This window comes from Erithacus rubecula (genome assembly GCF_903797595.1).
Source record: "Erithacus rubecula genome assembly, chromosome: 2".
NCBI lineage: Eukaryota > Metazoa > Chordata > Aves > Passeriformes > Muscicapidae > Erithacus > Erithacus rubecula.
This window is the reverse complement of record NC_136685.1, coordinates 76832966-76905054: the sequence shown is the minus strand read 5'-3', so window position 1 is coordinate 76905054 and position 72089 is coordinate 76832966. Positions and strand designations below refer to the sequence as shown.

Here is a 72089-nt window from a genome sequence, read left to right as displayed (position 1 = left end):
ACATCCTGGCCTTTGTTGCTCCTGTGTATGGAGTACAATAATGGAGGGTAGTAGATGTTATAGCATCTGCATAAATGGATTTTATTCCTGTGGTGATTCCTTTGGTCTCCTGCTCTGGATTACATGGCTCAACTAGTATTTCACTGTGATGACATTGCTGCTTGTCTAGAAATCTGGAGTAGAATGTAAGATCTTAGGGTTCAAAATGTAATCACTAACTCACCTTTTCTGGCTTTTGTGTGGCCAACAGCCTGGGTTTGTCCTCAGAAGAAGTAGACAAGAATGTTCTGACTTAAGGATAGTTATGATTGCTTGAACTAGGTCTGAATTTTTCCCAGCTCCTCTTAATGGGTGAGTTGTTATGGTGTCCACAAATGCAAAAGGCATTGACTAGTTTAAATTTAGCCAAGCCAATAATCTGGTAAAAGATATTGATCTTTCCTTTTTGTTCCTAGAAAGATTTTTAGTAGTTTATATTTCTTCCATATTTTTTTCTGCTTTTCTTTTTCTCTTCCTTCTTATTCTATTAACTTTTCTATATTAAATGAAAATAATTTTAGAGTTTAAAAGAAATTTATTTGAATGGGCCTTGTGTCAGTAAAATGCTGGCAATAGTGATTCTGATTAGGCTTTTGCTTTATTGGCCAGTTCTTTAGTCCACAGAAATCATCTCTTGGTTGCTAACTAGTTGCTAAGAAGGATAGATTGCCTTCAGAGAACATTCTGGGAAATGATCCAGTTCCTTGCTTGCCTATTTTAATCTCAGGTTTCCAGTTAGAATTATGCTGTGTTGTAGAATAACAAGTCAGACACAAAAACCCCACTTTGTTTGTTGGAAGACAACTGAACACACATGCTCTCTGCAGAATAATATCAAATAATATGCTCAGAGCTTTGTGTCTCACTTGTGCTTCATTACGTGATCATGTGGATTTCTGTTTTGCTCGCTAAAAGAAAGCAGGATAATAGTATTGTGCTATGCTGGATGTTGTGTGATGATGATGATGATTAATTTGTTAATCAGGCTACTGGATTTGATACAGAAGAGCTTGATGAGCCTCTTATAGACCAAACAAAGAAAATGAAAATTTCAAAGATATTGATTTGGTATATTTTACTTAGGGCATAGCAGAGGTTGACTAGATCCTGGATAAAAGAATGTTTTGACTATTTTTTTTAGGAGAAGCAAGAATAACAACTCCAATTAAACAAGCAGCACTCAGAGACCAAAATGCATTTTGTTTGAATGCATCTGCCCTACTGCAAAACACATGTGGCACTAGCTACAGCCCACTAGTTCAGGTAAAATATGATATTGTGTAGTCTAGCCTGGGCTGTACCTGGCTGCCTATTTGTGTCTAAATTGGGAAGGGAAGAAAACCAAACCTATTCCCTCCCAGTACGACTGGCACAACCAGGCTTCGTAATGACCTACAGATGTAATATGGTGTTGATTTCAGGGTTGCAAAGACTGCCCAAGAATAGGGGGCAGGATCAGATGGTAGAAAGCAGTGGGGCAGGATCTAGTTAGGAAAAAGGGAAGAAACAACCAAGCACTTTGAAGTAAGGCTTTGGCCATTTATCATGATGTTATTGTGACTGATTTAGTGTGTGAAAACTCTGCCTGGTATCAGTATCTTGCTTTGGAAATTGATGAATCTGAGGAGAAACTGGAAATATGGTGCAGTCAAACTATTGAGTCTATCTAGAATGAGGGTGAATCAGTAGCACTTGCTGTCTCAGAACCCACAATCTCCCCAAGCCAGCCATGAAACTGTCTACTGGAGCAGTAACTGCTGAACTGACAGAGTTTATGCTCAAGTGTTCACTCAGTTATTAGGAAGAGGAGGATATTTTTTTGTAACACATGGACTTACAGAAATGTTTGCTGTGTTTATTTCTGCTGGTTCCAGACTTGGAGCCCATGTTTTGATGCTGCCTCTGAAGTGCTCTGATTCCACACAACTGCTGAGGATTTGAGAAACTGTGACACATCCCCTTTTCATGCTTCTAAGGAAGAGTTGCATCAATAGGGCTTTGTCTATGTCTAAAGCCAGGCTTTAGACTGTGAATCTGTATGGTCATTATGTGAAAGCACACATGCTGCCAGTGTGTTTTAAACTAGTTTTCCTCAGCAATCTCTATATCACACATTTTACTTTTGTGGAGTTTATTATTTTGGATATTGCACAACTTCACAAGTTCTCCTACTATAAAAAATTCTCTAGAAATAAGTGAAGGTAAAGCGTTTACTTTGAGGTCAGAATTTTCTCTTGCTATTTTAAAATCACTTTTATTCCTGTGAGAACTTTCACAACTTGCTTTATTTTGATCTACTAGTGAAGTAAAATTCCATTATAATGGCTTTAGCATGTGTTATATAAGTTAAAACAATGCCAGAAGCTTAGAAATAGAATGTGCTGGTCACATCTTCTTTCTATGTGGAGACTCTGCCAGCCAAAAAAAAAAAAAAAAAAAAGTTCTTGTGTTTTCAGAGCTCTAACTCTTTTTTCCCACCAACTTTGTTCAACGTAGGCTGGATATTAGAAACTGAAGTTGTCCAGTCTCTGTGCAAATTGTGATCTCAATTCAAATCAGCAGTTACTTTGGGCTTCCTACACTTACTGCTGCAAAGCAGACAATCATGGTGCTCTAATCCATAATGGCTTGTTCTCCAGACACTGCACTGCCTTAGTTTCATCAGGCCTGAGGAGGACCTGGAATTTCAGTGAAGGATGAAAAGCAGCAGCTGAAGGTTGACAAAGAGAGAAAATCTTCAAAAGAAATGCTGGAACTCTATCAAGCTTGCTATTGGTAATGAGCCCAAGTGACAAAAAAGCAAAACAAAACTGAAAAAGATGCATTTTAAAATAAATAAATGTAAACATATAAATACAGGATAAATATAGAAATTTTTATACTTTTTCGGTTCTAAACAATCTCTCTTGCAAGAATTCTTTTCTGTTTTGGCAAGTCAGTGGTAGTACAGAGAATTTATCAGCATGTTAAGAGACAATATGTCATAGCAAAAATCACAAGACACTTACTACATCCATTGTTCCTGAATAACTAATGATTTGGAGAGCAAGTTATATGTCTGGATGAGCTCCATGAGTTTCTATTTATTAATTCTGATGATACCACATTATATGTTCATTTGGTAACACTATAAATAGGGAGTTGGGGCTGAGTTTTGCCTTGTTTCTTTCTGTAGAGGATAGATTTATTGCTAATAAGTACCACTGAGGGAGGTGAATTATGTCTTTTGCTTCAATAGTCACTCAGCAATACAACTGCTCATTACCAGCTCAGTGAGTCGGGGTTTTTAGAAATTACTAACAATTTTGTATGCCTCAATTTCTGACTACCCAATTTGAGAGGCTATATTAAGGCCTCTGTAGGGGGTGGCTTGTGGTTTTGGTTTGTTTGTTTGTCATGTCTTTTGTGGTAGTGTTTTTTTCCTTTTTGGTTTTTTTCCCTCCCCCCACCAAGGAAATTCTTACTATAAGCCTTCTAGAAATCTGGATGTAGAAAACAGTGCATATAGAATTCAAGGGAATCCATTTCCTTCAGTGCTGCAGAGGGCATGAGAGGCAGTTCTTAAATGCATTGATGACTTTTCCATGCTCCAAAATGATAGAGAAGGACACTTGTTTCTTCAGCTTTACAATAGCTTCCATGAAATATTTAATGCTTGTCTGATGATTTATTCTTCTTTGCATAATACAATCTAAAAGAGTGGTTTCGTTAATTATTTACATTGTGCTGCTGAAGTTGTTTCTCTCCAAGTGCTTTCCAGCAGTAGTTGTTTCTGCTTATTACCAGGAGAGACTTTAAGAGGCAGATCTTGTCAAGAAAGCAGAATTATAACTTGTCTTATTTGTATCTGTGTGCTTTATAATGTGTGTGCTGGGTAGAAAATACCAATAGGGTTGAAGCAATATAAGAGTGACTTGTGAGACCCATGCTCAGAAATGAGAATAAACCTGGGCATTGCTGGGGTTGTGAGTGTAGCTCTTAGGGCTCCTGATGGCTTGTTGGCAGGATAAGAACCTGAAAAGGGCACTTCAGTGAGCTTTTTGAAGCATCATTCCTTGTAGAGTGAAGAGCAGTAGAGAACCTCTGTGAGATGCCTGAGGGTGATGATCCAGCATCACTGCAGGGCTCTAAACAGCTTGCAAAGTGGTTGTGGGTAACACTTTTGCTCCTGTAATCTTGTTTTAATAGGGTGTAAGTCTGGCAGCCAGCATGGACTTGGCAGCAGTGCTGAAGGAAGGAGGATGGCTGCCAGGTCTTCCTAAGCATGCATGAAAAGAAGGTCTTCCAAGTATTTAGGTCTCATGGCTTCTGCTTTTGGTGATCTCCCTGACTGCCTGAGACCCACACAAGTAAACAGAGGAAAAGGAGAGCTGCCAATGCTGACATACCATCAAAAGCTCTGCTTGCTGACTCTGTTCTGACCAGAACGTGAAGTAGGAGAGCAAAACAGCCCTTCTGCCTCCTGCAGAAGCTGAGAGGCTTCTCTGTGACAGCTGGATGATTGTCTACTCTTGTAGTGCAGTGGGGAGCAAAGTATCTCCAACTTTGTAGGAGAGGAGCAGGCTGACATTTATGTTTTTCTCTTGATTAATCTTTCAAAAATAGCACTCCTAAAGGGGAAGAATGATTCTCAGCAAAGGTCAAAGGACATTCAAGACTCAGTTTCTTAAAGGTCGCATTGCTTAACTTAGATAACACTGCCTGGTATAGCCAGGTGTTGGTGACCAAGCACAAACATTAACAATCTGAAAATTTTAAGGAGATAAATCACAGGGAAAAGACCCTTGTAAATATTGAGCAATATCTGCTGTTGAAGACATAAGTGAGTTTGTATTTTTTAGCTGTTTCAATAACTGTGATTCAATACTACACAACTTTAGATTGTTCACTGCAGTATATGCTACTAGGAAATAGAATTCACAGCTTGTAGGAGAAGAGGAAGTGAAGTCCCTGTGCACAGTTGAGGACTCTTTCTGGGTTGTGGAGTTGTGCAATGCAAGCTAGAATCTAGTTTAGAACATCCCCTGAGAAGAACAGCACGGATTTTTTTTTCTCAAATACAGTGGTAAAACATGAGACATAATCTCAGTCAATTGATTTGCATTGACATGAGAGAAGAACAAGGGTCAGCTGGTGAAGCAGTTGAACTACTGAGTTGACTCTTATTTGCTTCCTGACAGGTCTCTTAACAGATTCTCAGAGCTGTAGCTGTATCTCGAGACAAGAAATGCTCCACTTTGTGAGGTACAACTACTCCAAGAATAAAAATTATGCAGTGGTTTGTAGGAGATAAAGAATATCTGGATATCTGCCCCTGTTAGTTCTATGGCACCAAATCCCTGTACATGCTTGTTGGCTTAGCCCAGCAGTCACAATAATCCTGCTGGCTTTCAGCACAGCAGACCATGCATTCACCCATGACTGAGAAGAGTGCTCTTGGTTAACTTTGTTTTATAATGAAGCACAAACAAAATATGGCTGTAATTTTTAAGGCTTTGCTAAGCACGAGTGACTTGCTAGGGTTTAAATTGTGCTGCAGACAGAGTTGGGAAACTTTCAGCCATGTAGCTCTTTTGGTCATCATTCAAAGTGTTCTGAAGAAGAATCCTTCCCAGGGAGCAGCTTGGAGGCTCCATCAGTGGCCTTATTGCCCAGATTGAGCTTCAGATACATCATAGGGATTTCTGTGCTAAACCAGTTGCCCCTGGCTTAGTCATACCAGAGACATACCACATATCTGAGAATCTCACATTAGACTTCTCTAAATAAACAAATGTATAGGACAGTGAGGGATAGAAAAAACACATTTTTTTAAAGGTTTTTGAATAAGCTGAAGTATTTATTCATTTTTTCTAAGAGAATCTAGATGTCACTTGAGGTCTTTTGTGAGCTCTCCATACAAGGCTCTTGCAAAATTTCTCTATGCATTTAGAAATATTCAAGCTTTCAAGTTTTGTAAATCCACATCACCCTTTCAGACCTCCATGTGATGAAAAAAGCTGACTGTAGACTGAATTTTAGTTCAGGGTCCTTATATATGAAACAACATAGATCCTTAAACCACTTGCAAGACAGAGGAAAGCTAATTCTTGTACATCAGTGAACATTGCACTGACAAAGAACTTACTTGTTGCTTGTATACTCTCTTTTTCCTATCAAAAGCTTAGTTGGCAGTGGTAGGTGACTTGCTGTTTGAAGAGCTGTCACAGGTATAATCTGCAGGAGTGCATTTTTTGATTTGCTTGTACATCTTACAGAGCTGATCGTGGAGGACACTGTTAGCAGAACTGCTTCTTAATAAATACAAACCCATCCTATTGCAGTGTTAACCACTGCAGATCACAGAACTCACTGTAGTATTGCTGCAGAAATCTTGAAACCTTGCATAAGAAGAAACTAAGCAAAAACATGAAGGTGTATGAAGTCCCAGGAGGAAAAAATGAAATACATTGAACTCTGATTTCAAGTTATCTGGATCTTCTAAAATTATTTCCATTACTTCTTAATTTCCTTTTCTCTTTATTGGATATTGTTTCCTTATCTGGTGTTCTCTTAATTATTAAAACCCAATTACTGTTTGTTTGGCTTTTAAAATTAATTATTTAAAATTCAGAATGAAGTCTAAGAGATATAAAGTAGCTGTGTCCATCACAAGTTTTCTTGTGTTTTTTGGTACCTTATTAAAACTCCCATTAGTTTCTTGTATAACTGCTAGCCATCTCATTTCCTTCAGAGGAATTAATTTCAAGAGTTGTGCATTGGTATATGAGATGGAGAAAATCTATTTCTACAGCTCTGTGCTGTGAGCACCATTAGACTTCTTGGGTTTAGAGAACTTTGGTGATATTTTATTCTGAGTGGCTGCTCAGGTCACTGTGACATTCAGAAATGGGCCTGATTTGCATTAGAATATTTAATTTGCAGTGCTGTATCATTACACTTGTCTGTGCCCAAGAGAAAGAAATTTAAACTTCAGCAGAGCTCTTTTCTTGCATGTCTTCATTAATTATTTTGCTGTAGGAGTTAATGTGGGCACACTGTTATCCCCTGGCTCAAGATATGTGAGGGGCTTTCTGGGGGGGGTGGTGTGCTGGTGATACTTGGATTTTTTTTGCCTTGGGACACCATGAGAAATAAAATTATACATTTCTTCTGAAAGCATTCAAAATTTAGACTTTCATATCTTTATTATCATCTCTTTCCTGGTTAATGGTGGACCAATTTCAAAGGGTGTTTTGATTTCCAGTGTTTCTGTAATGCTTACCCATTGGGCTGCCATTACTCTATGCATGAAGAGGGATGTTCCTCGTGTCTCCAGAGGGATGCCAAGTTGTGGTTTTTTGTTTTTTTTTTATTAAGTTTATTTCAAAACAGAACAAGATTTAGAATCTCCGCCAGGAAAGCAGCCTTATGTCTGACAGGGAGGTGAGGTCAGGTCCCAGCCGTGGCAGCAGAGATGCTGCTCCAGGACTCTAACACATGCAGCACTAAGCTTAAGAACATACAAGCACATCCTGCTTCTGGCCTAGGAGCACCATCTGTGCAGCAAATTCCTAGGTCTGGAGGCAGGGCTGGAACGTGTTTTGTAACACATTGCAGCTTTCTCAGTGTTGCTTCTGGCAATGGGTTTGTTTGCCCCAAGCGGGAGATACCCAGGCTGCGTGTGCTGCAGGAGGGAGAGGTAGTGGGAAAGGCTGGGCACTAAAAATGAGTGGTCTCTAGAATGAGGCTTGTTGAACTCACTTCTTTGCATCAGGGATATGAGGAATAAGTGAACTTTGTCTTAGAAAAGGCTCTTCCCTCATCCTCTGCACAGGAGATGCTGCTGTCCCATATGTGTTCCAGTGGCAACCCGTATGGCTTACAAAAATTTCAGGAGGAGAAGTTGGCATCCCTCTGAGATACAGGGAACTCCCTATGTAGAGCATGGTATACTGCTAGTCCACCAAGTGAGCCTTACACAAGCACTGGAAACCAGAAAGCCCTTTAAAATTGGTCCACCATTGAACAGGAAAGAGGTGATGATAATATGGAGCACAAGAACCTGTTATTACCAAAGCAACTGGTTTGAGGATCATACCATAGATACTTAAGCACCCCAGGAACCCTTTAGCTTGCTTTTTTGGATCCAAGTCCAGGGTCTTGTCTGTAAGAATATGCATTCTCAATATTTTTCTTGATTATGTCTGCAAGAGCTTTTGATTTAATTGGCTGATTTCTCAAGGTTGCATAATTCCTCAGTTCAAAAAGGCTCATTTACCTTGATGCCACCATGCTGATATAATATTATCAGAACAGAATGTGCTGACAGTCAGCTGTTGCTTTCATTACTAACTCACTTCAGTTGATTTCCCATTGCTAAAACTTCCCTTTTGTAATGTGCTACATTATTTTTTTTTGCAAGTTAAAGGTTGTAATGATTGACATAGGCTGGAGTGGAAGATGATGGTTTGCAAGAACTCATAAGCATATGGGCTGCTATTGGGGAAATGTTTAAAACTGTGGGTTGTTCAATGGTTGACCTTAAACATTTATTGTTTTGTCTTTTAAAATTTTTTTAATTACTTAATTTAAACTTCTTAACCTAGACATGAAAGCAAAGCTGAGAGAAATCACATTTGCTTGAGGGGACCACTGACAGTATGGATTGCTTTAAAATTGCTTTTCATTCAAGTATTATTAAAGGCAAAGCCTAGCATAAAGAATTTGAAATTAAGGACATTTAGCAGCGGGAGCATAGCAGAGAGTCAGGGGGGAAAAGGCATTTATAATATAAATGATGATGGGCAGAGCACTTTGCGTGTGGACAGTGCCACTAATTAACAACTGTGAGGTGGCCCAGGACGGGGACTGAGCTCCGAGGAAGACACAAGTCCAGATGGCTGTTTGTGATCCAGAAGTGCAGGGCGTAAGACTGTGTTACAAGGTTACTACAAGGTGAGAACAGGGACTACAGGGACTCTTGGCTTTGTTTTTTCCAAGAGCAAATGCTGTAAGAGAAACTGCATGGGGTGTAATGATCTGCTGCACAGACAGACCTAGCTTTAGAGCTAAGCATACCTTCTGTTTTGCTCTCAAGGTTTTGTGATGTGAATATCCCCTGGGAGATATTTAACTGCTTGGAAAAGTGAAAGCTGTTATAGGGAAGCAAATGTGAAAGCAAATATTTTGTTTACCTTGTATGCTAGATACTTAGCTAAACAGTTGATAGTCTAGGGAGGGGTATTGGTAATCCCTGGTGGGAGTGCAGAGAACGTGCTGCTGCTGCAGGGTGTCAGCTCAGGAGGCTGGGGAGAGTTTGGGAATAAGGGGTGATGCAGAGGCCAAGCTGCCCCCCTTCTGTGGGAGTTCTTTACCTCACCTTTGCAAAGCCTTTTCATATTATTTTAGCATGTTTTATGTATGCCCTGTTCATGTCTCTGAACCTAATGTATCTCACTAAGCTGCTTTCAAAGCACTGCATTTCTTAGGTAAGTAACCCCATATGTTTTGGCAGCATTATCACTTAAAAAAGTATCTGACATTACAAGGAATACCTGCAGAATGAAGCCATAGGGTAGGATAACTAGGATGGCACACATCATATACACAGTGAAATGTTGAGATCTTGTCTGATTCTTTATGGCATATATCAAAATTGACATAAAGTTGAAAGCTTTTGAGAAGAGGTGAAGGATTACTGACTGGTGTGTGTTGGAATCAAGTTTCAGTATCAAAATGCTTCTTCTCACCATGTCTAATTTGGATGCAAAATATGAATGTATAGCAACAAGTTAAAGAAATAAAACCCACAGAATATATCCTATTGTTACTGCCATTTGACATGGTTCACAAGTAGATGTTTCAGCTCTTAGATTGATTGTAGGAGGGTACCTCGATGGTTTTGTCCTATCTAAAATTAATTTGAGTCCCCAAATGTGAAATATTCCTTCTCAGGCCATATTGAATTTCAGATTAAATCTCCGTCTCAGCATACTTTTTATGTTTCTGTAATAAGATGTCTTCCAAGCTAGAGCCTAGAGATATTTTCTTTTCCTCAAGTTTAAGATCTATATTTGCCATTTAGCTTCAGTCTGTTGAGAGATGGAACTTGCATTGCAAATTCAGGCCTGGGCTGCCAGTTGGGACAAACATTCAGCAATATCTCTATGTGTATTACATGAGAACAATTCATTGCAAATTCAGGCCTGGGCTGCCAGTTGGGACAAACATTCAGCAATATCTCTATGTGTATTACATGAGAACAATTCATAGTATATAGTATGACATAACTGCCCTTGTCTACAATTAGAACAATTCTTGTGAACAGTTTTTGTTCTTGTCATATACATAATTTTTATTGGAAATTTTTATTTAGTGTTCTTAGTAAGCAAAACCAAAGATGCTGGAAATAACAGCTGCAGGGAATTGATTAAAAATTCACCAAGTATAAAGGCATAATATCTTTTCACTTTTAGTCCAGATAAATTGTAATGCTCAGTTGAGTTATTGACTAAAACTTCCTTCACTCACTTGAAGCCAATTTCCTGTATTTGTTGGAAGCATGAAATGTGATGACAGCACTGAACATGAAACTCTCTCTGTTTCAGTTTTGCTTTTGCATGAGACAAAAAAGGGTTGTGGGACACATTATGGGTAGTCAGTAGAAAGAGCACTAAGTAAGGCTCCAAAAGCTTTAGCATGATGTTCTGGTGATGATGGAAAATGCCTTTCTGTGCAATTTTGGACAAAATTGACATGAATCATGCTGCTCCTTTTTCCATATACGTTCTTTCTGTACTAATTCACTGCATTTTATTGCATGTGAGACCACTGCTAGCTTTTCTATTTTGTATGTGAGGACAGGACTGCTGTAATGTGGTAGAGCTGACATTGACACCAAATAGACTAAAAACATCCTGTTAAATTTATAAAGTTCTGAGTTTAGAATTTAGAGTAGGGCTTAGTAAAAGTCTCAATACCAAAGATTATAAAGGACAAATCTCAAATCACTTGCAAAACTTGAACTCAGAAGAACTTTCTCAAGACTATTCTGACAGATTTGAGTCTTCAAACTTCTAGTTTAGTTTAATTAGGCAAATATTTGTTGTTAAAAAGTGTTTTGCAATAAAATAAATGCAGCAATTTGTGATGTGAGGTGCTATAAATTCAGGAATTATAGATGCAGCTTAATGGATTCCTCTGTTAATGTAATTCGCTCTTTCTTTTCTTGCTTTATGGCCTTGATGTTTTTATAGTCTTTGAGTGTGTATGTGTTCTTCCTTACACTGATGTGAATTGGGAGTAATGCACTAGTATCAATGGAAAACTGATGTAAAGCCTCTCAGAGATCTGTATTGGAACTTTTGTATTTAATTCCAGCTTCCCTTGCATCTTTATAATAGATAAAGCTTTCTTTCACATGAGTTGTGTGCAGATGTGCATTATATATTAAATGTTTTCAGATAGTACTGGAACATTTTGTAATAATTTTTTTATCAGTTATGTAGTAACAAAACACAAAGCAGTCGGGTATTAGGCCAGGAAAGACAAATTTATATAGAGTTTTTCTACTCTTCTCTTGCACAGCTGCTGCTGTGACTGTGCATCAGGGTTTACCCAAAATTAACTTTCAATTAGCTGGCTTGGCTTCTGGCCAGAAGCACAGGAGCGTGAGGTACTCACCAATAATTTCCCAAGCTTCTAGGAAAGGTGTTTCAGCCTTGTGCTGAGCTTGCTGCTGGACTTAGCTCAGTCTAACCTGGCCTAAGTTCAGCACTGACTGTGCTGCAGAGGTGGTTTGAGCATCACATGGGTGCAAGTGTATAACTTACATGGTATTTTGTTATTTCTGGGTCTGATCTGCTGCTTCTGAGGGCTGATGTAACCTGTACTGAGAAGCCCCCACAAGGCTAAGAGCTGTCAGGGAAATATAAGTATTTGTATGTAAAGAGCAGGATAGCTCTACCTTAGACTTCTTTATCCCTTCTGACTTGCAGGTGCAAGGGAGGATATAGAAAGAGAAGGAGGGAGCTGCTGGGCTTTGAAGGTAAGGCCACTTGATGTCCTCACCCATGAGCCTTCTCCATGTGTTTTCTGGGCTTGGTGAATTTACTTCAGATAGTTCAGGGGCCAGGAGTGATTTCTGACTGCTCTCCTCATCCGTGGAGATGGTCAGAGGGAGGATCTGAAAGAGCTGTGGAGGAAGTGACAGGGCAGGCTTGGGATATGGGAACAGATAAACCTTTGTTTCTGGTGATGAGAAGATTAAACTTTTGTCATATGGGAGCAGGAGGAGAGATAAATACCAATTCTGTCTTCACTCCTGATGGAAGATATTGTGAATTACTGCTTTATCTCTTCTGAATCACTCAGCTGTTTCCAACTGAAATTAGGTTGGGAATTTTAAATGTATAGCATTCCTGAAACAAAGGCACATGTTAGTGACTGTGCTTCATGTGCAAAATACTGATTTCAACAAATACATTTATTTCTTGTGAGTGGTAGAAGAGCCTCTTGAGTGAAATATGCTGATATGAATAACAAAGCAGAATGACCTTTGGCTGCCTGTGCATTCCCAAAGGATACAGGGCATGCAGCTTATACTACTAAATATCTGTGAAGTTATATTGTTGCTGGGTTCATTATTAGTAGAGCTTTATCTTCTAAAATCAATGGTTCCCTTTGTGAGATTTAAATTTTCCATGCAATCACTTCCCTATGGTAACAAGGGATGCCTGATTTAGCAGTGACATTTGTACTGAGACTCACCATCAGGTGATTCAGTGTGTCCATTATTAGTCTTTACTTTCTTCCCAGGGAGTAGTTTTCAATTTAGTTTGCCTCATACTGCGTTTAGCTTGATTTCTTATTGAAAACGAAATATTTTGCCCTTAGATTCATCAGAGGCTTTTAAAACCTGAATAGTGAGAAAAACCCTCATTAAGGTCAAAGGCAAGAATTAAGTGTTTGAGATGGAAGCATTGGAATTTTTCACTCTTGAACTCATGCTAAGAGCTTTCCACTTTACTGTCAGCAATACTGCTTTCTCTTTGCTGTTCTTCTCTTAAATCAGTGATCTGTGGCACCAGAGAGGGAGGCTAGACATACATATATATAAAATCATGAAGGTTGTCAGATGCAACCACAGAAGTGCCTGGTAAGATATTATCAGCAGGGGTATCAGAGCTGATGGTGTAGCTGATACTGGGCATTAATTCAAAATGTTTCTGTTAGTGAAAGGCACACCAGTATAAGTAATGAGGGTCAAAATGCAGCAAAAGGGGTTGTAATTGCCTGGATGCAGAGCACTAACTGAATGTGCCAAAAAAAGAAGCCCAAAGTGCATTTCAAAGGGCACAGATAATGACTCATGGTATATCTATATTAGCAGTTTAGGTTGGACAAAGGACACACTTTTAACTTGAACCTCCTGAGTTTTCCCACTTACTGCTTTGGGCTCTCACTATGGAACAGTCCTGGGCTGTGGAGACTGGTGATAAAACTAAACTGCCTGGCCTAAACTCCTAAGTGTGCTCCAGCTGCTAGTGGGCTTTCAGCCAGGGGGACAGGCTACAGCCAAGTTTGAAACAGTGCTTTCCCTCTCTCCCTGAAGTGTATGTACCTAGTGTGGAAGTGTACTGCAATAGGTCTTGTCTTGGCTCACCAGCTGCTTGAAAGTAGCTCTGCTAGTCAGGAGCAGAGATAGAGAACACCTGATTCTCCCTCTGCATTAAGTGGGTGCTCTAGATAAGCTGAATCAACTGTAGGAGTCTTCTGTATTTTTTTCTGACATCCTATAAAGGGAGGCTGACTTTTAGGCATCTGCTTGCATCTTGCTTAAATGAAAGAATATTAGACTTAAAATGAAAACTAGACTTAAATGAAAAGAATACCATGCAAAATGGAGGAATATATTCTGTAAGAGAGATAAAATTATATGAGAATAAGCAAAATCAACCATAAAAAAATTACTAAGAAGCTCCTATTCTCAGGGCAATTATTTTAGAAGAATATGGTCTAACATTGACTAACAAGTATTTTTACCAGTAGTATTAAACCAGGATGTTAAAAGAAGACACTCTGTATTTGGCTGTGGAAAATAATGATGAAATAGAAACCCCAACATTTTTGTATAAATGATACATGATTCATTAGGAAGTTATGATTTTGGGATAGTTTTATTTCAACTCCTAGACAACTTGCATGGTTTCAAGGAGGGAAAAGCTGGTAGTTAGATATAGTTAATTTGGGCCTGTACATGATATAATGAAGAAAATTAGAAAATGGGTGTACCACTTCACTTAAGCTTTTCAGTGTCATCTGGCCCACAGACCTGATAGTGTACCTGCATCATGACTGCCTGTGTGTTGTCTTACAGTAAAATAGGGAATAATTTCACAAAGGGCATCTCCAAGATTCTTACTTGTTGGATTTTTTTAGCAGACTTTTTGTTTCAATTTAGCTTATTTAAATAGATATTCTAAAATGCATTTTGTTTCATCTATTTTGAACATTTTTGGTAAGTAGGACTTTTGATGGACTCTGGGTCAATACAATTCTGTTACTAGACTTTGTTTTTGCTTGGTTAGGTTGCAAATAAAATTTGATAATGCATTACATTTAACATTTTCAATGAATCTTATTTTACGTGAAGTGGCATTAATGCTAGAAATGCTGAAAAGTTTTTTTAGTAAGGCATTTGCAGAGCTTTTAAAAATAATTAAGATTTTTTTCAAGGTGTCATTTACTGCATTATTAACTTTGGCATATGGTCTTGTTTACACTTTAATTTGGGCAGAGGCATCTCTCACTGGTCAGATTGTAACAAGCATGGGTTAAGGAAACACAAAGAGAGACCTTGCAATCTTTCTTTGTGTTGTCCAGAAATCCACTGAGAAAAACCTGTCTTTTTGATTCCTTGGTTACCACCTGAAGCAACAACAATGTTCTCTACTGCACTTTCAACTACTTATGTCTATTACTGCTTGAGATATAAGCAGCTCTGCTGGGACACTAGATTTACAGCTAGTATGTCTTTTTACTCACTTAACAGGAAAACTGTGTAGGACTAAAATTCAGTAGATATGATCTTTGTTTTGCTTGGAGCACTAAATCTTGCTTCCTTTAGTTGTATTTAATGATGTGTTTGCCAACTGGCATGCACCATGATCAATTAATTTTTGTTTTAGACTCACTTGCCTTTTTCCATCCCTCTTCAGTTTAGCTAAACTACCAAACCTGTTAAGTTGCTGGGCTGTTAAAGCTGCTACCTACTCCAAACTGATCTGGTCATTTTGGGTCACTGTAAATCTTATGTGATCATTCCAAGTTTACTGAGTGCTGTTTTGTGTTGGCATTTATTTGTGCAGTTAGTTCTGGTAACCCACTCAGTCAGTCTAGAAAAGTGAACCTTCTCAGGCAACCATGAAGATTAATCAAAATGTGCAGGCTTTATTCTTCCAAAGTTGTTCATAACATTGGTTTAAATTTGCCCAGAAGAGTAAATTCGTCTTGCATCTATACTAGAAAAAAGTGACATAGTAGAAACAGAACTGGAAAGCAGACTGATTGTGAGGACTTGACATCTGCATTGGATGTTTCAGCAGGATTTTCTTTGGTCTAGTCCTAGACTGATACATGGACTGAATGTCCCTTGGTCACTGGAAGGCAGCAGGTGAGGTCCTGGAGAATGTCTTGGCGTGGCTTGGTGTTCCATTTTTTTCCCCCCAAAGCTTTCCTGGTTATGTGCTCTGAAATCTCTGTAAAATGCAAAGCACTCGGGAGATCTGCTGTAAAAACACTTTTGAATGAAACTTCCCTGTGACCTGCAAGGCTGCTAGAAGACACAGTAATTATAGATGAAGGCATTCAGGATGTCAATGCCAAGACAAAATATTTTCTGTTCTGGATTGCACCTAAACTTGTCTCCAAGAAGACCATATTAAGAAGAGTGTCAGAGTATGTTTTGGCGTGATTTTTTTTCTTGTTTCTCCTATTGAGTTTTCTGCTGTGTTTAGACAAGTATTTGCTTAAGATTGGCATGGTGATGTGCTTTCCTATTATGTAAATGTCCTACCCATAAAGAAACAGCCATTCTTACTGCCCACTCTGTGACTCTCAAGTATGAAGTATTAAAGTTAAAAGGAGAGCAGTAGCAGTTAGATAATTTATAATTTTCTCGTCTTTTAAGTCTTTGTCTGATATAAACAGAATGGAATTTTTCTGAGAGTTTATTGTTGGGAGCTGTTTAGTATTGTGTAATATACTTGATGAAAAATAGGGAATAGAGCAGGTAGGGTTCCTGCCTGTGCAGTGTGCTGTGAGTCCAAGCTCCTCCTCAAAGAGGTATTGCACACACATCTGAGATATTTCTACTCTTCTGGAAGGCTGGCCTTTTTGTACCTAGAAGAGAGTCTGAGTTTGGCTACAGAATATAGTGCATGAAATGAATACGTGAAAATACCACTTGGAAATTAAGTAAAGAGAGATGATACAGATGATACATCTTTGTTTGCTTATTTATTTATTGTAAAATACTGTCAGGTTACTGAAATGTATTAGTACTTCCCTGAATTTCTCATATTGACCTTACAGGTAGGAGGAATCCCTGTAATAGCACTGTTACTTGAAAGAAACTTGACTGATGAGACTGGACTAGTAAGAGAGAAAAGGATTACCTAGTCTAAGATATGTATTTCCAATACCTTGATTTAAATTTTTTCCCTTAACGTTATTTAAAGACTGCATTTTTTAAAATATCCTCAAACTGTTCTCCTGTTAATGACAAAAAGTAAAGATATTAAATGCATAATTTTTTATGGGAAAAAAGAAAATGTTCCCACAAGAAAGAGAGAAACAGGCTGTGTAGGTTATATGAAAGTATACACGTGATATCCTCATAAAATTGTTTGCCTTCTCTCTGTACTTTCTTTTCTATCAATTAGAACTTGGTTAACAGACTCTTTGGGAGAGTAACAATTTATACTTTGCTGTCACACGAGGGAATACTTCTGTGGTCAGCTTCTCAGGATAAGGTGGTTTGGACTGGCTTTATTAATGCATGGCAACATCAGAGTAATTTTACATTATTGTTGAGAGCTGCTGGAAGCCAGCAGGAAGGATGGCATCTGGAAACACAATAAAAGGTAAGAAAAAAGAATGTGAAGAATAAGTCTCACTTGAGGGAGTTCACATTTTTATCTGGTTTTATGGGGCTGTGAAATTATAATCTTTACTGAATATCCCTTTGATTGTTACTACACGAACTATTGCTGTTATCACAAAAGTTCATTTTAATGCCTTATAGAAACTGGCACTGAACTTTTCAAAGTTTTAAGGGCTTTTTTTGTTCTAGGCTATCAAAATGCCTCTCATAAAAACAGAACAAGAGCCAGAAGAAAGGAAACAAATGAGGCTTTAGCAATGCTGAAAATGCTTGGTATTAGAAAACTTGGATTTCAGGAAGCAGCTCCTGCAATGAACAGATTGTGTCATTTAAAGAACAGCAGATGTGTTATGGAGAATTTCTCAAACTGTTATGATTTTGCCGATTTCTTACCATTATTTTTGTTGTTTTTCCTTATCTTAGTGCCAGACTTACTTGCATAAGAGCAAAACATATTGTTTAGGTTCCAGTTAACTTTGTATTTCCCCCAAGAAGCAGTATTACTTTGGGTAGCATTAATTGCTCCCTGTAGCAGAGCATTAGGCCACCTGATAGCAGCAAGACAGATAAGAAAATTACTGCAATTCAGATTATAAGCAACCTGTGATGAGTTACTGCTAGTTTGGTAACATCAGGATCCCACTTTTGGTCAGTCTTGCTTGCAGCACTGGTCAGTCAAGCTGCCACTAAAAACCTTCACTATCTCCTTCTGTTAAATGCAGTGAGATTAAGGTGAAAAATCAATTTTTTCTGTCTGAATTAGATCCTCTATATGTGTGGATATAATGGACTGCTGGTTTAAAATGCTAGGTGCCTTTTGGAAGAGAGAAAAGATTAGATTTTGCTGAGTAAATCAGAAAATAAGTTTCCATAAATAAAAATATAATTTTCTTCTAGGTGCCTGAGTTTTATTCTGACTTCCAGAGAAAGAAATGAAAAGAAAGGAGACAAGATTTTAAACTACCTCTGAATTATGGAGAAGTGGTGGATGTCACTGTGATGGGGGAGTGCCTGAAAGGAGTTTTACATGCCTCCTGTCCAAGGCCTGGGTTCGATGCTCCTTGGCATCCATAGCTTCTGGTGCATTCTGCAAGCTTGACTGATGTTTTCTTTGAGCAGGCTGTAGCTGTATCTGAGTGTGGATTGGCAGTGAGCCTCCTCTCAGCCCAGCTTGTGCTCCCATTGTTTGGTGCTGAACCAGCCAGGTGCTGCTGGAGGCAGCTCAGCCGTGTGCCAGCGCTGTCCTTTGGGGCTCCAGGTGCCATGTGGGTCTCATGGGACCCTGGAGCCTGAACAGGGCATGTGGTAGGAGAGGTTCAGCAGGCAGCTCCACTCCTGAAGGCAGACATGGTCTTGGGGCACTGCAGGGTGGATCCAGGTGAAGCTACCTGGCTGTGGGAGGTGACCTCCCTGTGGTGTCAGGGCCAGCAGGCTCCCTGCTGCTATGGCAGCCCTTCAGAGTGAAGAGAAGGTCTCAGTGGTGTCTGGAGATTGGTGGTTCTAGGTGGTCCTTGCTGCTGTTAGCCTTCTTCACCAGTTTGATGAAGAAATATACCTGGTAAGTAATTTACTACTTACTCTCCTGGTTTGCATGCTTCCTTTTCAGGGTCCAGGCATCTCCAGATTTATGTCCTTTTTTCTTTTTTGATTGGTTTCCTTTTTTGATACCTCTTTGTTGCCTGGTATCAAAGTATTCATTCCTGTTCCTTCTTTCTGTAAGTTCTCTTCCCCTCCTAAGAAAGCACCAGGGCTTGCCTTTTTGTCTTTCTCTCTTCCTCTCTCTTTTAAAAACTTTAAAATTTTCTGAAGTTCCCTGTCATGAGACATTTTTTATAAACCTCAAACCTTTCTGTACAGGGAATCCATGCATCATCTTTTCTGTGCCTGCCCCTCAGGAGTTAAGTGGTCCAGAGAACTAAATCCCGTTTGATGTCTGCTTGTTGTCAGTTCTGATTTGGTGCACAGTTTATTCAGAGGAATTTAGATGGGAAAAGGCAGTGAACAAACGGATCACAACTGTGTTTGAAGGAAAAGTTGGATTAATATAAAAGGGAATGTTTGCCAGAAGTTGCCCTTGAGGTGATGGTGGGTTTAGCACTGTGTGCACTGTGATTTTGCTGTGCTGACTGTGTTCATGATAGCATGCAGACAGCTGGGGAGAGGCACTCAGCCAGCACAGAGGAGCTGTGGAAGTGATAAGCAGTGGCTCATACTGAACACTGGCAAACTGCCTCCACTGAGATGTGGAAAAGGGTTTCCATGATCCTAGCTGTGGGCAGGCCCAGTAGTCACTGGCCAGTATCTATGAAAAAAAAAAAGCATTTTTGCTATTTCACTCCTGTAATATCCTGTGGCTGCCTCTGTCCCAGGGCACATATTTATTCATACACACCAGTGCAGCTGGTGGCAATTTCAGCATCTTCATGTTCACTCTGTTTTGGAGAACTTGCTGGGAGAGTTGGGAGATCCTGGCCCATGTCACTGTTCATCTGTTAAAATTTGTAACTGCATGTTTTGATCCTTTTTCAAGGAAGTACCACAACATGATGTGCAAGGATTATTTTGAGAGTGGGTTGTTTTCCCTACCAGTTAGTGATTCTGCTCTACTCCTGTGAATATTTCTATTGCTAACACGATAGCAGCAGAGATGGAGACACTTTGATGGGTGTGGGACAGTCAGAGATGAAAGACTGCTGCTAGAACTTTGTTTTGTAAATGGTGCCTTGAAGGCTAGCAATTCACTTTCAAACCTGGGTGTTTTGTACAAGCTGCTTCAAAGAAGAAAATGTTAAGTTTTTTTTTTTTTGTTTTGTTTTGTTTTTTCTTTCAGCATTTTCTTTTGTTCAGTATGTTTGAGAAATCAATCTCTTGAAAAACTGCACTCCTCAGCAAAGTACACATATTGGATAAACCTCCAGAAAGTGTTCTCACAGTGTTCTCTCTTCATCTTGAGTGGTGGAAGGACCTGGCAAAGGATGGGGAATGTGTTTGCCAAATCCTTTCTGAAATGGTTTTGACTCCATTGTCCTGTATTTCTGGATTTATTTCAGTGTGGGAGTGGAGTACTAGGGATGTGTAAGGCAGAATTTTCTCTCTGACCTCCAGTCAATAAAGCTTTCTTACCACTTTTTATTGAGTATTAAACCTTCCACCGTTTAAATGTTTCTCAAAATTGTTATTTCACCATTAATGCATTCTCTAATAGAAATTTGATTTAAGTCCTGTGCTGGTAGCTGTGTACTGAGGCTCACCTCACTTTTGCAAACTCTTACACCATGGTATAATGTACTTCCAAACGTGGCAAAGACAAAACCCCTGTGAATGCAAGCAGGTTGCATGGACCTAAATTTATACCTTAATATAACATTAGGAGGATCCTGAACAACAGATCTGATGATGTAGAGAAAGCAAAAATCAAAGAATCAAGAAAATGAATGGAGAAAGGAGCTTAAAGGTCACCAAGTTCGAATCCCCCAGCCATGGGCAAGGACATCTTATAATAGATCAGGTTGCTCAGAGCCATTTCCATTCTGGCCTTGAACTCTTCCAAGGATGGTGCATCCTCAGTCCTAATCATAGAAAAAGCGTATAGACCAAAAAACTACATAGTTCTCATATGGACGCCAAATACTGTCTAACTACCCATCCCTTAAAAATAAATGGATTTCCATGTTCACATATTTGCTCTAAAAATAGAGCTGCTTTTGGATTTTTTCTTTTTTGAAAGATCTGTGTGGATAGTTAAAAGAGGTTTTTTGCTTTCATCAGTGATGTGTTTTACTTTCACTTTGATATAGTTTAACTGTCACTCTCTTCCTTTCCTATAAATATGGATATTTACATGAATATATGTTTCACCCACTTTCAAGCAGCATTTTCACATTCTTAATGATAACAAGATGGCAAGCTGTGATATGTATTTTCTTCTAGAGGCACAAAGAGTTTGTAATGAGTCATTATTATAATTTGTGTGTGTGTCTTTGATGCTATTGTAGCTTTCCAGGCAGATGTCCCACCCACTGCGTGTTCCTAGTTTCAGTCTAATGAACTGCTAAAGTTACTGGACACCCAACAGTAGCTCTGGCATCTCACAATGTATTACTAATAAGTTTGCTTCAAGATGAAGAGGCTTTAAGTACAGCACATAATCAGTAGCCCACAGTGGAAGAAACAAATCAGAAAACCACTGTTCCATAAGCATGGAATTGAAAGAGCTGCATAAGTAAAATGACAGACTATCCATTCCATTTTGGAAAGCGTGAATAGGATTTTTGATCTAGCTTAATTTCCTTCAAGCTCTTCAGCTGTGGCTAAACCACTTAAAATAAAAATAGATGTGTTATGGAACACCGTGTTCATCACTGTTTGTTATTTTGAAAAAGCATGGGTCCTCCTGTACCTCTTTGCTAATATCAAAAAAGGAGTGGAATCCTCATCCCCATTTCAGCACTGCAGAAGTGGGCAGATTTCCCTGGCTGCAGTGACTTTGCTTCACATTTATTGCTACAATGGAAGGAAACATCTGCACCATGATTTTTAACAGCTTGCAAATAACAGAGAGTGTATTGTCTGACACACCACTAGGCTTTAGATTTTTAATTTTTTGGTGTAACTTAAATAAGCCTCCAGTAGATAAAATGTTAGTTGAAAAGATGGATTTTACTGACAATGTCATGCATTGCTATTGTCAAATTAGCTCCCAGGCATCCTATACCCTTTGTATTGACTGTGAGGGATTTCACCTTTGAGCAGAATGCATCCTTGAATGTTTGTATGCACTTCAGCTAAACCCACTAAATCTTAGATAACTTGCCCATTTCAAGGGGTTTAGAAACAACAAACAATCCAACCCCAACCTGCCAACTCCCAGTTCTTTGGAAGAGAACTTTCAGAGAACACTTTGCTGTGTTTTTTTGAAGTGCAAGATCATAGATGACTATAAGAAGTGTTTTGAACACTCATTTTATAAAGAGCTGATCAAGTAGCCAGGCTGTTACTGAATGTTTTTGGAAACTGCTTTGTCTTTACAGTGCTGCTTAGGGGATTACAACATGCCATTTGTTAACCACTGTTGGCTTGCAGGTTTTCCTTGTTATAAAAGTATCTGTATGGTAGAGCAAAGAGATATTATGTTCCCCCTGTGTGACCAGTCAAAGCCAAGGAAGAATGTATGATCAGCATCAAAATAGTTTGCTAACAAGTAGCTTAATAGTTGCACATAGCCCAAGACCAGATGCAACAAATAAATAGGTTATGAGAGCAGAAGAAGGCAAACAGGAAAAACCCCAAAATCCTATTACCTGTCTCAGAGTGCTGATTAATTTGGGACAATAATTTTGGGAGTCCTAGCTTAGGTGGCAGTCACTGGAATAAACACTCAATTTATAATCAGGATTCTGTTTTAAAGGAAAATGAAGAAATTTTTGGCGCTTGGACATGTATTTATTTATTTTTCATGCCAGTGTGCTAGATGAAAGGTAAGTGGCACACTGGTTAAAGCTGAGAGAAAATAAAAATGACAGCAAAATAAACATTTGCAAAACTCACAGCAGGAACACACATCATTCAGCTACAGAGAGTTGGATATTTTTGGAGTAACAGTTTCTGTCTGAACTGAAGTATTTTGGATCCAACTTTGGTCCTGATCCATTGTATTTAATAGCACGAAGCTCTGGCCTGAACTGATGTCTCTTATTGTCAGTGGAAAAAATTCCAGGGAAGAGCCAGAAGGTTTTATATCAACCTTTAACTTTACAGAGTTCACTTCAGCGGCACCACTCAGCAGAACAAGCTCTCAGTTCATGTCTGCAGGTACCCAAGACTAAATCAGTCTCTTCTCTTTGTTTCAGCAGACACTGAGCCTGAATGGGGCTTCCTACCAAGTTAAGCTTTGAAGTGTCAGCTGTTCGAGCATCCAGTTTTCAAGTGAGTAATTCCTTTTGATCTTTTTCATCCAAGGGTCAGCTGTAAAGTGGCTCAAAGTGCAGTCAGTACTTTCACAGCATTATGAAAGTCTGGAGATACAAAATAGATTCCTGTGGATCACATTGTAGGGATTTTGTTGTATCTGTCTTTATGGTTCGTTTGCCCATGGTCCTAAGGCTTTCCCTGTGAATGCAACTTTTGTGCAATGTCCTAAATGAAATTGTCCAGGCTGGAAAAACAGCCAACTTCTTTTGAAATTAATTTTTACTACTTAAGTGCTGACAGTACTAATGTCAAGTTACAGCATCACTTAGTAGCCATGACTGAATAGTATCCAGCACATTCAAATAGTAATGTGTATTGTCCTTCTCTCCTCAATGAAGCTTGACAGTTCCTGTGAAATAGTATAATAATATTTTTATTCTGTCATTAATATTTGATAGTATAAGTGAGAAATGAACAGTTTATGGACTGTCCATTATTTCTCCAGAGCTTCTACTGGAGTCTTTAAATTGTTCACCTGAGACAGAAGAGTTTGTGCTCTCAGACTGACTATACTAAACAGGTGGAGAACATTACTGAACACATTTGGCTTGTCCTTCTTCTAGGGTGAGTGAAATTCAAAATCTCAACTGGTCCTGTAAGTCTTATAAACAGGAAATCCCTCAGGATGTATAATCAGATCTCAGGTGTTTATGCTTTCTTTTGTTCCTAGGTCAACCTAGCAGTTCATATTATTTGCTTCACCTCTAAAATGTATAATTCAAAATAGATTTTTTTTTTAATTAAAGAGTAGAAATGTATTTAGTAAACTTGCAAGGCATCTTGCCACTCTGTCTTCTACTTGGGTTTTTTATTATTGTAGGTGGTTTTTGTTTTGTCCCAGAAACTTTCAAAGAGTGAAAACAGGACTGTAATTAGCATCTCTAAACAATTCTCACACTATATTAGAACCAGTCCTACTCTCTATGCTAAATTTTAGAGTAACCCTTGTATAATGTGACCATCTACAACAGATATGGTTCTGTATATTTAAATCTATAATGTGCCTTACTGTGCTGTGGTATTAATCAATAGGAGAAAGAAACTGGAGTAGTTTTGTAAATATTTGAAAATTGCACAGAAAAAAATATTAAATGGTTGGACTTACATTAGGTCCTTGAGCTCACTAGCTCTGAACCAACTTGCTTATCTGCAAATATTTTGGGGGGAACAAAACTCTTCCATTTTTTTAACCACCTCTTTTCCACAGAGATCACAAATCAGGTCTTAATTCTTCCAGTCCTTATAGGTTAGGTATAACGTTTTTATTCTGCTTGCAGTGTTGCCTTGTATGTCCAAGTAAATGCAAGACAGTTCTTTTGTCTGTAGTATGAATGTGCTTTTACAAGGATCTGTCTGCCTGACCCAGGACACTGAGGTGCTCTCACACTTGGCAGAACTTTTGCCACAGCTATGATCATGTCAGTTCACTGTAAGGAACAGACATTATTCTATTTTTGTACTTCAAGTTTATTTGCTTTAGGTTTAGAAAAAGAAAATAGTAGTGATTGTTCATACAGGTTAAAATATAAAGGGCTTAGCTAGGTATGGAAAATTTCCTTGCTAAACAGAAAGTATGCATCCCTATATTGATTGCTTCTAGGTGTATTACAGAAAGGATGGCTCTGGAGTTTCCCCAAAGATCTTATAAATGAACAAAATTCCAAAAATAAAAAAAAATAAACTCCAAAGAACTAAACTCCCAACAGAAATGAGTAAAACACATTATTCTGAGATAGATTTTTTTCTTTCCCCCAGCTTTTGAAAAAATTCTGCACATATATATATATATAAGTATATATAAAATATATATCAATATAAAATTTCAGCATCTTTTCAATTTGACTTAGGGTCAAAGATAAATACTGAACAGAATCCTTCATGTGAATTCCTCTATGGCCTTTGATCAGCTGGATTATATTCATTTCCTCATAACTCAGGCAGTTTTTACAGTAAAACATTCCAGGGGCTTGTGTAAATGGGGAAGGTTTTGCTTTTCCACACGAGATGATGTTGATAGCACTCTCTCTAGCCTTTCCCCTCATACCTGCTCAGAGGCAAACAATGAAGATGCTCAAAGTGTCCTGCTGGACCACATGTTTTGATAAGTATTCACAGTTCTGTTTGCACTTCAATTAGATTAACAGCTGAACTTGCAAATCAAGTCTCTGGAGGGCATTTTTTGATAGCTAACTAATTTGCAGTTGCCTGAAGTAGATTGCTTGATATTGGCCAATGGTAAATTGTGATCATGTTAATTTAATTGCAGTTCTGCCAATGATACAATTAACGCTGCTATCAAAGCAGTCAATCAGTTCATTGGGAAAAAAAGAAGCAGCACTATGATATCAAGTTCCCAGTTGCCATGACACAGAATGTGATTCTGAATAATAATAATAATGTTGGCTCTGCTCACTGTGAGCAAAAGCCATCGTTTTCAATGGAAATGGGGTAACGGGATGCAGTGGTGTTCTGCATTATTACAAATAATGCAAGAAAATTGCCTCAGACTTCTGCCACTCTAAGAAAGTAATTTATCTTCCTAGCTGTCTGGGAAAAGATGTGACCAGGAGCTGTGTTTTGAGATTCATTATGATTGACAGAAATACTGCTGTGGACATTTCCTGGAAATGACAGGGCTGTGCTACATAACACACAGAGAAGCAGAGCACAGAATGGCTAAGGTTGGAAGGGACTTCTGGAGGCCACATAGTCCAAGCTTCCTGCTCAAGCAGGGGTTCCTGGACTACATGGGAACACCAGGTCAGGACTCAGAAAAATGGTCTTATTACCCCTCTTCTGTATTTATATTTCCTGCTCTCATTTTTGGGAGTCATTTACAGGGGCTAATGACATGGACTCTCATGTCCCACATGTGCCATCTTTTTTTTACAGGTCTTCCTCAGGCACAAAGTGGCTCTTTTCTTTCCTCTTATCCCCATTAGCACATGCTAATGCCTGCCTCCATTTATCAAAAGCAAGTCTGGCCATCACTGGAACCCAGGGACCTTTGAGATCACTGGTTTGGTTTTGTTCTGGCTGAGTGGGAAGAGAACTGTGTGCTTTCATATCTCCAGCAGTTTGGCTCAGCATTTGTCAAGCACTATTACCTAGGAACTACTTTAATTGTGTCTCTGGCACCTCCTGGATTCACTGTATGCTGCTACAACAGCAAAAAGCTGCCATAGAGGTTGGCTAAGCAGGTAACTTACAATTTTTTCCCCGTGTTTGGGTATACTTCAGTGAGTTTAGGTGTCCAGAAGAGTTGGAAAGTGAAGGGTTTTTGCTTATTGTGACTAATACAATTTAGAGCAGCCCAGCAAATATGTAGGCAGCTCTTTAAGACTCATTGAGTACCTAAGTCCTCTCTAAAGGTCAGGAGTCTGCTGAAGTTGCTTTCTAGAGCCTCTTTGCTTGCCTTTATTTTTTTCTTCCCTTTTTAGTTCTCCTCTTCTTACCTGAGCTGTACTGTTCTTTATTCCAAAGAGGGAAGTTTGAGAGGAAGATTCTAGAGTGGTATGGAAGACCATAAAGTCTTGAACATAGGGTCTGCTATTGCCAGGTACTTGTAAAAGTTAAGTTTCAGAGCTGGCTACCTTAAGAGGCCAGGCTCTGCAAACCTGTTTGAAGCAGGTTTCTAATAACTATGTATGGGAAATATTAGGAGATATTTCAGATTTTCTTCTAATTTCTGAATGCTCACAAAGTATGTAATATTTGTACCTGCAACTTGTATTTCAGCTTCATTTCATAACGAAGTTTTGTGAAGAAAGTTTAGCACTTACGGAGTAGGAAAGGCTTTTCTTTCTTCTATGATTTTTTTTTTGCTTTGTTTTGGTGGTCGTGTTTTTTTTTTTTTTTGGCTGACAACAGTTAACCTGATTTAGTATGGCAAGGGATGAAAAATATTAATGCAAAAATCTTACTTTTGAAATTTAAATGTACAAAATGTAAGAGATATAATGTTCTCCATTATTCTATGACTTGAATTCATTTGCAGAAGTGATTGGAGAAGATTTGTACAATTGTAAATCGAAAAGGTAGTAATTCCTATTTGAAACAGTAAATGGAAGTCTGAGCAGATACAGGTGATTTAAATGGAAACTGACTTTGGAAAAAATTATCATCTAGCTAAACTAGTAACACATAGAAACTGGAATTTCATTGGAAAGAGTCCTGAAATATGAAGAATAAGGTCATTCAAATGTGCTAGAGTAGAATGAAAGTGTATTTTTATTCGTGTGGGTTCTTATCAATTGCCTTTTTTCCCAACATAGAGCTCAGAGGAATTTGAACATTTATGTTTCCTGTAGGAGAAAATTAGAGAAACTGTATTTCTTACTAAGAAGCATTCATGTCAATCTCTTTCCTAAATAAATTCTTAATTCACACAAAAGAAATAAAAAGCAAGCTGTTTTTTAGTGTTTTGACACAAATGGTAACAGTTAAAAACATTTTTAGAGTCAAGAGTAAGATCGAGATAAATCAGCACAGATTTTGCATGTAGTAGCTTTATAATTGCAAGCAGCAAGATTTAAATAACACATTTCTCTCCTCTAGAAAGAGTTTTACATTAACTCACTTTCACATTCTCTTTATCTCACTCCATTCCAAACAATTAGGTGTTAATTTAGTTTCTCTTTAGATTGTCTCTCAAATGCCTGCTGTGCACTTGTACAGAGCACAATGTTTTCTGTCTATTGCCATGCTTTTTATGTGTCTCTCTGTCTATAAGCTGGTAAATGTCTATGGGAATTTCTACCAGTAGGAAATTTCCTATCTCCCATGTTTTGCAGGTAACAATTGAGCATGGGGGCTTATAATTCTTTTACTGCCTCTTGTTTAGGTAATTGTAGCTATTTCTTTGTCCCAATTGATAAATTTTAGTCTACTAAGTTCACCAATAATAAGTGTCAAAATATTCTGTGTTTTACCTTTTGGTGGCTTTTGCTTAACTCTTGTGCTAAGAAAAAGATTAAGATATTTGATCTGTTCATTACTTTTCATGCCTTCTTCTTTTACTCTGTGTTCCAGTCTTTTCTCAATTTTTCATTTTTTGCAAATAAATTATTTCTCTATATTTCTAAAAATCAGACAATCCTCTTTCATGTTTTTGCTTCTGTGTACCTTTGAAGCTGGAAGTTTAGGGAGAAGCAGCAGTTCCAGAGTAGAGTGCCCAGATAATCAGATTTATTAGAACTGAAGATAATAGGGAAAGTCAAGCTGCATGTGCATACAGCATGCATGATACCAATTCACAGAATCAACAAAATGGAAATTAGGATTAATATCTGCAGAATTCCTAGTCTCTATCTCCCTAATCAAGTGCTTCACCATTCCCACCATTACAGCTACTGCAGCCCAGAAACCACATGTTGCACTTTGGATGACTCTGAATTTCACATTGTGGGAAAAGAAACTTGAAATATTCAGGGAAAGCTAAAACATTTCCTGTAGCTGAAAAAGCATTTGTAAGGGCTGCAAACGCATGAAGTATATTCTGATGTGTAATAGGAAGTGGTTGGAAATCTTTTGGGCTGATCTTAAGTTTTCACAGCTTGTAATTATTACATAAATATTGCTCCGAATTTAACAGCACAGACAGCTGCAAAAAGTTGAGCGCTTTGAGTGAAAAGGTAGGAACACCCCTTCCAGGAGGAGGGTAGGTTCCAGGCAACAGAGATTGTATTGCTGCCAATGGAAAAGAGACAAAACCTTTTTGTCCTTGGCCTGACACCTCTACTGAAGGGTTTTTTTTTTTCCAGTGAATCTCATGATCTCTCTATTCTGTATCACCAGTGTGAATTTATGACTCATGATACTGTAAATTGCCAATCTCAGTTTATGATTTTAAACTTTCTTCTGACACTCAATAGCAAAAGGGGCACTGACTAGGAAGCTTTTCTTATATTAGCTCCCTATTTCATGACAGCCATCTCATAACAAAAAGAAAGTGTCAACCTCCACTACTGCATAAAATATAGAGAGATATCAGATTGCCACAACATCATTACTTATTTTTTTTCCACTGAAGCTTAGAATTATTCTAGATTAGTTAACTATTATACCTACAATTGTTTAAAAAATTCTATTATCTTTTTTAAAAAAAAATCAATAACAATTGCTTATTTCTAGACAGAATGTTGGATGTTTTTAAGGTCTATTCTGTGCATTCCATTCTCAAATGTAGTATTTGCATTGAGCTTTTTGTCAAAGTAAACCAGAATACATCTGGAAAAGGCATAGTTAAGTGTTGTATATAACAGCTTTAGAACCTTTTTCCATAAAGATACTTTCTTTTGCAGGCACTTCATCAGATTTTCTTCTGGTCTTTCTAGTGGAGACTGAGTCTGATTTCATTCAAAGCAACAAAAACATGGCCAAGAGTATTGGGAGGTAGGTCTGAAATAAAATCTATGTTGTCATGACAACTACAATGCTAAAAAGGATGAAGAGAATGATTATTAAGATGTTGCATCAAGTTGTTATGGTAACTATATAATAATAGGAAAAAGGTGAGTTTTCAGAATAACATTGTGTGAAAAGTTTTCCCTTTATCAAGACATGTCATTATGAAAATATCATAATGAGGAAAAAAGAGGAGTGGAGAACCTGGTACAAAAGGAGGTCAGGATTCAGCTATCTGCCTTGGTGTATTTACCTTAAGTACTACAGTGTTCCATGGAGAGTATCTCTGCTTGGTTTCCTGTTTTGTCACAGATAGATCAGAGCACAGAAGACACTAAAATACATCCCAGTGCTCTTTCCCAGCACTGTAGCCACACAGTTCAAGGCTACATTTCACAAAAAGTGATAAGCCTTCATGGCCCTCATTTACCCCCAGTGGAGTACATGAAGCCTTGGTGGCATAGAAAAATGGACTGAAACCCTAACACAAAAATGGGACAGGGAAAAAAAAGTTAATGCTGAAGAGCAGTATTAAGAGGCTTCAGATTTGTGAAAGAGCTTATTTTTCAGCACGCTGGATGACTTCCTTGTTTGTTTAGCTTAGAACTTCCTAATAAATGAGTATTTGCTAATAGAAATTATTGAATGAATTGTGTAAACCTATTTTTGAAGCCAGAAAATCTCTTAAGCAGCAACTGCAGTGGAAATGAGTGTCTGGGCTCAGTGCCACCACTTGTGGTATAAACAGCACTAAAGGCTGCCTTGCCTGGTGCAAAAGAATGGAGGTATCCTGCTCAGGGAAGCCTAAATATACCTGTGCTGTTTCCTCTTGTATGTGGTGCCCAACTGGCTCCATCCTGAAAGTCACTGTGGCTTGTTCTTCCTGGTTATAAATCCTCTTCTGGGGAGCTACTGCAGGGAGTCAGAGGTTTTTTTCTTCCTGGGGTGCTCCCTTCCTGCAGACAAATGAGTGCAGGGAAGAAAAATGAGCAGAGAGAGCAGCAAAAGCCATGGTCAGAGAGGCACACAAAGCTCATTCACTCTCTTGTTACAGAGCTGACCACTTTCTTGGCCCCTTGGGCTCTCCTGCAGTAGGACATGAGGAAAGGCTGCTCAGTATTTTCATCCAAACTTTCTGTCCATGAAAAAGTGTTTTTTCCAGTTAAGTAATTATTTTTATATTGTTTTGAATGGAAAGTCATTGCTGTGTGTGGAGACCCCTTTTTTAAAAATAAATATATGTATATTTAAAGCACAAGGGGAAAATATTGCAGCACTAAAGAACATCAACATGGATGTTGTGTTGCAGTGTCTTCAGGCACCTGAAGTTTACTTGTCTGGCTTCACCTTTAAGGGCTGAGCTCCCATCTGGACTTGTAAACAGTTCCAACTGTAATTCTCTTCTATAACATGGATCCTTTTGCTAACAGTTGAAATGATGCAATTCATCCAGAGGTAAAGAATTTGAGCTCAAGGGACTACAAAATCCATGAGCAGTGTAAGATACTAGATTTTGAATTGGAGTAATTTTTCAGAGTAACAATTAAAAGTATGAAATTTGTGGGAGATGGAGAACATGTTTGGAAGTAGGTCTGTATAGAACTGGGGAGCATTGTGATTTTACAGATTTGAAAACAGTTACATATTTGGATTGAAAAATGCATGCAAACCATGGCTTGAAGTCGGATTTTAGCTGCTACTCCTTGGAACTGTGATGGTAGATAGGCTAGCTGTGATGATTTCTGCCTTGAAAACATTTTAATATTTTACTTTATTTTGAAATTCAGCGAACAGTGTTGTTTTAGTAGAAATAAAGCTGCAGGCTTACACATCTCCATCTTCATGGTATTTGCTACAAACTATGTTTGTAGCAGAGGTATGGACTGAATTGATTGTACTGATATGGTTGGGAAAAAGGCTTCTGGAAAAAGTTGGCTTCCAGCCCAAAGGAAATGGGATGGTGGTGATGAGGAACCATTTGAAGGAGGATAGAGGAAAGGAACTTGTGTGTAAATAAATTATAGCTTTTTTTTTTTTTTATTTTTTTTCCCCTCTCACATTGGGGCTATAAATGCAAGCCAGCAGAACTCTTTGAAGCAGAATATTTTTTTATTATTGTTAACGACCCCTGAACTCCTTTGTCCAGCTTCAGCAGCGTCACATTTTTCTGTTACCACAAGTTCTTGTTTCAAGTCACAGGACTAAATTAAATTGCTTTGCTAGCCTAGAGAAAATTAATTTGAATCACTTTCGTGTCTCTAATAGTTTATGCTACTGTCCTATTGGCATAAACAGAGGTCCTTAAAGCATGAAGAGGTGTCTCAGCCACCTGTGCACAGAAGGCCCTTTTCCCACATGGCTAGTAACAGCTAATGAAAATAATGTGGGTTCAACACTAATCAAATTAAAGTATTTCCCTGAGGGGAGAACCAATTACATACTCCTGTGTAGTATCTACAGCTTGGCTAATTCTCTAGGCTCAACTTGATGACACCAACACAATTTGCCATTTACTGCTATTCTTCATGGATAAAGCCAGTGGTAAATACTGCATGTGACACCACTTGCTCTGAATGTGTGTGTCATCAGTTGGTGGTGGTATTTCACTGGGCTGTCTGCTGTCAGAGGGATTGCTGGCATCCTACTGGCTTCCAGGGTAGTTTTGAAGTGCAAATATAAGTGTAGAGTGCCTTGAAGAGTTGGCAAAGATAAAATCTGTTTAAATAAATGTGGAAAAGGAAGGCATAGGGAAAGATTGAGAAGAATAATATACTTTAGATGAGGCTAGATGGAAACTGCTGTCTAATTACTAGACTTTTACTAGGTGGTAGGACAAATCTACCAGCAGATTTGTCTGTCTAAGGAATCTGATTAAGAAAAAACATCCAGATTTTATTCTGAATATTTTCACACTCTTTTCTCCTCTGACTGCAAAGACAGTTCTGGAGGATTGCTGTGCTCAGGCTACCTGTTCCCTTTGGTCTTCTCTGCCTTTGGCAAGGTATGATCTATTTAAACTTTCATCAGTTGTGCCTCCTTCCTTAGTGCCTGTTCTTGTGCAAGACTCTTCTGTGGTGAGTGGTGTTTGTAAAGCTTCTGCTGTTATGTGACTGCAGCAAGAGTTTTCTCCAAGAACATCCAGCTTGGCTCTCCTGTAACATTTATCATAATGTCTTTCTTCTGACCAGAATGCACTTGAGAAATGTGACTAGGTGTTTAATATCTACCTAATTTTAAAATTTTCAATCCTATGGGAACAGACTTGATGCATTTCCTGGCTTTGGCAAAAACCATACAGCCAACCCCAGACTTCTGATAAGCTGCTAGACACTGCTCTCTACTCTGAACAGGTCCTGCTTTGTCATTTGTAGAAAGAAACAACAAATATGTTTTTGAAATATTAAAATTTCAAGACGTTTTAGTACAAAATATGCACAATTTAAATTTTTTTTTTTAATAAAGAGGAGCCTATTAAATATGCCCAGTTTGAGGAAAAGGCACGAGGATGTGATGAGGAGTGAGGAGCTCAAGCACTTTCTTCTACATTGTGTGGCTTCATCTTTGCTGTTAACTACTGCAGCCAGATGATCCTATCATGGTCTCTACAAGCACCTGAGACAGTGGGTGTAAAGAAAAATGAAGGGGAAAAGATAAATTGCTTTTGTGTTTTGGTGATTTGAAAGGTTTCTCTGTGTTCATTTTATTCTGATTCTGAAAGGTGCAGCTGGTGAAGCGTACATTGAAGCACAGCAGAAAAATGAGCACAGTAGGATTCTGAGGGATAATGAAAAATTTTGGTGCAGTGATTTGCAAAATAGATGGGACACTGGAAATAATTTTTTTATTTGTCTGGAATTCTGAAATCTCTATGCTATGGTAATATAGTTTGTTCATAGTCTTATGAAAAAAGACCATTTAAAATATGTGGATTTATTTATCATGAGTCATCCAGACACATGAATCAAGGGACAGCAATGGGAAAGTGTCAGCAGTTCTCTTTCTTCTAAATAGCTTTTCAGATTGCTGAAAAGGTGTATGATTGCAGCTGGAAACTTTTCCTTTTGGAATGTTTAATGATACCACTTTTACTTCAATTGGGATTGCAACAATAGTCCTTTAAATGTGTTTTCCATTTTTTCTTTGACTGTATCTTGCCATATAGGGCTTGATAAATCAGCTAGCAGTAGGGACAAGGCTAAGGTTCTTTTTGGGTCTTATCTTTTTGTTCTTTTGGAAATATCTGTATTCCCTGTAGAGTTGTCCCATTGTATTTTTCTGAAGTCTTTATTCTATCTCTGCTTACTGGGATAATGAGAAAGAAACCCAACCACAGGGAATAATCAGTGGCAATAGTTATTAAAATAACCAATAAAACATACAACAGTGATTATTTTTTCTCTGGCTAAAAAGTAATTCACTGAATCTTGACCTGTATTTCAATAAGGACCAGCTAGGTTACAGTGCTATTTCCTTCCTAGGTTCTTCTGTAGCCTGATAAAGGGTCTGGCATTGTAATTTCATTCAAATCAACTGTACTTTTGTGTATTCTACTATGGCCCTCATCCTGCCATGAAGCAGGGCTTGAGGCTAAGCAGAGAAAGAGGGCTTGGGGATGTCTGCAGCACAGCATGGTACCTGCAGAGCAAACCAGACAGCTTTGACTGTCTGACCTGGGCACCAAGACCAGCCCAGCAGGAACATCCAACAGCTCTTTGTGGGATGCCTTATGCCCTCTTCTGAAGCTGGGTACTACCTGTGAACTTCCTTTCTGTGGTTGCTTTGGCTTTCAAAGCACAGCAGAGAGAAGAATGTGATGGCAGTGTTTGGTGCCAAATGTGGCAGTATTAGGCAACACCCTAGAACTGACCTAAAATGACTCAGCCTTCCAAACAAGATGTGTAATGGTCTGTTCTCTGAAGAACTAATGGGAGCATAATAATTCACTCATGCAGTATGCAGTTACCATTTATATTCCAGTTCCTCACAATTTTTAAAGCTGGAAAACCAAGAAAAACTCATTATTTAACTGTCATAATGAATGGTCATCCCATTTGGAGAACTTGTGCTGATTTTGTTGTCTCTTGAAAGAGCCTTAGGGTAATGGTAGGAAGAGAAATCTTAACTGGTAAACTTCTAGTTCCTAAGAGAAACCTAAATATGAAGTTAGACACAGACCTTCTCTCTGCCTTCAGCCTGGAAAGCAATGCTGAGCAAGAATTAGTGTATTGCTCCTTCTATTAAAAGGAACCCCACAAACCAGCAAACACATCTATTTAAATTTCATGTTAACACTACCCTTTCATAAAATGCATTTAAAATGAGTGTTTTAAACTGGGATACTAAGATGTAACAATCATAAATCTTGAAGCAGCACAAAAGTGGAAGGATAATTCATAGAATATCATACTGTTTAGAATAAACAGAGAAAATCCTCTTCCCATTCTGGTATTGATCTGCTTGGTGTTATTGTACAGTTCATGTGTATCTGAGCTTTGAATATCTGATCTGTACAGTAGGCATGACTCTTTTTCTGTTTTGTAAACTAGTAAAAGGCTTGAACTTTATTAAAGAAAACTACCTTTGATGTATACTAAAAAGAGCAGAAGTCCAGAGCTGACCAGTTTCTGGTGAATTATTACTATGTCCAAACGGGCTTTACAAGGTCCCAGAGGTGTTGCTGTGGACTGTTTTGCAGTCTGGGCTTTCAGGTATAATCATGTGTAGCAAGTTAAGTTGAACAGCCAGCAGATAATGTAACTTGGAAGCAATTAGCTTCTTAATAGCCTTCTTTCACTGACATAGGTTAAATTTTGAATATGACCTTGCTACTGTAGGACTTCAAGTACCCAAAATATTGAGGTTCAGAAGAAAGAGATGTGTTGAAGAGCAGCTGTGCACTTGAATGCATTCACACCCACACCATCTGTATTCTGAGCTGCTGTTAAGGTATTTCTAAGTAATTCCAAATAACAAATGACTGATTTTTTTTAAATGTCAGGACCTGTGAACCTCTCTAGGGCAGCACCTCAAAATGCTATTAAGGATAATAGATGACAGAGATTAGCATAGCCAGAAGTTTTATTGCACATATTTGGGGGAAAGTTTTTGATAAGACTAGTTTGATTACATACAAAGAGACTAGGTAGCATAAGCTGCCATAAGAGAACACTTATGCCATTTGTATTATATAGGTTATTTTTTCTTTTTTAGCTAACTTAGCAATTGTATCTATGTTACATCAAACTGAACAGTTGAATAGATTTTAAATGGGCTGATAAGATGACGTTGCATCCCTTTGCAGTATCCCAGTCCTGCTCAAACCTACTTTCAAAATATTCTCCAAGGGGTATTGGCCTTTTGTATTATTAATTTACACACGACTTTGGCTGCAGTGAAAATGTTTGCTACTACAGCTTCTGATTTTTGGCAGAGTGATCAGTGAAGAGGAGATTCACAGGATACTCTTGAGACTACACATGCAAAGTTTAGGGTAGGCTGCTGTGCTTAGGAACCTTGGTACAGATCCAGGACATGGTCATGGCTTCTGAAAAGGCATAAGAAATTCTGACTGTAAAGGGAGAATATTAAATAAATCTTTATGGATTCAGTGACTTATCCATGCATAACAAGTTTTTGTTGTGTGCATGGCATGATGATTATTGTAGTCCTTTGAGTACAGGCAGTAGATTTGTCTTTTTTCTTTTTTTTTTTTTTTTTTTTTTTTTTTTTTTTTTTGGCTAAGTCAACCTCAGGACTGCAGTGTTCCTGTGTGCAGAGATACTTGGCTGAAGGTTAGCTGGCTAATCCTGAAAGGTTGGACAGAGAATGCCAGCACTGTCTCTGTTCTGAAGCCCAGTAGTGCTGTTATTATAAGTATATAACAGACATACAATAATAACATTAAATTTCTAATATTTGAACATGAAACTTTTAGAGGTGTGTGACAAATTTTAAGAAATCAGACTCTTTTACTGAAGCCCTATATTTAAGTATATGGCAACATGAACATGTTCAGGAATGGCATAACTAACTGTAGCAGTAATATTGAAAGATATATATAATATTAAAAAATAGTTAATTTTGTTTATAATGATTCCTGGATGCAGTAAATTTTTACTTTGCTGAGGCTCTTTGGGAAAGTGGCCTGGAAACTTCAAGCACCTACTTAGGTGGTTTGTTGGTGGTCTTTATTTTTTTAGGAGAGCCTCAAGGGTTAACTTCTTAGTACTTCATAAGATTTAAAACCAGCGCTCAGCCTATTATAGTTGGAGTACCTTCAGGAAGCTTCTGTTGAGCAGCTGTTATGCATGCAGTATCTCTTCTGGCTCTTTTCCCTAAAGATATCCCTGATTTGTTCCCAATTTTTGTGGCACTGCTTGACACTTTGAGCATATTTTCAGACTGTTGTGGAGTGTGTGTTTATATAAAAAGCTACTGTTTTCTTCTAGCTGGAAAATAGCATGGCTTAAGTGCTATTCATGAAAACATGGTTTATAAAGGCATTGCTTTGGCCTAGGCACCTGTGGTTTTTCAGTTCAGGACATAACTGTTCATGTCCAACTCTGCAGGAGCTTGCTGTATGGACTTCTTGTCTTGCTTGAAAAGCAAAAATTGTTAAGGTACGTTAAAAAATGTCTTAAGCTTTAATCACACTGTTACCTCCCCTTCTATCCTTCTTTTTCCACTGCTCAGCTGTAGTTTTATTTTCTAGTTTTCTCTAGCATATTGTTTCACATAGTTTTTTTTCCTTAGAAACTCAAAAGTGAGGAAGGATTTTTTTATTTGTGTGTTTAGCTGGTCAGTGGGATATATCTTAAAGGGTCTCAAGTACTTGAATTTGGAAAATCAAGCCCTCCCCTCTCACGCTGTATGATTCCAACATGTAACTCATATGTTTGCAAGCCTCATGGAAGCTGGATGAAAGCTTTGGCTGCTTTTATAAAAACTGAGAGACAATGCAGAAAGGTCCTGTTTCTGTTGATGGAAAATCAGCTGAGTTTTTGAGGAAAGACTGTAGAGTTTCCATGTAGATGCTATATTCCTGAGTGGCTTAGGGGGTTGTAGCTGAGGTCTCCCATGAGTTATCACATCCTTTGATTTCTTGGTGTGGACACAAAACTTAACAAGTGAAGATAACCAAGTGCATGTGGGAATGTAGGTTTTCCCACTTGCCCTGGTGGAGATGAGATCTGCTCCTCTGGTCTAGTAGGGGCAGCTTCCCACAGAGTCAAGTAAGAACTCATAAGGTTCTTCTGAAAGTGTAGTAAGTCAGATGCAGTAACATCTGCTCACAGGTACAGAAACACTTGGTCTGATATTCTCAAAGATTTTCGTGAATAAAAGATTTGTATAGCCCTATTCAGCCATATGTCTATTCTGGGAGATTGTCAGCAAACAGGTGATATTGACCTTTCTGTCTTATTTGCTAGAAAGTCTCTGGAGTGTCTTGCTCCAAGAGTCAGCAAAGGAGGACAAAAATGTCTTGGACGGTCTTAAAGTTCATGTCTTGTTTATGCTTTCATATTTCCCCCTCCCCCCAACCCTTCTTCATGAGTGTTTGTAGCTTTTGCTTGAGAAATGCCACATTTGATATAAATATTTGGCAGAAGGATGGCTTAGTAAACTGAGTGAAGAATGTAATCTGTCTGTCCACACTAAGCACCTTAAGGCTTCACACACACAGTCTCTAAAAAGATCACCAGGTGTACTGCTGAAAGGAAGGCAACCAAGAGAACTTCCTACAGAGGGAACCCCCCTCTATAAAGTTTGCCCATGATAAGGCATTAGAAAAAGTGTAAAAAGATGTTTAAAAATCTATTTTTTTTTCCACAAATATCTATATATCTTCTGTTGTACTCTTCCTTTTTGAACTTCCTTATTCTATACTAGTAATCAGGTTCACTTTAGCAGGGATAGTTCTCTATGACTCAATAAAAACCCTCCAACTGCCTTTTTTTTTCTTTTATCCTTTGTTCTTGTCATAAATATAGCTATGGGAAAAGAAATACTAGTCTTCTCTGAGCAAATGTCCAGCTGACTGAGAAGAGGTCAGGGTATACATGAAGTGACACATTTCTTAAAATCATGCACCAGTAGTCTGCTTTCATGGATGTGCATTCTTTCTATACCTATGTAGACTGGACTCTATTGCCTTTTTTTTTTTCCTCCCAACTTGTATTATATGATCCTAGTAAGAATTCAAAAGCAGAAAAATATATTAAAGGGATACGGAATTGATGAAAATTAGATTTTTTTTCTTTTTTAAGTGTATAAAAGTTTTCCTTGTTCTGTGTCAAAGAGCTGTGTTTTGTGTGCTCATGGACTTGGTAATAAAATGGGAGAGTTCTGATACTGAAGTGTAATAAGGGTAAAATGGGATTACAGAGGACAAAAGTAGAGCTTAATTTTCTCATTTACCAAATATGAGCATTTCATACTGCTGCATTATGCAGGACATAATGTGAAATATAATTAATGTTGAATTACAATAGGAGTGCTGTAAATGTACAAGGCACACATGACATCCACCAACACATCAAATAATTTTTTTTTTTTTAGAATAGAAAGCAATTAGAATGGATGCCAAATGGATTTGTAATGAAAGGAGACATTAAATACAATCTTATCCTACTTATTGTCACAGCAATTACCTGGACTTGTTCTTATTCTAATGGTGGTATTTTATAATAAGTGATCTGAATTTTGGCTGAAGGAAACATTTTTTGGCAAAAGGTCAGTGCCTTCATTCTTAGCATGATACAGACCATGACAAGCATACATTGTATGAGACTGATGCATGAATATTATTGGCATTTTAAATGTCATCCTCAATGCATGGTGAATAAAAGGAAAAGAACAATAGAAGAAGGTGTAGGGATATAGCATTTTAAAATTGCAGTCTAGCTTTTGGAGTAATTACTCAAAAGTCTTTTTTATGTTACCATATTTTGGAACTCAGCTAATGGGTACAGTAAATCCCAAACCACATAGCATGTACCCTCAGAAAATTTTAGGGTGTTTTTTATTTCTTTTTAGGAGAAAAAAAAATTCAAACTAATTCTGTGATTATTTTATATGTCTGTAAATACTCCTGTGAGAATATCCTTCAAGCACTCTGTAAAGCATCCTGTTATGTGATTTTTATTTGAAGGCTAATGGAAAATTTTCAAAAATATTTGAAGATGCAAAGGCTCATTTCTTTCAACAAAATTGGCTGTCAGCATCTTATGGGAACCACACAGTTTTGAGAGATGGAAACATTGTTCATAAACCATGCCAAAGATTAGTCATAATAGGAGGTAGAAATGATGATTTGAAGTTAGTATCCTAAGAGTTTTGTATTCTTGTGAATAGTATGAAAACACTGGCAAACATTGAGTGATTTGTGGCCATCTTCCTGTTTCAATTTTTATAAGCCAGCAAAACTGTCTTTGCTCTGTATGATGCTCATTGGTATTATACAAATAGGGGTGTTTTTTCCCCCCAATTATAAAATAGATTACTTTGTGAGAAACTATACAAGATAAAGATTACAACCACATGAACAAACGATAATGGCTTTACTGTCCAATCTCCATGTAAACAGAAGCAAAATATTTCAACTTATGGTAGGTTTATGAGAGATGACCTTAGATATTATTGCTGTCAAATGAAGTGGCAAAGAAAAATATCTGGATTCTATTGCTTCTATTCTGTTTCCTTTTCCTATTTGCCAAAATATAGATTTATTTAAATCTTTTTTGCAGAATGACGACTCATGTTTTTTTCTTATTTTTTTCTGACGGGCATCTGAGTTTTTTTTAATAGCTTTCTTTATTTTTTTGTTCTAATCTTCCCACACATTCCACTCAGTCCTTTGAAAAGCTTAATGGCATTGCACTTTGCTGTTGATTGTTACTTTTACAGAAAACTGTTTATTTCCCCTTGGTGCATTTTCAACAAAAAAAGCCCATCCTTTTTTTGTTTGACCATGACATTGCTTATTGTGTTTATCAAACAATCTATACTTGCCATTTCCCTTAATTTCAGAATGAAAAGTAAGACCAGTTATTTCAAATAAGTTACTTTTACTTAAGAGAGTCAAATGTATATATAAATTATACATACACACACAGCCATTTCTCTGCATTAATTTTTGTTATAACTATGGAGTCTAATGTTTTGTGAGGAATATTTTCCCAAATGCAGAAATATATCAGACTGAATTAAGGCTTGCTCTTGTCTGAGTTTCCTTTGGGCTTTTTTATTTTGAACTAGATAAATATGAGCTGTTTCATATGTAATTAGACTCATATGAGTAATTTTCTGGTGCTTATATGTTGAGACAGCAATCACAGTTCTTGATTCTATTTTTAGACACTCCTTTAAACTTTCACGCTGATCATTATTGACCTTTTTTCAAGTTCATTTGCTGGGGTGTGCTTTTTTTTTCTTTTTCTTTTTTTTTTTTTTTTTTCTTTGCATTGAATATTTAAGACCCAAACCATGCACACCTTGTTTGTACACATGGTTGGTGTTGTCCAACCTTTTTAACATGGCAAAATGGATATTAGATCAGTTAAGAGGCTCCTTCATCCAAAAATATAATTGACCATTGGCTGGCAGCATTGCCCTTTGGATCAGGACAGCCCTCTCTTCCTCTGCAGAAATGACTGGGAAAGCTTGTCAGGCTTGGTGTTGACAGTTGCAGGGAAGCCTTGGAAAGCTGTGAAAATTCTCATGTGCTGCCAGAAAAGCTGCTCCCCCTCTGTCCCTGTGAGGCCTGGCAGAGGACAGCAGGTCATGGGAATTTCAGCTGCAGCGCTCTGTCTTAGCTCCTAGCTAAGTAAGCTGTGGAGGCTTTCATGGACAGATTGACAATTTGAATTTTGTCCAGTTCAAAGCTGTTTTTGTCTAGCAATGGGCCAGCCTTGATGTCTGGCCTGGGGCCTCCTACTGAGTGTATGACTGAGTGCACCCCCAGCAAGTTTGGAGATGAGACCCAGCTGAGTGGTGTGGTGACACTCCTGAAGGATGGAATGCCATCCAGAGGGGTCTGGATGAGCTGGAGAAGCAGGCCCATGGGAATCTCATGTGGCTCAACAAGAGCAAGTGCAAGGTGCTGCACTGGCTGGGACATCCCCTGGTGTCAACAGAGGCTGGGGATGAACAGATGGAGAGCAGCCCTGGGGAGAAGGACTTGGGGGTGCTGGTGGGTGAGAGGCTGGACATGACCCAGCCATGGGCACTCACAGGCCAGAAAGCCAATTCTGTCCTGAGCTGCATCAAACAGAGGGTGGCCAGCAGGGTCAGGGGGGGATTCTGCTCCTCTGCTCTGCTGAGACCCCACCTGCAGTCTGCATCCAGAGCTGGGGACTCAGCACAGGAAGGACCTGTTGGAGCAAGACCAGAGGAGGAAGAAAAGATGATTAGTACCACCTTTCCTATGAGAAAAGGCTGACAGAATTGGGATTACTCAGCCTGGAAAAGAGAAGGCTTACAGTTAGCTAATTGTGCCTTCCAATACCTAAAGGGAACCTACAAGAAAGACTGAAAGAAATTATTTACAAGGCATGTGGACAAGGGGAATGGCTACAAATGAAAGAGGCAGGTTTTGATAAGATGTTAGAAAGAAACGCTTTACTGTGAGGGTGGTGAGGCACTGGAATAGGTTGCCTTAGAGAAACTGTAGTTGTCTCATCCCCAACAGTGTTCGAGTCCAGGTTGGATGGACCTTTGACCAACCTGATCTCATGGAAGGTGTCTCTGCCCATAGGCAGGGGGCTCAGAGCTAGATGATGTTTAAGGTCTCTTCCAGCTCTGTCTGTTGTATGATTCTGTGACCAATCCCAAAGGGGTCTGATTTCCCATGGAAGCTTCTGCTGAGGGTACCCCATCTGTAGCCAAAATCTCTGTACTCAGTAGCAGGTGTGAGGGTTGCAGTGCATTAAGCACCATGCATGTGTGTCGGGAGCAAGCAGGAAACATCCCCAAATTACGGCCATTATCTTTAAGCTTTGTGCAGTTGGTGTTCCATGGAATTTTAGAGTCTGACCTGTCATTTGTAGATTTTGGGACTAACAATCTGTGAGTGGTCAGCAGAAAGAAATGCAGCAAAAGTTTTAAGAAAAAGATTTGGTCTCTGAAGGAGAGGCTGCTCAGAAGGGGAAGAAGTGAAAGAGAGAGCAGCTTTTCAGAAAAGGAATGGTTACAACTGGGAAGGGAAAAATCCATCTACCTCTTAGGACCTCAGAGTGGAAGGAAGCTGGCAAAAGAGGAGAATCACAGCAAAACCATGTTGACCCTGGCAGCTGAGAGTTGAGGAGAGCCTATTTAGAGAGAAGCATTCCTTTCTTATTTGCTGCAAGCAAGGAGGATGTTGCAGGGTTAAGATGTTTTATCTGGTCAGTTTACTTGAGGTGGATATATATCTGCACAGTTTTTGTTGATTTTCTGTATTTCTGTGTGGCTTGATATAAACAGTAACAGTTAAATAATTCTTACTACTTAGTCCTCCTGCTGATTTGCATGGTATTCCATAACATACTAATATCCTATATTTAAAATAGAATGTAGCTAAGAAGGTTGTTCAGGTAACAACATAATGTAATATGCACAGATGTGACTTAAACAGAAAGAAAATCTGGAAATTTATATCATTGCAATCCCACATCTAGTATAGATTTGGGGATGGCCAGAACAGGGTTGTTTGGTCTTTTTTTACCATACATGCCATCCCTGTTTGTGTGTTAGGAAATGATGAACATTCATGCTTATGTTGAGGCCTGCTTGTGAGATCCTTATGGTTTCATTTCTCCTGAAGGCTGTGAATCAGTTTTGTTTTACAATGGAATTTAAAGTGTTAAAACTGACAGATGTTAAGGAACTTGTCCTTCTGTTACGTAGGAAGGAAAAATGAGGAACAAACTATTTGTAAAAGATTCCTGTGTGGCTCCTATCTAAGTTTTCTTTGTTTGCTTGTTTTTGTAAAGGAAGGACATGTTTGAATGGCCTGGAAGAGAGTTTGCAGGCAGATTTAAACATTCCGATCACTGAAAAAATTAGTGTTCTGTAATTAAGCTCTTGTCCTTTGGCCTAGCTTATCGTTGCATAAGCATCTGAGGGGAAATGCTGCTTTGGGAACTGGCAGGTTTGCCTTTCAGGAACAACAGGGAAAGAGACCTCCCCAGAGATACTGGGGTGATACTCGAGAGGTGCCCTGGGGCAGTCACTGAGCTGTGATACATCTGAGTGGGGAATTTTTCCCATTAGAAAGGCAAATTCTGGTTCAGAAGTAAGGACAAAGCTTCAGGGCCTGAGATAAAATAATAGACCCTGTGAGGCAGAGCTGTATTTGTGGCATGGGAAGTTCAGACTCTGTTCTTGGGTAGCAGTAGTAGCAGTATTTTAGCTCTTGTGCATAAGCTCTGTGGAACAGTCATGGTTGATGGTCAGGTATGCAGCAATTCAGTTTTCATCCTTAGAGTTTGGGTGTGGGGCAGGCTCCTGCTCACAAGCTCTTCACCTGCCTCCTGCCACTACTTTGGAAAGTCCTTCAGTGGTACCTGATGATGCCTGTATTATGTATGAGTTTGGAATTTCTTAAAAGGTGTTTTTCTTTCTGCTAACCACTTAAAGCTTACCTCAAAGGGGTTTTGATGAGCATAGTCACTGTAAGTGCATGTTGCTCAACTGAAATGGAAAAAAGCATTGTGGGTTTTATGACTTCTAAAAAAAAATTCAGGAAAAGTAGATGACTACAGAACGGGTCCAGAATTTACTTTAATGTCACTTTTCTTACTTTATAGGCATAGACCTAGGCCTATTGTTTGTTATCAAAAAGCATTGTCTTCTTTCCCAAAGAAAGAGCCAAACAAAACACTCCTCTGCCCCCTTAATTTCAAAGAACTAAATTAACCTTCTTCTAGTAACTGAACAGAGTAATGGGTGTCATATAATTGCAGCTTATGGCTGAAGTGTTTTGTAAGCTTTCTGCACTTCACATGTACAGAAAGATGAGGCAAGCATTCTGCTTATGTGAAAACGTGTGTATATGTATATAATGTATATGTGGGAATTGGTGCAATGCAGGACAGGGCCTCTAGAGCTCTCTGTTGCTGCATTTTTCCTCTGGCAGGGTTTTGAACTGCTTTCAGAGAAGGGCAATACAAATGTGCTGGTGTTTTTTTGTTGTGGTAGTTTGTGTTGGATGTTTTTCCTGTTTTTTTTGTTAGTTTTTTTTTTTTTTTTAACCCAAATGGTTTGTACTCTATGTGCCCAGAGGCACAGGGAGAGATGAAGATAGTGTTGACTTTGAAAACTTGTCTCTCTAATGCAGTAGAATAGATATGAACACTAACTTTTATTAGTCAACATTATGATAAATCTTACAAATAAAAGAACTAACTAGAGTCTACTGCAAAAGGGAAAACTGCTAGAAGTTCAGAACTAAATTAAGTAAAATAATCATAGAAAGTAAAAAGAAGGAAACTGGGGTAATGAAATAGCACAGCCTTTTGAGGTTAAAAAAAAAGTAAGGAAGTGCTAACCTACAAGCAAAGATTGTGTATTAACAGATTTGTTCTGACAACATCATCTCCCTCTTTCCCAAGAAAACACACGAAGGAAACACTACTAGGAAGCAAAATAATTCAGTCATCTTAGATGAAAGTTACAAACAGCACAAACACAGTAAAACAAGAAGCTGAAAAATATGGAACAAACACAGAGGAAAAAGTATATTGTATTTGCTGCAGACAAAACTGGAAGTTTCTATCTTTATTGTTCACTATTCTGAAGAATGCCCAATTATTGAAACACTACAAACTAAGAGGCGACAATTGGTATCCAGTTCCAGGGGAGATGTTTTTAGTCCACTAAAACAATGGCTAGTTGTCACAAAACCTAATACAAGAGGACATTTTTATACCATATAATAAGCATGCCAGACTGGTAGCGTGCAGATGTCATTGCAATTTTGGTTCTGAACATATTGAGAACATTTTTTTCCGTGCATGTCTCTTTGGAGACATGGGAAACTTTGGCCTTCCTCATGCTGTCTAATCACCATGGGAGTCAGAAGTCTTGATTAAGCTGCAGCCCCTTTTATATGGCACAACAATCAAGCATTTGCTGGGTGGGCCTCACTAAATGTAGAAAGTGTTCTTCACTTCATCTTGCCTTGCCAATAAAGTATTGGCCTAATGGAAAAACTGCAGGACTCCTTTTTCTGCTGTTGGTAGAGGTGATGGATTGACTTGTGAGAAGCAAGTGCATGACAGAATTTCACTTTGTTTGTACATTTTAGTTGAAAATGACTTAAATATGTTAAGAGAGCATAAGGTGCCAGCAGGGATTGCATATTTCTGTAGGGCTTTAGTGAGTGGGCAGCTGAACATATTCCTTGTGTCACTTGGGAGTACCTGGCTGCTTTCTGGCCATCAGGTGGCAGCTCAAGCTGACCTGCTGTAGCTGGCTGTTGGCATCCCAGACTGGGAGACAGAGGCTGTGGCCCTGGGCTGCAGATATGTGATGAACAGCCTGTGGGAAAAGGACCCTCTTTGGGACAAGTCTGTGTTTTCAACCTTGCAATCAGTGTGCAGTGTCTGACAAGTTTGAAACACAAATACATATTGTCTTGGTGATGCTGTTAGTCTAGCAGAAAGTCTCAGCAGTCTCTCTCAAAAGCACTATGTTTCCTCAATTTTCTTTTAAATCTAGGCACTGAAAGAAAACATGAAGAGGCTTCTAACACCTTTACTTCTTTCCACCCTACAAAATGAAGCATTAATCTTTTCTAGGTCTTGTAAATGCAACTGTGTAAGAATGGAAGAACAGTACCTTCCCTCCACAACCCCCAACTCCCCCCAAATGTATTTTCTGTGTTTCATATCCTTTCTGTCTGGGCTGGCAAGAAAACTTTGAGATTTTTAGTATTTTTGATTCCAGTTCACACTCCAAAATGTTTGTGCTTGAAAGCCCCTGTTTGGAATCTTAGATGGGCTTCTGGTTCTGCAAACGAGCAGAAAAGATTATGCCACTCATAAAAGGGAAAATCTGGGAGCTTATCAGGTCCTTGTCTAGAACTGACTGTCACCTAAAAATCCAATTAAATCCCTTTAAAACCACATTAATTTCCCTGAACATAATTTCAGTGATTGTACCTGCCAAGTTTTGTACAGATAGAAGATATTCCTTGTCAGTGAGAGCAATGTATTTTCCTTAGGGCTTGGACCAGGAGTGAGTGGGGTGTCTTTTGTGTCCCACACACAGGGAATCAGCACAGAGGGGGAAATTTTCCAGCTAGCTTTTGGGAACAGCAGCTGTTAGTGTTTCTGAAGCTCTGAACTATATGCTAAATGAGGAACAGTGTGATGCCATGGCAACCCTGACTGGACAGCTCATTATCATTTTGCTGTGCCACCCTTGCTAGGGATGGACAGCAAAGAAGACTGATCTCCTCTTAGGTCTGTAGTCATCCCATGTAGCTTCAGGCATGCTGCTGAGATAACTTCTGTCTGTTTAGCTGCAGAAGAGGTGCAGAGCCTTCCAAAGGGTAATTCAAGCCACCAGAGCTCCCTTTCCCTGTTTGACTGGGCAGAAAACTGGGCTTTGTTCTCTGGTTTAGGTGAATCAGCAACATGCCTAAAGGAGGAGGGAACCAATCTGGGAGTTAGCTTGGGCACCACAGTGGTCACAGGTGACTGGGAAAAGAATGAGGAGTGGTGATCTCACAGGTGTTCCCATCAGCAGTGATGCCAGCACAGGGGGTGGTGCTGCACTCTTGGGCTTGCTGAGCAGCTCTCAGGTGGCCCTGTGGCTATTCCAGCTGGTTAATGTGTCTGTTCCTCCTGGTGTGGCCATGCCATGCCTCCTTGCCAGCAGAAAGAGACTTCTTCAGTCTCTTGTAAAGCAGATCATTCCAGTGCCCCAGATTGAGGAATGGACTGAAGCTGGAGGGGGTGCCTAGCTCTCAGATACATCACTTCTTGTAGGACCCCAGTTTCTCTTTGGCACTGAAGGTGAACCACAGCAAAACTGACAATTTGGGAACAGAGAATACAGAAATTTGTAAGACAGATCCCCAGGGTACAGTCTGTTAGTAGTGTCACCAGAGTTTCTACTCTCTTGTCATCTGATTTTTCAGTTACATGTTTGAAGAAACTCTATGCTTTGGTTCAAATATTTTCTTTCTCAAACCAAGAATATAATATTTAAGAACCAGTTAAAGAATGAGATGGATCCATGTTTGCGCTTGTGCTCTGGACCACAATATCCTCTGTTAGAGGAGAGGTTTTTATCTAAGACTTTTTCAGCTGTGTTATTAAATACTGCTATTTTAAGGTCTTGTTCAGTAAGCATAGTATTTTAATAAACATGATTGTGAGCATGGAATAAATTTTTGGGGAAGTGTATGACTATTCAGTTGGAACCAACTGAGGGTGCTTCTTTTTCTTTTTGCAATGAATACCTTGATCATTCTCAATCAGCCTGTAGTTAAAGTGTGGCTATTATGTCCCCATGAAGTTTTTTTTTTTCTAAAGTTGCTAATTATGTGCCCATCAGAATAATGGAAAGAGTAATTATCCTTATAGTGCTTAGTGACATTGAAACCTCTATTATTCTGTGATTGGAGCTGCATAATTAGAGATAATTGCTGCAACTGTATTGTCTGTTCAAATATAGCTCTACAATAATTACCTTATTTTAATTAAATATGTTTGGGATTTAAGTGGATCTTCCTTCATTTACTCTACTAAACAGAAACTTCATTTAGGTATAAAAATGCTTTATGTTGCTAACTAACCACTGATTTAACACATCACCTATTGATTTCACCTAATGTGATTTTACTTGTTTTGTTTGAAAATTACTCAAATTCAGTTAATTAAATATTAAAAAAAAAAAAATGCATCTCTCTGTTCCAAGGCTGGAGTTCAGAGTGAAAATCCCAAAAATCTCTTATCACAGAGCTGCAAGACACTGTCTTAAGACTCAACTTCCTGGAAAAAACAAATATGTTGTCCATGTGTAATTAAAAGGTTTTGTGAGCCTCAGCACCGTTGTTTTTGAACATTATTGTGTCTTCCTCTAATCAAACTCTAAGAAGCCAGGTGCTTTGTATCACAAAGTGAAGTTGGCCCAGATTTAGCATCCATTGAAGATATGCTCAGTGCTTTATAATCTTAGAACCTGCTGACCTGAGTAAGGAGTGTTTGTGGGCTGATGGCCTTTCTTCATCCCCTCATATGGCCTTATGGAGGGTCCTGTTATCAGCTTTTTCATGCTTGATCTGAGAAGGTGTTGGGCTGCTCACTTGTGGAGGGAACATCTGAGGCTGATAGCCCCTGTCCCCACCTTTGCATAGAAATGTCACTCAAAATTTACTGCATAAATTTACTCCCCTTGCATGCAGGTGTGGCAAGGGGAAAAGTGTACACAGTGACTCTAAATGGAGCTAATGAGATATGGGAAAGACTTGGGTATCCTCAGAGACCTTTCCTTTAAGCTATGACACTTTGCACTGACTTTGTTAGCCTTAATTAAATACAGGTCCTTTTAGAACTTTGGTAATACCTTCTGCTGAGCTGAGTTGCTCAGGTGACAGCTGAGCAGTGAAGGTCAGTGCAAACAGTATTTGCTAGTGCTAAGATTGCTTAGTGGCCTAAGGAAAAAACATTGAGGCCTTTGTTATTTTTTCTGGGATGTTTGAATCACTGCTGATTATAACTGGTCAGTGTTTATCAGGTGGTCAGGCAAACCCAGCATAGTTCCTTGCTATGAATAACAGCAGTGGTTATGATATTTTGGGAGTTTCAAGTTTTTCTCCTATTTATTTCAGCATTTACAAGATCAACTCAGGATTCATGTAAAATGCAGGAGATGTGACTTTTAGCAAAAAGAGAGCAGGAAGTTGCAGGGAACAAAATCAAGATCATAAACCTTCCATGTAAGTACTGATATATGACCTTGTCTAATTTACTTTGGCTTTACTGACAGCTTGATTGCACTGCACTGCGAGTGGACTGTTCAATCCCATTCTAGAGTGCATTAAAGCAGTAGCATTGCATAGAATCAGGCTCAATATTTAGATTGTGTGTGGTCTTACACTGAAGAACAGAAGGTTTTCAGTTTTGAATGATCATGTAGTCAAAGAAGAAAATTGAATGCTGTCATGGTATAAAGAATGTACTTTTACTAATAAACTATAAAGCTTTATATTTTGGATATTGATGCCTTATATAGATAACATTCATTAAGTTCTAGTAGCACACCTAGTGGCACAAATATTTAATTAATGTGTTTACCACACAGGTCTCAGAACGTGGCTATAAAAATTATAGAGGCAATCTGCGAATTGAAGATTTTATTTCAAAATTCTGCATGTGGTAAGAATCATAATGCATACAAGCAAAGTACTTGGAAAATGGTGCAAGTAATTTCATGTCAATTTGTATTTCTATTCAGGCTTAATTTGTCAATACAGATGGAAGGAGTATTTAAACTGAGGAGTGCAACAACTATATTTTATTCTTAAGGATCTTTGGTGTTTGGATGTAGTTGGGGAAGATGAGTGTCATAATTATGTTTCATTCCTGGGTTTGTTGTATTTTGTAAGATAATTGCATTCAAAAGAATACCATTTTAATGTGAGCTTCCTCATTATTATCCCAGTCTGTAAAGATATAGGGGTGCTTAGCCTTATGTGCAAACTCATATAAATAATTAGACTAAACTTTAATAAGGGCTATTTTCTGGGGTTTTTTGTTGGATTTTTTTTTTTTTTTGGTGCGTGTGTGTGTGTGTGTGTTTGTTTTGGTGAGGATTTTCTTTTAACATTCCCATTCTTGCAAAGATTTAATCTTTTCCTTTCACCTTCAGCCCTGAATCATGTGGGAAGACCCAGTCTTTGATTCAAGAGGATTATAAGAGAATGGCAGAGTGATATGTGTTTCAGAAAAATGGAACAGGAAATCTTGATCCCTGTAATTTATTGTTATTATAATATATACAATTGTTATTGTATATATTGCTATACATGCTCTGTACCACATAAATGCTCTGTACCACACAGACCGTTTCTGGTGATGCCATTTTTGCCATTGCTAGAATTTTTTGAGGGGGTTGAAGGTGAGGAAAGATTGGGTCACAGGAAGGTTTTCCTTCAGATACCATGCACTGATGGATGACCTCATAATAACATGTTCTTAGAATCTATTACTGTCTTCAGTCATGAATGATTTGGAGAAAAGGGCCACTTTGTAATTTCTGAGAGCAAGAAAACCTGGATTTACTTACTTCAAGATGCACTATAAGGAATTGCTCAGTCCCAGGTAATGTCTGATGAGAAATTTTCCTGGGTTTTCCTTCTCCTGGAGGGGGCTCCCTCCTGTAAGTAATAAAATCAATGGACTTCATGCTGATACCTAGAAAGAATGTCTGTGATGTTTTGTGACAAATTACTGGCTTGAGTTAGTGGGTTGTGCCTTCCCAGTGGCAAATTACTGGTTAGTAACCAAGAAAGGGAAATAATGACAGTTTCCCTCGAGGTAGTGTTCTACTGAAAGTTGAATTTCTCTAAAGGACATTGTTATGGCTGGAAGTTGTTTGTTGTTTAAAGAAGTGTAATTTAAGTTGGTTGTTTTGCTTTAGATTTTTGCATCCAAAATCCTGGATTGTAATAGGCAATGCTCTAAGTTATCATTCTGCCTTAATTTAAAATTAATTCAATGTTATTTTGAATGCTAACATATATGTTTACACCAGAAAAGGTGACCAGAATGTTCAAATTGCTTGCAAGAGAGAGTACTCTTAGGATTCTTTCTCTGACTGTTGCTATTTTGGATAAGAATTTTCACATAAAATCTTCCAAATATTTTACTACTGCATTACTGTAATGTCGTGGTTTTCTATAATATTAAATGAAGAAGAGATGAGAGGGTAAATGGTCATAAAAGTACATGGAATTATATTTTTAAAGTAGTGGCCACCTCCTATTATAAAAAAGTAAATGTGGCCAACAGAAAAAAAGTGAAAGGTGGGAATCCAATGACTGCATTTTAAGATGAAAGGCTCATAGAATTGCCCTGATATGTTGTCTTTATACCCTCTTAGTGACTGGGGGCTGCTGTTATGACTCTGCCAACCCGTCCCTTCTCTGGGCTGATCAAACCCAGATTCCTCAGCTTTTTTTCATAGGTCAAATGTTTGTCCTGACCATCCTGGTGACCTTCTGCTGAAATTTCCCCAGTTTTTCCATGTCTCTTTGCAGTGGGTACCCCAAAAAAGAACCAAGCATCCAAATACTGGATTGCATATGTTGCTCCTGGCTCAATACATCAGAGGTGCACCTGAGCTACATTTTAATGGAATAGGCTGAGGTATGTGTTTAATGAGATTGCTGTGCAAAACTATGTATTTTCAATTCATTTGTGGGGAGGATACAAGATTTTTTCCTTACCAAGAGTATGAGAATGAGAGCTTCCCAGATATCTACATCAAAAACAAGCCAAGAAGGAAGACCCTGAGATTCTATATTTCAGCAGCTTTCTTTTTCAAAACAATGTAGAAAACAATAATGAGAAATGGAAGCACATTAATTAGACAGAGAGGAGAGTAATCACAATCTTTTGTGATTTTCACCCTCTGCAGGTGTAGTAGTGAATCCTGACACCACCGCAGCATTTTTTGTTGGGTGAAACTCATGTTTGTGAGGACAGCTAGAAGGGACCCTAAGCATTGATCTAAAATAAGATTCAGAATAAGACTAGGCTGTTGGACAGACTCTAGTCTCGCCCCTTAAGCATTGCCTGTCAGTTTATTGAAAATTAAATATAGCATTGAGAAACAAACAAAAAATCCTTGTAGCTGAGAAAATACATCCACTTGATATACTAATATTACACAAGTATTTATTTTTTATTTTTATTTTAACTTTGCTTCTCTCTAATTAGAAAAACCTAGTATGTTGAAACTTAGCATTTGTTAGTAGTAGGTTTATTTAGAGAGACTATTTTTCTTAACCTCTTCCCATTTCCCCTTTAATTAGCATGATCTGCAGGTTTAAGCCACCCAACTGTGCTGCTTATAGTATCTACTAAGTTTTCAGGCAGCTCTGCTGTGTTGTCTTTGACTGCCCTTAGGATCTAACATATGGTTTGTTAGCATTAGTCAGGTATTTGTTTGAGAAACTTTTCAGTGGGTTTCAGGAAGAGAAACTTAACATGGGGAAAAAGTTCAAATGATTGCCTGCAGACAAGACATATCTGCAAATGGATTTTTGTGCTGTACAAGATGGTGTGAAAACTTGTGGAAATACTGTGACCTTGGTCGTGGTTGTGTGAGTGCATACATTCCTCTGACTCACCCATGCTGAAAAGCTGTGATTTTTTTAATGAACCAAATCCTTCCCATGCTTACAATTAGTGTTTATTCACTTCAAATAGTGTTTGTCCCCTTCAAAGTCACACAATGTGGTATTATTCTATTAGCAGTAAAATATGTGGCTCCAGGCTGTTGAGCTGAAGCGAGTAATACGGTGAGCATTTCTTTTTGATGCTGTACTCTTGGTTTTCTAATGACAGGAGCCAAGAAAGCAGCCAGGGGACAGATTTTAGAGAATGAAAGTCTGTGGAGGAACAGGACTCTGATGTTGGTACTATAGTGACAAGCAGCATCCAAAGCTCTAGCTACTGCAAATCAGTCTTTGTGGGATTTAAGGTAGAGTTTGAAGTTTCTGTCAAATAGATCTTGTTTTCCTTATCACAACTGGATCACCAGCTTATTCCTCCCTGCAGTTCATTTCTGTACTGCTTCTGAGCAACTTTATCTATTGTCCCTCTTTCAACTGAAAATGGTGTTAGAGAAACTCAGCTTTGAGTTTCTTTCTGTTTCCAGAAATTAAGACTTGGGTAGGAGAAGCAGAAAGTGTTCTCTAAATTTGTCCTGTGCTTTGGATCCAGTGAAATGCTCTTTGGGACAGTGCAAGTAGCTGTTTTTCACTTTGCTTTTTCTTATTTACTGCTATTTTTCTTGTCCTACAAAGATTTCACTCTACATTTGACTGCAGATAACAGCAGAATGAAGTGGTTTCACGAGGGTCTTCTATGATGTCTCCCAAGACATTGCAAAGTCATAGATACTACCAAATTGTCTAATTTAATGCCCCAGAAGATTTGAGAATCGAGCAATAAACTTATAATTAAAATGATTAAATGTGGTGGAATTGTTTTTAGCGTTTTTATTATGTTGAAGAGGGACAATAAATTCCAGTGTTTCCACTCCACATCCAGCATCCTAAAAAGTTTCAGTAAAAATGCTAAAAATATTTTGCAAACTATAGGACTATGAGGAAGAAAACGAATAAGCAGATAATGCAGAGATCCAGTTGTCCTATTTAATTTCTTCAGGCTTTCTTTTTCTTTAATTTTCATTGTCTATTTAGATGATAATATTTGCGGAATACAGAGTATTTTGAGCTGCCAATACTAGCAACCTCAGGATTGAATTCACATCAATATTACATAAACTGAAAATGAGGGGAAGTGAAGAGCATGTGTGGAAACAACAAAAGAAAGCTTGGTTTCAAGTATTGGCAGCATTAGTGGAAAAAAAGCCCAATATTCTCAAACAAGTACAATATGAAAATGCAGAATTTCTTATGACAGAGATGCCAGATAATATTCTTAAATGTAACCCCGAATCTCAGATAATGACATTTAGTCATCAAGCAAGGAACTTTGAAAACCTTATCCTTAGAAAAATGTTAAAATTCCTGGAACTAACAGCACAGGGACAAGTTCAGAGGAAATGAAGACCATGACAAGAAATCCCACAGTGAAGTGTAAGCTGAATAGTAAGTAGAATAGTTAAAACATAAAGAGAGATTTCTGGCTAGAATTTTTTCCTGTAATGATTTCTCAAATATAAAATACAGTTCCTCAGTTTCAATTTTGGGCAACAGAATTAAAAACTAGTGTTTTCCCTTTATTTGATCCAAATTTAGCTATGCAAATGAGTTGAATGTGTTTTAATAGGTAAAGCACAGCTGTCTATGAGTTGAAATTTTCTTAGAAATCCTGATCTTACGGGTTTCCTGATGGGCTGTGCCTTCTGTTGTGATACTTATAATGGCATAGTAGTTGTGGGTTTCACATATGTACACAGTGTGGATGGAATTGACTACTCCAAAGCTATGGAGAGAAGGATTTCCTATCCCAGGAGTGGGACAAAAACGGACACAGCTTTGCAGTGAGCACACTGATAAGAACTTTCACTGATCTGCACCCATCCCTGGGGTTTTGAATCAAAATTTATCAGGTTAATTTTTTGAAGGTTAAAGAAATGTAGTTGCAGAATGAAATTTTGGCAATTTCATGCTTCTAATCTTTAGATTTTTCTTACTGATCTGAAAGAGAATGCTACTTTGAAAGAACAAAACTCATGAGAATAAATGTAGAAATATGGCTGATCAGCAGCATAAAAATCTACCATGAACTGTTTGCTGAGCTGCAAGTAAGACTCAGTGTATTTTTTTGTATCTCTGGTATTCACAGATCATGAGTACCCAGACGAGTGCAAAATTGTCTAATATACACAGCGCCTGTCTATTGCAGCTTCTTGTATGAGATTTTCTGGAGCAAGAAATAAAATCTGAGTTTTAATGAAATAATTATAATGAATTAAAATAGAGTGTTGTGAAGTGAAGCCATCTAGTCAGTAGTCAGGAACAACAGCTTATGATTGAAATAATGTGCCCCAAGACTTCATGTGTTACATGAACTATCCTCCTAATTGGTTGCATAAGTCTTTAGAAAACTCTCCATTGAAGATACACTAGTGGGAACTGTAATTGCAGTTTGTTGATATGGAATTTACAAAAAAACCAAATAGATAAATGCCTGGATATATTATTCTCAGTGATTATTTATTCTCCTTGTCAAACACACTGCCAAAAAAAACCAAAAACCCCAACAAACAAAAAAACAACAAAAAACTTTAAAGGAGACTGTATTGCAGAGTTTTACTTTCATCTGCCATTGATAAAATGGATTTCTTTGTGTTTCTAAATGGAAAAAAATTACACTTATTTATAACAGGTTTTCATGGGTCTCTGAAATTACTATTCTATGATAGTAATGCATTGCTGACAGCAAATTTAGTAATTTCCCCAATTAGGTGGAAAAATCTGCACTTCTTTTTTTGCCTCAACAGAGAAAGAGTATAAGCAGATATAATATTAGCATGCAGGTTGTTATCTATAAATACACACAAATATGTTATAGAAGGAAATAACTGCATTTTCTACCTCATACTTACTCTAGGGCAATACTTTTATTCCTGTGGGGTTCTGGAGGGTTTGTTGGGGTTTGTTTCTTTGTTGTTGTTTTTTTTTTTTTTCCCCCCAATTTCTATTTAAAGTGTTTGAAGGATTCATATCTTTTTGGTGCTCATCTAGGAACTAATAACCTGAGAGGTGCTATGAAAAGTGTTAATGCATTAGTAGAATTACACTGATCTCAAAAGCTGTAATATAGAGGAGAGCTGTATAAAAACAGGCTTGTTGATTTTCAATTACTTTCCACATATGCTCATCAAGGAAGTTATTCTATTGTTTAAAAACAGGGGTTTAAAATAGGGGGCAGAAATGCTATTCTGAAAATGTTATACATCTTTTGCACATATTGCCATTTCTTGCTGTTTGTGTGCCAGAAAGCCAATATTTTTGAGGGTGGACCCTTTAGATTTCACATTTTCATCTTCCTAGGGTAATTTTATATTTTTTGAAAACAGAAATATAATGTTTTCTGGGAGTTAGCAAAGGCTGATAAATTTGTTCAAAACAAAAAAGGATTTAAGACATATTCTGACTTCCAAATTTCAGGGCTTTCAGGTTTATTTCTAAAACTAAAAAAGTCTGGACAGTCAGGTTGGTTTGGTACAGAGTTGTAACCTGAAATTCTTTTTACTTTGTTAATTACAACACGTTTTTATAGGGTAGACTTAATTATCAATCGTTGCTGGCATATTCAGATAACAAATCTTATAATGCACTGTGTTATAAGTGGTAGTACCAGAAATATCTGTTACACAAAATTCCATCTGGAAGATGTCACTGGTCTGATTCTAGGCTGGATGAAGTTTAGGTTGTCATGTGGCATGAATATATAAATTTGGATTGTTCATTTTGAAAAAATTATTTAGGTTTTTTTTGGGCTGTTTCCAAAAGGGGCATCTAAGTGTGCTGAGTTCTGTTCTGATGAGAGCTGCTGGTTCCAGCACAGAGGTTTGGTTTCAGAGGCTTGAGTAGGTTTGGGTTCAGACAGGTCACTGTGAAATTGCAGCAGACTCAGATACCCCACAGGCTGTGGGATCAAGGGCTGGGGCTGTTGCTGGTGACTGGACACACCTGTCCTGTGACTGATATGGCAGCATTGCAGTGGGTGGGACCCACCTACACTCAACAATTTGATTATTGTGGAAGCCTTGGTGGGTTGGTTGCTGCTGTGCTCAATGGGCGCTGATGAACTGGGTTTGTGGTCAAAAAGGAAGAAAATAACCTTATTTCTCAAATAAAGGTGGCTTATTTGAGATATAAGCTTTCCTTCTTCAGAGTATGGCAAGGATACTTACATGTGATCAAAATTTCAGGCTGAGCTCCGAGCTTATAATTGGACCTTCAGCCAATAAACCTGCTTAATTAACTAGATCTTCATCAAGCAAGGAGCTGAGCCATGATATAATCATTCTTCTAGTGCATTTGTCTAGAAATACTCTCCTGGAGGTGATACCAATGTCTCAAAGTATTTGGGACAGATTCACCTTGTTGATTTCGTTTCCCTTTTGTTTTAGGTTTAGGCATATCCATTGGATTCTGTGTTTCCTATTTGCAAAGTCCTTTTACAGACAAGTTAGTGTGAGAAAAGAACACCTTCTGTGTTGCATTGTGAAGTTCCATTCTTAACAATGGCCATGCACGTGCTTTATATTAGAGGATTTATAGCATTTTTGTATTTCACGATTGAATGTTCCACTTTTCTTGATGTAAGACTCATGAAGAAAGAATGATACAGGGAATCTGTCTAGCATCACTTATTTTTGTGCACCTAAGTTTATTATACTGTGTATGGGCACCTAGCAGGCTGAGCCATGACTGAAGATTGCCTTTTGATTTAGGTTTTTGTGAACCAAGCTGCTTGCCTGCCTGCCTATATCTTAGTGCACTAACAAGATATACTCTTAACAAGATTTACTTCTATGAACATCTGGAATTCTTTTTCGTTGGAATTTGTTTTGTTGTGATGCATCTTTTTGCTAATACTTCTCTGTTAAAGATAGTGGAACTGTAAAAGTACTGATACAAACTGGTACTTGGGACTCAATCTTGTTTATGTATGTGTTTAGACCTTGAGTAAAAAATCTGCAGGCACATGAGGTAAAATCAGACCAAGAAACTACCAGGACACCAAAAATGGAAAAACTCACATCAGAAGGCCTTGAAAGTTTCAGATCACATTGCCTTTAGACTTTGGTGCTGATTTGAGACTAAATAAATCCTGCTCTCGACCCTGAAGTGTTGGATGAGTTTTGAGTATTCTGTCTTCCTTCTGGCTGTTTGCTGTGTCTGTTTAAAGTACAAACTTGAGGGGGCAAGGGCTATCAGGAATATGTAAGGCAGGTCAGTGAGCATGGCAGATTGAGAATCTCTGCTGAAGACTCCAGGATCTGCAAGGCTGTGGGTTCCTATTAGGATTTGATCCAAATCAATGGACTGTTTTGATGATCACTAGCATGTTATTTTCTTTTCTCCTCATTTAGACTGTGCCATGGGTTATTTTCTTCAGTTTTGGCAGTACCTAATTACATGTTTAGAGCCTGCTAAATTGGCAAAAAGTATTCCAAGAAAGGAAGAAAAAGAGTATTATTTAATGCCAGTGTTATAATGGTCTGGGAAAGCTCTTCTGAGTGATCAGGGAAGTCTGAAATAAATGAAAACAACCGGATTGTTAGGAGAGGAAGACTAAAATCTGCTGTCAGCAGAAAACTCTTAGTTCAGTTCCACTATAACAATAAATTGTTTAATAGGGAATGGTGCATTCAAATTTCTCTCCATTTTGGTAAGTAGCTTTATGCAGGTCACTAGAACATTGACAGCATAAGCTAGTGGTCCAAACTCTGCTATTGACACATGAGGCATTAGTGTGAAAATATTTCAGAATCTGATAGTAGCAATGTCGCTATTTTCCACAGCCCTTGTACTGTCATCACTTCTTTGAACTGGAAAAATGTAAAGCAACATGGGAGATTATTAGGAAAACTCATGTTCCTACAGTTCCTAACTCAATTATTCTGTTGCATTTTATTTTGTGCTCATTGGTGGATGAGGGACAGAAGGAGGGAAACACATATATTTCAACATATTATTAATACTGTGCATCTTTTTGAGTTTTTACTGGAGTTTGCAAATACAAGCAGGAACTTCTAAAAATACCCAGATTTGGAGTCTAGTGACCATTATCACTGACTCACATAAAATTCTGTATGAGTCACGGAGACCCATATGGGTGTTTTTCCCTTGACTGCAAAGTAAATCCAGTTTCTGGGAGCAGATGCTCCTTTGAAGAGGCTCTGCTGACAGAGAGTGGCAGCTCAGCACTGTTGTGGGCTGGCTCAATTCAAAGAGAAAGTCAGCAAACCCAATGTGGTATCAAGGATCAGACTGATTCCTACTAAGAGATCAAAGGAGTGAAAAAGTACTTTGAAATCTTGAATAGACTGTGCAAATTAAAGGTATGATTAAATGATCTGAAGATGTATTTGGGCAAGTTCTAAACCAATGAATAGTTAGTTCTCTCTGGATTAAATGTCCTGCAGAGAAAGGTAATATAACTCTATGCTTTTGATATTTAAGGAAATGCATTTAGCAAGTCAGGAGAAAACTATTGAGCCAATGGTGTCGAGGTTGGAGGAATTTTTAAAAAATATACATCTAATCTTTTGCCTTCTAAAGTATTCTGTGCATCTTTGTTTTAAAACTCTAGCTTATAGTAAGTGGAGGAATGGAAAGTCACTGACAGAAGTAGAAATCTATAAAGGAAAACTGTCCAGGAGAGGGGTAAAGAGCCAGTACTTTGTAAGATATCCTCCAGGTGTCATCACAAAGGCAAATTAAACTCTTTTGAGTGAAGTTTGACAAGTAATTTAGTCAGCACGTGCACCACTAGGATGAGTAACACTATGCACTGTGCATTTTCAGTGTTACCAGTGTTAACATGTTACGTGTAAACTGAATGAGGGAAGTCAGAAGACAAAATCTGCCTTGGAGAGCTACTCTGCCAGCAGCTGTGATATGAGGGGAATGCAAATGGTAGCAGCCAGCACTGCCAGCACACTCTCAGAAATGCACCTATCACAGTGCCAGCCAGGCAGTCTTTATGGGATTGTTGAAACTTCTGCAGTTCTCCTGTAGATAACACACTCTATTTCTTCTTGTTATTGTCAGGGAGGCAGATGCTGAAGCAGATATTATATTGGAACCTTATTTTCTGTGTTCTTCCAGTATGCAGTGCATGGTAAGCCTACGCACTTAATGTGACAGTTGCCACTTTCAATTCTTCTATTTTGCTGTTTTACCCTGACTAGAATTACATTATAACTCAGTCTCCTTATAGGGCAGGACAGCAGAGCTGATCGGGAGCTTGGTAGTGTACTCAGTTCTTGTTGAAGGTGCACACTTCACAAAACAAAAACCTTATGGGAGTTTGGTTTCTAAGTTCTCCAGATTGAAAGTTTTGCAGTTTTAAATTTAATCAATTTTTTTTTTTTTTGTAGGAAATATTTGTTAAATTGTACTGAAAAGGCTGAAAAATATTTAACTGGTTTTTCTCTTCCTGCACAGCTCTGCCTGTGTGGGGTTTTATGATATTTGTCATGTATCTGGGCAGAAAAGCTTTGCCACATTTCTCCTCTAATATGCCTTGCTGAAAATCTAGAATCAAATTGACTAGGGACATGAAAACAGCTGAGGCACAGACAGGAGTCACGATTCTCAAACCTCAATGCAGGAAAGCTAAGCTAGTGTGAGAGCAGGCAGAGACAAACAAAACCTTAAATGTGTGAGGAATCCTGGTATAAGCAAGGAGCAGCACTTCTTTATGTTCCTGCAACTCCATTTGCTATGACACCAACAGCTGCCTGTTATGTGGGAATTATGAAGCTTCTGATAAATTAAATGCCCTTTAATTTAGTTAATTTTTTATGCCAATGTATTTAACATTAAACATGCTTTCCTCAAACAATTTGCAAGTGTTTCTTTGGGGGCAGATTGGTAAAATCTGAGTAAATCCTCTTTGGTCTTTTCCTGAGGAAGGTGCTGTTGGCATCCTTAATGTTTCCAGTTTAATCTCCACATGACCTCAGGGCTCTTTGTGTGAATTAGTAGCAATCTTTTTCTAAGCCTCTGTGGTAACGCTGTACATATGTAGAAATCAGTACTGCATGCTCCAGCATCAAAGGAAAAAGCTGATATTTCTGTGATGAGGTACTTACTAATGTGATACACATCTCTGATAATAGGTACATGTAATAACAGCACCTAGAGATAAGGAGTGGTAGGGTAATGACACCACACTGATCTATTCCTACATAGAAAATACAGAAAACATGGAAAAACAACACATTATTCTCACTAAAAAGCCCTCAACCTACATTTGTACTATCATTTATTTTAGTAACTGGCTCTTATAAAATAAACAAGGCAGAAATATTAGACACGGGTAAAGAAGATATAAATATATAATAATTTCCAAGTGACATTGTCCTAAATTGCATCTTATTGGTGCTTAGAGAACTTTGATATTTGGTAATTTCAGCAGGCTTATGGAGCAGTCACTGAGCCTGAGAAAAGCACATTGTCTTTGATTGGGAGAGGAAATGCCATTTTGCAATTTCAGTCGAAGACAGAAGTACAGTTTTTAAATTTCCAACTGAATCAGTTCTACTTTCTGTTAATCAGTGCAGGTGAAATGAGTGGATGGAGCCAATGAAACTAAACCATTGCTGTTCCTAATCCTTTTGGGAACTGATTTCTGGATTTAGAACAATTATTAGAAAACTTCTTTTTAGAAGAGTTTGTATAACTATGCCTACCTGCAGACATAGAGGAATTTTAAATGTGCCACTCTTGTGGTTATTTCTTGATTTATTTCAGAAGCACTTGAAAGAAAAGTAATTTTGAAAATGTAATAATCAATTTTTTGTTATATCTATAGCGAGATTGCGATTTAATAAAAATATATTTCTAATTCTCACAAATTTGCTTTTTTTATAACTAAACCTATTTTTTTGTCTATCATTTTAGAGTTTGCTCTAAACATAGTCTACTATCTTTAGAAATATTTTTAATGATTGTCCAAAATAAATCACATAGCAAGGTATTTCTTAGATTTCATAAGTCTGCAACTACTTCTAGCTTTGAAAATTTGCAAATACAATACTCCATTAATCCTCTTTCCATTAAATTGTGTTCATCATGCTATTATTGAAAAATAGCAATATTCAGAACAAATAACCATTAAGCTTATGTTGAATAAGTTTAAATAACTCATGTTTAAGAAGTGTGAGTGATGTAAATTTTAATTTGTTACATTAAAAGTTAAATTTGTTTAGTCGAAATTGGAACATACTTTTATTCTCCTTAGACCATACAGTAAAAGAAATCAAGCTTCAGTTGTCTTTAGTACATTCTCTGCTTTCTCCACTAGTAAACCTCTCTGTCTTTGGACTTCAATGTGTCTTGAGTCACAGATTGCCATATAAAAGAGAAGCTGAAGTAGACAAAGATATGTTTCTACTTTAAGTGAAGATTCCATTTGATCTGAGAGCTTACATTGCATTATCTGTGATGTTGCTTTTGAGATGGTGCTTATTACTAATTTCCATAATTTGACTATATTAGCCATAAACATTTATCTTTTTTTTTTTTGATTGAGAACGTAATTTCTAACCCTTAGAAGAAGTGACCAGCAGATTTTGGTTTCTGGAGGGCAGCAATGTTTGGTATTCCAAGAGGGTGCTGAGCAAAGGTTCCCTGTAGAGTCCTGCAGGGACTACTGGTAGGTGTTTAGGATTTGGGTCTGATAACTTGTCTCAGTGTCCTCTGCTGTATTGTGTCATGTTCAGGTTTAGATTTATTTATCCTGGTTCCTACTCCTTAAGGCTCTAAGAGTCACTGCACTGATTACATGTCTGCTGCTCCTGATGTGCAGCAGGAGCCCACCTCTGCCAGCTTTTGCTGAGCATGATGGTGTTTAGAAGTCATTGGCCTTAGGGGCTTTAACCGTCTCAAAAGTCTTATTGTCTCTTGCAATTGCACTTGGAACCCTTTCTTCATTTGTTTGGAGATTTTACCTCACTATGGAAACATTTAGGAAACATTTTAAAGCATGTGTCCAGTTAAGTCAAGATATAATAAGTTAGAGTGTGATGTAAAATCACGTTAGCTGAAGTGCAGTCAGCTCAGTGTGGATCCTCTCATTCAGAAGCAAAGTACCCACACAGGAATCTAATGAGCTTTAACTAATGTGCTTTCACTTCACAGCAAACTTTAATTAGTCTTTCCATTGCCTGTGTCTCCTCATCAGTGCAGACTTCAGGTCTTGTATGTCCTTTTGTATCTAATGCATGCTGTATGTTACCAGAAAGTTCAAGAAAGTACACCTCTGCAGAGCCCTTTCCAAGAGGAGAAAAATACTGCTGTCTCCTATTATGTGTGGTTTAATTTAAAATACAATTGGGTTCCCTCAGTGGCCTTGTTGTGTGCTCTCTACATACATCTCTGGAAGTTGATTTAACTTCTGTTATTAATCTCAGCAGCTGTTTATGACATTGTGTAGCAAAGCTGTAAGAAATAAAGATTATGCCTTAAATAAGTGTAAAGATGTGTAGGATTCTCATAAGAGCCTAACTGCAAGTATGCTATACTGCTGTGTAATAGACCCTACACTTAGAATAAACCTTAAACTATCATTTCTATACCAAAATTTTGTGGGATAATTTTTCTCTGAATTGCCAGAAAAGTCAAGGTGACCATAGCTTTCCCTGATGCCTCAGAAATTTGGGCATAATGTAAAGACAAGCAAACTAACCCCTGCTTAAAATTGTTTGTCTGTGTCAAAAGGTTAACATCCTTAATGATAGTGGGGAGGTGTGGGGTGTGATGCCAGTATTTGTGAGATAATAACAAACACTTCTGCACCCATAAGTTTGTGACAATTTCTGTCCCGTGGGACAGAAGTTTGTGAAACTTCTTTAGAAACTTCACTTTATCTCATGGGTAAAGGTCCAGGCTACAGCAGCCCCTGAGTTCTAAGTTGGTGTCTTTTTTCAGGACACTTCCCTCTATGTTGCTTATTTCCAAGAAATCTGGAGGAGCATAATTATTTTTGAGTCTTTTGTATATCTGTCATATTCTGTTGAAATTTGGTAACAAAAAATAGATGAGGTTGGCAACGCATGTTATTGTATCAGTGAGAATTCTATCAGTACTGGTGATTTTCTAGAAAAATACATAAAACTTCCAAAATGCCAGAGTATAGATAACTCACTGTACTTTACAAACTGGCCAAGTGATGATAAACATACATCAAAAGATGTAAAGGCAGAACATAGGCAACAAAAAGAAAAACAAATGAATTGTCTAATGGGTGAGGGAATTCAGAGAAAAAAATACAATAAGCATACTGTTTGTAGCCTGCTTGTATCAGGCTATCTTTTCTATTCCTAAAATAAAGCAGAAGCGTTGTTTAAATTAAATAAACACATTTAAACTTTTAGTCAACTTTAACCAGTCCACTTACATGGAAAAGAAACAATGAACGGGGTTACAAATTCCACTGTCAAAGCAAGAGTATTCAAGGTGCCTGGCCTTGAAAATATTTCTGTATAATTTATTTAAATATATTGATGTATGGGTAAAAAAAAAAATAAAAAGAAATCTCATATTAAATACATTACCTAGTCCTAAGATTAAATGGAAGAGTAACCACATTTGAAAACCAAAGAATGTCTGGTAAAATTCCTTTTCTATTATTTTTATTTGGCGTGATTAATTGTCTTTACTTATAGAAGTAGCTATTACAGCAGTACTGATGAATAGCAAGTACCAGGCTTATGTTTTAGAAAGGCAGTTGTGATGATTATGGGATTTACAGACTGTGACCTCATCTTCCTTTAGCACACAGTAAATTGCTTGAAACTATAAAGAAAAGGAGATTAATAGAAGAATTTGAATATAACAGAATACAAATAAGAATGGTTTATATGTAAAGGAAAATAAAACTTGTCAGATGTGCTATAGTTCTAAGTGCATTAAAAATGGGGCACTGCTTTATTTTTGTGTTTGAAGCCTTTTAGAAAATTTTGTTGATGGTCTCCTTTGAATTAGGAGGAGATGCTTTCATGACTAAAAGGTTGAGACAGAAGTATCAGAGAATCTGAAGTTCAGAAATCTTCTGTATTAGTTGCTAAATTCACTCTAAGGTCTCCCAAAATTGCTGGGTTTCAGCGAGCAAGATGATGTCCCACTCACTTGTCTTGCCTGGGTGAAAAGTCCATTTTGTGTGAGGAAGGTCTCATCACAGGCATAATGAAACTTAAATAATTGATTTCTTAACTTGGCCTCCTGAAATATGTTAGTGGGGTGGGAAGAGGTTTTCTCTAAGACTTATAATGGAGAAAGCTCTGTCTAGTCTGACCTTGGCTGAGAGATGTTAAAAGACCTTCTTGCTAATTTAGGCTCCTACTGTCTCAGTTTTCAGCAGTGTTGCAGTTTATGCATGGCTATTCCACAATTTATATAATTACTTGACTTGTCTCAGAGTCTTATGACCACAGGAATATAAAATAATGGAATGGAAAAAAGGAACAAACTCCAGTTTCTTATTCGAGTCATGTATTCCTTCTACCATCAGATTCAATGATTTCTTCCTTCACTGTGGTGGCAGATGATTCCTTTTGTATTGCTTATGAACAACTCCACGTAAGTATCGTTACAGGGATTGAATCCTTTCTTTCCTAACCTCTAGTCAAATCACACAAACCTTTTCTTCAGTTGAGTTTGGAATGCCAGGACTTGTTTTGCATGAACTGTGTGGTCTTTCAGATATACAAAAGACCCTGGATACCCTCTGTGCTGAGGTGTTCTCTGCTCACTGGTTATGCATTTGTGTTTATGACACTGGCTCCTGTAGCAATCTGGTCTAAGTCTATTTCCTATCAGATTGACAAATCTGGAAGCAAAAGAATAAAGTACCAATTTATGGTGCTCAACAGATGCTGAAGAGGGCTGTTAATTCTGAAAGTTTCTGGCTAGACCACATAGCATATTCCTGTCCCTTTTGAAGACTGCATATTGCACAAGAAAATCAGGAGATTTATCACCAATATTTTCTTCGTTCTCATTTCAAAGCTCAGTGCTCCAGTGTCTGGATTTATTCCGGATGCAGCCATTCTTACATAAGGCACTCTCTCTTTGATCTGAATGGATGCTGCACTTTAATCTTTCTTTTCTGCCAGTCTCAATACTTAAATCTTGACTCGTGCCCGCTGAACTACAGCATGAAATGCAGTGCCCATCAGTCAGCTAGGTCACCAAAAGCAGCACCCAGAGCCAGAGCACCCCACATATGAATGTGGCAACCACATTTTCTCAGCTCAGTACCCTCACCCAGTGGGGCCTGGAGCACTGCACATGGTGTGTTTATAGGGATGGAGTGTTTTGTTTGGAAACTCAAGAGACAATGCCACTAACAACAGCAAGTGCATCTCCCTGGATGCTGTACTGACTTCAATAATTGCAAAACAAGACTCAGTTTCTGAGCTGAAGTTATAGGAAAGGTGAAGACTGCAGTGAACAAAAGGATTGCTTTCTGTTCATAGAGAAGGCTGTTTTAAGGTACTATACAATTATAATCCCTAATTACTTATGGAATTTTCTGTGTGATAATTTTGCTGAAATGAGTCTAAGGCATTTCTGCTGGTGAAGAGGAAGAAGATATAAAAGTTTATGTCTTCTTACTGTAAAGACATAAACTATATGCTCCTGTAGGAATGTCAAGATCATGGCAAAATATCTAGCAAAAGATGAATTGAGTGTGTATCCCCACCTCTGCTTACAGGCTACCTGGCTTTAGGTAGTCTATGCTGAACATGAAACAAATCACTTCCAAGTATGGCTGGAATGATTGTATGTGTGCAAGGAAGAATTGTTGTGAGGCTTAGGTGTGGACTTGTGTTCATTGCAACTTGCAAAGCTACCCAGGTCATACTAAAATGTATTTCTAATGTCTTTACCATGTTGAAACATGAAGGACATCTCCACAGTGCAAAGACAGTCCAAGGTTTTCTTCTGAAGAAGTGGTTCACATCACAAAAAGAAAGTTTTGTTATCAAGGAGCCAACCAGAAATATCTTTGTGATGGGACATTGTGTGCATCCTCCAGTGAATATGATCAGTGCTAGGCAATGCAGATCCAGATCCCAAATGGCCTGTCCATGGTGCCTGCTTGGCTAATTTGATGGAAATGTGTAATCATATACTTATGCCAGATATTCATAACTTTTGTGGTTTTTTTTTTTTTTTTCCAGATCTTTCAGTAGGGATACAAAGAAAGGAATTGAGGAACTGAAACTGCATCCTGGAGAGCAGAGGTGGTCTTTTGTCTAGTCAGTTGAAAGTTAGGTGCTCAAATGCAGAGGCTGGCAGTAAAACTGTTACTTTTCCTCTGTAGGTGATTATTTGGCAGTCAGTCTGTATTCTCTCACCCTTAGTTGTAGCTGCCTTGCTCTGTCACTGTATTGGCTGACTATTGCAAGTGGGATACCAGGGTTTATTACTGGACAGAATTGTCTCTTTAAGCTTCTGAGAGCCAATATTTTCTGCTGGGGATTGTTTGTGCATAAATGGTATTTCTCATATGCTATTTGAGCTGTGTACTTGGTCATTGAAATTACTTTTCATTACTTCTGTTCTCCCTGGGAAATCCATAACAGATTGTCTTGCAAGTATGTCTTCATGTTAGCATTCAGATTTATGTGCAAGCCTACACACTGGCAATAGTATAAACTTCTCCCAAATGTTACTGTGAGTAAAACATCACTGTCAGCATGTTCACAAGCACCAAACACAGGTCAGGAACATCAGTGAACTGAATAGCTTGCATTTGTCCAAATATTCTCAGACAGTTTCTCCGAAGTTTTTAAGCCACTATTGACAACCCACAGTTTTTCACAAGGAATTACATTCAGATTTTACTTTTCCATTGTTCCATAATTACAGGGTATACCTGATGTTTGTTAAAGTGTGTGTTACACAGAGAGCTTAGCTCTTGAATATGAAGTATTCTAAGGTTATAGTTGAAGATTTTTTCTTTTTTTTTTTTAGCTTGAAAGAAGTGGAAAATCACCGATGAGAAACTACTGTTCTACCTACCTACCTGCCTACCTGAACTTGAATTGATTACTAGTATATGCTGTGATTCTTATCTTGTGAAATAATGAGAAGTGGAGACAGTTCAGAACTGACTGATACTGTTGTTAGTGTCATTTCTTCCATATGCCCACAGGCATTATTTCTGAGTCTAACCAATGGTAATTTATATTTAATGCCTGTTTGGCAAACTGGAAAAAAAAAAAAAGAAAAATTTGCCTGAAAACTGTTTTATTTGGGGTTCTCCCAATAGGGAGCAAAGTCATTATTTCAGCTGCAACATGGGAGGCACAAAGGGGCAACTCTTGCTGTTTCTTACCTTTTTTATGGGGTGTCTTATTTGGCATTGCTGACAGAAATTACCTGGAGAACTTGGAAGGCTTTCCCTCTTTGTCCTTCAGATTTACAATACCCTTATGCAGGCAGAGCTCAAAGGCCTTTGGAAAGGGTGTCAGCATAATTAACTTCACTACACAGTGAAAGTGCAGAGGCACAGCCATGCCCCTCCTCTGGAACGTATTTTGTTCAGTTGTTCAGTGGAACAGAAAGCAGATTTGTGAAGGAGGATCAGTCTCTGCCTGATCCCATAAAAGAGAAGATGTGGTTAAGTGGGGTAGCTGATACACAAGATCCTGTAGATCTGCTGTAGAAATATTTGTTAGATTATTTTTGGGAATGGGTTTGCAGAGGACTCCACTTACTGCATCTGTACCCTCATATTTACTTTTTGTGTGTGCTGATGGAGCAATTTGTTTCTCTTCTTCCCCAGCAACACGAGCGCTCCCTCATTCCACCTGTTCTTTCAGTACGAGATGATAAAAGGGAACACAGGAAATCCCTGCCAGCCATCTCTCTTGGAATGGTGCAAATCTAGATGCTGGGGTGTCAACAGACACTTTCCTGTCATTTTCCACTCTTGAACAGTGGAGTAGACAGGCACTTTTTGGCCTCTTTCTTCTAAGCTGGTGTACATGGTATTTTTTTGCCGCCAGGTAAAGCATCGTAGAGTTTTTTCTTCTCTGCATTGTGTCAGGAGTTTAAGATAGGCTCGATTCAAGAAAAATGAGTTTGTAATGCTAAGTGTAGCCATAGACCTCTTTCCTATAAACTGAAGAAAATTTGTCATAGGTGCTATAATAGCTGGCAAACAAGTGTCCTTTGATGAATGATACTGATTTTCACAAAGATCCTGAAAGTTCAATCTCTGTTGTTTTCTCTTGCAAAGTCATAGTGCTGGGCTTTCTGTGTTGCAACTTGTCACCAATCCAAACCTTTGTAAAATTAAGAATTTCCTTTTAAAAGAAGTTTTGCATGCAAAATGATTTGAATATTTCTGCTTAGGCTTTGTAAACAGCACACTGAAATTTTCTGGAGTTAATAAATGGTAATTAGCTCCTGCTACTATTTTAGATATACAATGTTTTAGAGCTTATAACCACAGTGGATTCAGTTTTCATTTCAATATTAGTAACCAATCATTGAAACATCTACTTAATCATTTTGAGCTTCATTAACTTTATCAAAGTACTGCTGATTCAAATTCTGTCATTAGAAATGGACATTGCAGCACTGTTGCCAACTGCTTTAAGATACAATTTTAAAGGGTAGCAGAAATATGTTAGGAAAATGGTGTGTTGATAGTTCGACTCTCATGATATTCTTAGGCCCAACTAATAAACAGCCGGAAAAAGAAATCTGAATGTTGGGTATATTTAAGTGCATTAAAAGTCATATATGTTCATGATAAATCCATATACTGATATTTATGTAAGCAAATCCACAAAAGAATCCCAAGAATTAGTTAAGTTCACATTTTTTAACAGAGAACAGCCAATACTAAAATGGCATTCTAAAACAGAAGATTAATTTCCTCCTTCTGACTTTTGATGTAATCTCTGTGGCAATTTTCCCCTTAAGAAGTTGTACAACTGAAGCTCTTTGGTATATGATGATGATTATATCCAAGGTATCTAGGATATGTTATTAACACTTTTTGTGGGGGGAAGATTTTATCCTCCTCTTTTCTTTCTAAAGTTTAAAAAAAATCCATTTTAGCTGTGTAGTGATCAAACATTCTCTTTCAGTCTGTTGTAATGAGATAGTTACAAGATTTAGAAATAATTTTCCATGGCATGCTTTATACCTCCACTTCTCAATGAAGTGAGTCAGTGAGGAGTGGTACAAGCTAAGAAGTTTATAATTTCAGGTCTTGGTCCTAAAAATATCAGCTTGAAGCTACAACAATACAATGTTTTTATTGTCAGATGTTAAAATTTTGAAAAAAAAAATTCAAGAAGAATTTTAATATCAGGTTTCTTTAATTAACTCATTTTCCTAATAAAGAGAGAAAATTTACAAGAAATCTAGAAGTCTGTATGCCTTCAGGACTTTATCTGCACACACAGTGGATGTTAACACTGTGCAACTACATAGGATGACATAGAACCAGTGCTGCAAAGCTTTATTTACCATGGCTGATGCACTGACTTTGACAATTTTATTTCCCCAATGATGTCTTCATGCATGAAGACATGAGAATAGGGCTATAATATACTTGATTTGCTGTTGTTTTTTTGAAAGATCTGGAAGAGATTTATAACCATGTAGCTCCTTTTCAAAAGGTTACCATATTTAAATGCCTTTGAAACTCTGCCATTAAGTCAGTGAAAACTCATTTTTATAGTGAGAACTGGTCTTTCAGGTCACATAAATGCTTTTGAAATTTTTTACCTCATTTCATTCATAAAAATATTTACAAAATAAGTTTTTAGCTTAACACACACCCAACCCATCTCCCTTTTCCATGACTAAGTTAAAAGTCTAGAAAGAGTAGCTGGTTGAGAGCCTTGTTTTTGATAGAAGGCTGGATGAGCCCCACTAATATTAAGATTTTTGGCTTTGAACATGAAGGACTGAATTTTCTTTGCATATCAAAGCTATTTTTCTGCAGTTATATTTACATTGTGATGCAAAATGTATATTGTGAATGGCAGTTGATTTTGTGATGCTGTAAGTATGCAGTAGGCAGAGATGTTTTCCTTCTGATAGCTGTGCCAGGGAAAAGCTACTAATAGTAATCTAGTAGACAAGAAATTTGGTAGTAAAGTACATAACAATTTTGTTTTATTTGATTTAAGCCCAAAGGACCATGCACTTAACATTTAACATGAAGGATATATATTTTTTACTGTCTCTTCTGCCTGGTAAGGCAGTGGCACAAATGTTATATAAGGCATAACTCCTGTGAAATTAATGTAATGAGTTTTTAGAAGTTATTTCCCTACAACTGTGAAAATAACAGAGAAGAATGGACATTGTATTAGGTCCATAGGCTTTTCATGGGGCTACAGAAAGCAGACCTTTACATCTTTCCATCATGTGGAATGGGAATGGAAAGAAGCATCCACCAGCCCATGAAAAAGGGTTAAGGTTCAGTCACTGCAGTGCTCAGTGTGCTGTTACAGGACTGTTCTTAGGGCATCCTGGGAACACTCATGTAGAGCTCTGTTATTACAGCAACTAATGCAAATGTTGAATAGGAAACAAGTAAAGGCTAGTCTTCCCAGTAGAGACCTGTCTCTGCTGGGGACACCAGAGGTTCTGTGCCATGTGGAGTATTTCTAGAAATATGGAAGAGATAATCAGTCTAGATAATAAACTGACAGTAAAAATGTGCAAAAATATCTCATGGTATTAACTGTAGAATGAATAATGATGAGCTCTAATAATGGTGATGGTTCTAAAAGTGTCAAGTTGTGGTTTCAACAGCAGATGAAAGGGCAAACTGAATGTGAGGAATTACTAAAAGAGTACAAAGAAAAGCAATAATTATGCCATTTTCTAAATCTGTGGAGGACTCACACCTTGAGTTCTATGAGCTAAGACTGCAAGAAATGAAAAGAAGACAGCATGATTAGTTAGTAGTATGGCATTACTTCTTTGTGGCAAAGGACCACATAGACTGACATTACCCTCTGAGATCAGTGAGGAATGATAGAGATCTGTACTTAAAAGTAGCAGAGAACAGATGAATGTGGGTTGTGGATGCAGTTTTTACTTAAACAAAAC

The 72089-nt window shown here is 38.0% G+C and overlaps 1 long non-coding RNA gene across 1 annotated transcript; it reads left to right on the top strand.

The window, feature by feature from the left end:
- Positions 1-23032: 23032 nt before the first annotated feature.
- On the top strand, positions 23033-49485 carry LOC306812827. The gene is made up of 4 exons (XR_013776911.1): positions 23033-23110; positions 23601-23675; positions 29458-29548; positions 49380-49485. It is a non-coding gene; the product is annotated as an uncharacterized lncRNA (long non-coding RNA).
- The last annotated feature ends 22604 nt before the right edge of the window (positions 49486-72089 follow it).